Source organism: Condylura cristata, unplaced genomic scaffold (genome assembly GCF_000260355.1).
Source record: "Condylura cristata isolate star-nosed mole 26May11 unplaced genomic scaffold, ConCri1.0 scaffold00011, whole genome shotgun sequence".
NCBI lineage: Eukaryota > Metazoa > Chordata > Mammalia > Eulipotyphla > Talpidae > Condylura > Condylura cristata.
This window is the reverse complement of record NW_004567112.1, coordinates 7,790,628-7,862,716: the sequence shown is the minus strand read 5'-3', so window position 1 is coordinate 7,862,716 and position 72,089 is coordinate 7,790,628. Positions and strand designations below refer to the sequence as shown.

General features: G+C 36.4%; 1 protein-coding gene across 1 annotated transcript; it reads left to right on the top strand.

Annotated features, from left to right (window-relative positions):
- Positions 1-18,402: 18,402 nt before the first annotated feature.
- On the top strand, positions 18,403-55,347 carry CCDC172 (coiled-coil domain containing 172). Its single transcript, XM_012723537.1, has 8 exons — positions 18,403-18,540; positions 18,716-18,801; positions 37,076-37,192; positions 38,336-38,501; positions 42,753-42,854; positions 43,352-43,454; positions 54,340-54,427; positions 55,321-55,347. The coding sequence occupies exons 1-8, from the start codon at positions 18,462-18,464 to the stop codon at positions 55,345-55,347; spliced, it is 768 nt and encodes a 255-aa protein (XP_012578991.1). The 5' UTR covers positions 18,403-18,461.
- The last annotated feature ends 16,742 nt before the right edge of the window (positions 55,348-72,089 follow it).

Below are 72,089 nucleotides of genomic sequence, written 5' to 3'. Positions count from 1 at the left end.
GGAGTTTCAGAGTCTTGAACCACTCAACCACTTACAAGTTTGCTCACTTGAGCAAACTGGAACCTTGGTTTCTTCATATAGAAATAGAGACAATGTTAAAAATTGTCACACTTCATGCACCTAATGGTTGTGAAGATCACCAGTATTAGTATTTGAAAATCAGTTGATTGAAGGAGAATTACAACTCTCATTTCTTCTTAGATTGGTGTAGTCTTATTTGGGATCAGGATGATATAATACATCATCTCCAAGGTAGTCATTGCCCCCAGAGTGAGATATCAATGGGTTATTTGTTTTATAATCCTATTTTTATTCCCAGGCTGCATGGAATAGATAAGTGCACCTACACATTTGTAAAATCTAGTGAATTTGCAGGTACACACATGTGTATATAAGCACAGAGATTCTGGAACCAGATGGTTTAAATTTGAATCCTACTTACTGGTTGTAATCCAGACAAGTGATTTAATCTCAGTCTTGTGTCTCACTTTTCTTACCTGGAAAGAAAAATATATATAAATAAAGACATGTTTGTGTGTATTACATGAACTTAGAGTACAAGTTTTGAGAATGAGTCTCTATGTATCATAAATGTTGTATTAATAATACATTAATAAATGTTCCATTCTTTAAAACCACAAGGAGGACCTGGATTTTGGCAGCAAAATGTTAAATGGTGATTTCCTCTGTTCAGAACATACCTTCATGTCCCGTCTTCCTGGTGACAAGCACTTTAGCAGCAGAATGCTGGCTTAGACCAGTATCAAAGCTTCTAGAACTCCTGGCCAGAGGCTAGTGAACTGCGACTAAGGATCACCAGCCAGTAACCTATATCGGCCTTTGAGTCATAAATTGTATTTGAAAAGTATGTTTCATGGAGGGTAATGACCAAATACACTTGGGAACCTTTCATTAAACCACATAAATTAGATCTCTTCACAGGGTGTCTAGTCCTAATATAATAATGTCCACTGTGACTCTCCAAGGGAACTAGAGGCAGAAGTGTGTATGGAATCATTATTTTTTAGAGAAGGCTTCTGAAAATCTTTTTTTTTTTTAAAGATTTATTTACGCATACACAACTGGGGTACAGGCCAGAGGTTCAGGGATGAGAAATTCACCAGAGACAGAGCGGGGAACAGAACAGGCAGATCGACGAAGTACACTGCTGAGAGGAGCAGGGGAGGGTCAGGAGAGGTCTGCTGTGCCGTGTGGATCATCTCCTTGGTTGGGGATCAACTAATGCTATAGTAGCTGCGATAGCTTGCAGTGCTGCGTCCTAACCCATTGGACCACCAGGGAGGGCCCAGCTTCTGAAAGGGATATCAGGGTTTCCTTTAGGCATTTTGGAAAACACTACTTTATGTATTTTTTCTCAAGTTCAGGTATTTTAGGTAAAATGTCAATAACAGGGTGATCAATTTTTAATAATAGGATGGTAAATCACCAAAAATTACTCAACAAAACGCTCTTTTATGGGTGTGTGTTGGGGTGACAGAAGGCGGGGGAGAGTGGACTGCACAAATTTCCCCTAGAAGGTCTTAAAGCTATCCTGAGTGGTAATGAGTTCATTATAGACTGTCAGTGGTTTTAAAAAGAACATCCCCCAAGTCCTAAAGATTGCTGTGGACCAGTCAAACTATTCTTAAGTGTGCTCTGTTGGGAACCCATTTGTGCAATTTAGAGATGATGGGAATTTTTCTTTTATGGATTAAAACAAAATTGTTAACTGCTGAGCAGAAGTCGGGTCAGATAGATACACTGCTCCTGACAATGTGCTGATGGTGATTCGTATTTTATGATAGTTGAAGAGTTTGAGCTGCTTGTTAATGAGATCAAGCACCATTGCGTATATTACTGGTAACCTCAGCAGCTACAAATCTGTTTTGAAATATCTTTCTGCTACATTTGTTCAAAGCATTGTCTTTCTGTTGAAAGAATTCACCTTTACATTAAATGTTCTCTATAAAACAGACTGATAGTTTAAAGAAATATTTTTGTGTATCTCTTTGTCTGAATTTGGGAGCTATGTATTTTCCTTGAGTTGCATTTCTTTTGAAAACCAGTTGTTGACAAATACGACTGTCACAGTGATTGTAGGCCTGAATTACACTGTTGATTTCCTAATTCGTTTTCTGAATTGTAATGAGTCAAAATAAGAGCAGTCTCTCTAAAATATTTTGTCATCCTACACTGAAAGATAAATGGTCTTAGAATAGTTGCTGCTGAAATTCTTTGCTAGAATTGAAGTTTTGACAGCAAAGTCTACGGCGAAGAGAATGTTGGTGGCACAGTAGGTTTTCCTAACTCAAGCAGGGGGATTATGTAGGGTCAGGTTTGAAATCGAGAAGAGAAGATAAAGGAGATGATGATTTCCAAGTCAAAAAGAGAAGCAGACGGTGAGTGGCAGAGAGTACAGGGTTCAGAGCTAGGTCTGTCGTGAAGCACAACATAAACCAAGCAGCTGCCCAGGTGCCGATTTCCATATGTATGAAATGAAAAGACATCAATAATCAATAAGAAGCAACTTTCCTATTAGAAAATTGGCGTAGAAGAGAAGGACAAATGGGCAGATATGGAGTCTACAACTAACTTTAGAATTATTTCCATGGAGAGGGGAGAGCTAGCCTCGCCATCAGAGTTCACAGTTTCTGTCCTCGTTGATGACTACTGCTTGTAGTTTAGCAATGACTATTGCTTTGGCGGATACAGAATCTGAAAACCTGACTCAGTTTTCTGCCTAGAAGTTTGGTACGGTGTTGTTTCCTTAGTGTATGTATGGTATGTATATGTATATATATATATATATATATATATATATATATGTATATATACGTATTTATTTACCACTTCTCATTTGAAAGGTTTTCACCTACTATGCCTATAAGCTATGATATTAAAGCTCAATACCAGTAAAGTTTCAGGAAAGGAGTGAGAAAATTATTTAAAAGGACTACTTTTTGATAATGGCAGTGTTTTGACAGTTTTTGACGGGCAATTTGGAATAATGCAACCTCCTGGATCACTGCCAACCTTGAAATGGGCTGTAATTTAGAATGATGGCAGCTCCTCCGACCTCTATATTGGGTGAGTCACTGGAATTAAAAAAAAATCTAACAATTTAGGTTTATATTTGAAAATCTGGCTTAATGCTCTGACATGCAGCCATTTTATTGAGGGGACAGATTCTTGTCCTATGCAAAGTCCAGCTTACCGCAGAAATGGGGCAGATTTACCACCCTTGTAGGTGATAATATTCTGTCTCTCAGATTCCCTTCCAATCAGCTAATGAACATTCTAGTGAGTCGGTTGTGGGCCTGTCTGGTCCTACTCTCCACCGGTTCAATTAGACCCACTTGGGCTCAGGCAACTCAATCAAGCTGTCAACAGAGGCAGAGGAAAGTCTTTTTTCTTTCCTTGCAAATATGTTGTCTCAGGTTCTGAATTTGGTCCTCAAGGCCCTTTTGAAAAATAGATTCTATTACTCCCTTAATTCCGAGAGTTAAACACGTTTTAAAGAGTTGTGTAAGTTAAATATGAGTCGGCGTGCAGTGTAGGATTTTATCTGAAACTCAATTCTCCAAACATACCAATATATTCCAAAATTGCCAGTTGCAGGCCATAAAATATTTACATTCCAGAGTAAATAATGTATGTTTAGTAAGAAACGATGAAATATTTACAGTTGTTCTAAAGATCCTGCATGGGTTTTTTCCTTTGCCACAGCCATTTTTCTTCAAGCAGGCAAAATAGGCAACTTTAAGAGCTCTGAGTACAACATGGAAACATCAATGAAGGAAGCAAATGTTCTGAGAGAGAAAGAGGGAAAGACTGTGAGGAAAAGAAACAACAGTGATCCCAGATATCAAAATACAAAATTCCTATGGTTAAAGGTCTAGGGAGGTATTAGCAAACAATTTTGATATTTCCTCTGGTGAATGGAAGAGTCGCTAGGTCTGGTTCACGGGACACAGTCAGTTGCCAGAGTTGGGCTGTGGGAGTGGTGGGGACCTCGGAGAATGCTGTGGCTGCCTGTGCTTCCACACAAGTGCACTTACTAACCTTTCCCAGATGCTCACTGACGCTGAACATGACCCTGAGGACCCAATCACAGGGATACTAAGTCTTCGCTGCACCTGTTTGGGAAAGAGCTCAGAGGTCTGAACGAACATTAGTGGTAGAATCACCTAAAAAGAGATTTTTGGGTTGTCTCCTAACAAATTTTGAGAGGATCACTATAATATAGGCCCTGGGAGTCTTATGACAGTAGACTGAATAATAGCCTCGGAGATACCAAGTTCAACTGCCTAGAACCTGGAATGTGGCCGTATAAGGCGAAAGGGCCCCTTTCTGACCCCTCCCCTGAAGGACGCCTCTGGTTTATAATTGTCTGTTTTCGTTTTGTTTGGTGTGTGTATGGTTTGTATTGTTATTATTTTTCTCCTGATGTCTTATTTGGTTTTTGGTTCTCCTATATTCCTCCTGTAACAATATTTTTCTTTTTCCTTCCGACTTACTTCACCGAGCATAATTCCTTCCAACTGAGTACAGGAGACTATGGTGATGGTGCACTTGTGAATTGAGGGAGGAAATTTTCTGGGGACTACTCTTGGGAGTGAGGGAGAGTAAACATTGTTTAAAAAGTAACAATATTATGTATATTTATTTATTTATTTATTTATTTATTTATTTATTTATTTGTGAAAGGAGGTTACAGAAGAGAAGAGAAGATTAAGCTGGATGCCCCTGGTGGGCTGTACCTGTGATGCCAGTGTCCTCTGCAGAGGGCAGCAGAGGGTGATTGGATGACAGAAGAAAAAGCTAGGCACATCGAAACTAGGTTCCGGATTTCTGGCTTTGAAATGAAAGAAGGAACCAGGAGACTGAGGGCCTACTTGATGGGTGCTGGCAGTGAGGAAAGGAAAGGAAAGAGCTTCCCTCCTCGAGATTCTAGGAGGAACCAGCTCTGCTGATGTAGTGTTGGCCCAGTGAGACAGATGTTGAACTTTGGACTTTTTGAATTGTAAAAGGCTAAATTTGTGTTGTTGTAACTCATGACTGGTGGTCATTTTGAGAGTAGCAATAGGAAATGGCTGGAGGAACCATTGACCTTCTTCACTTCGATTTTAACAGTCCGTAGTTGGTAAGTACAGCTCTTCAGGTCTCTTAAAACCAGGACTTGGGCCCTCCCCAGTGGTGCAACGGCTTAAAGCACAGCACTATAAAGCTATTGCAGCCACTGCAGCACAAGTTCGATCCCCAACCAGGGAGATGACCCATGTGGCACAGCAGGCCTCTCCTGTCTCCCCGCAGCTCCCCTCAGCAGTGTACTTTATTGATCTGCCTATTCTGCTCCCCGCTCTGTCTCTGATGAATCTTCTCACCCCCAAACCTCTGGCCTGTACCAACCACAATTCTATATGCATAAATAAATAAATCTTTTAAAAAAATAAAACCCCAGGACTTTTAGCCTCCCGGGTTTAACTATTTCCCCAACTATGGAGGGACCCAGGAACAACCTTGCTAGCAGAAAACATTGCTCTCCCCTGTCCCCCATCCCCTTGCTCATGTTCATCACTGACCCTATAGTCACACTCCCTGGAGGATGCCAGGGCTGCCCCCAGGTGAAGAGTAACCCACAGGGATGAAGACCTCCCTCCAGCTGGACATCAAGCCACAAGACTCCATCACGCCCTGCTGTGGGTTCAGCATCCTGCTAGCCACACTGGGGAATTCCGAGAGCCAGGAGAGGTCACCCCCCTTCTCCTGCTGATGATCACAAGCACTTAGCTTGCACTTCCAGGAATGTCAAATCCTGGCCACAGAGGATGTTGTCTCATGGTGGGATAGTGCATTTAGGGGAAGAATGCAATGGCAAAACCAGGGCTTCCCAGTTATAACTGATGAAAGGACCTGGAAATCAAATTATTGTTCCATAGGTTTACGTTCTGGTAAATTGAGGAGCATGTTAAGGATTATCTATGCAATATTTGAAATGCAACTCTATTTTTCAAGGTGGAAGAATCTGTGTATCTGTGTGGGGTGGGGGGTTAGGTATAGGAGGAATCTCTATATTTTATCACTACTTGTTCCTATCAGACCTCTTCACTGTGGGGGAAAAAAAAAAAAAAAGATGGCAGCTGCATAGACCTGGGATAGCATCTCGTTTCTATGACAACAATGTCTGTTCTACTCCCAGGCTCCATCTGGTATTTTCAGGCCTAACAGTCAGGTAGCATCTAAATGCCTAGTGGAAAAAAAAAGCATCAGGAGAGATTCTTCAGATCAGGCATAAATGAACACAGCCACACCATACCCTTTCTAAGAAAAACAGTGATTTACTTCACCAGCACCAGGACATTATGAAGACAGACCACTAAGTACAAAGAACATGCTCAGTTTGATCTCATGGACTAAGCAAACACAATATGCATAAATAGTAAAAGTAGCTGTTGGGGATAGGAGAGGGCTTTTTTCTAAAGGCAATCAACGGAGCCTGGCATGGGACGAGTTTTCCCTTCTTCTCCCTCCTGGCCTGGCTCAGTGGAGCTGGGTGTGCTTAGGTAATAAGCATGCAGCAGCCCCTACCTGCCTCACTGACCTTCCCTTCAGATTTTATCCTTGCTGATTACTGCTCCCTGGTAGCTCTGCAGAATTTATGAGAAGCTGAATTTCAGTCCTTCTCCATGGTCGCTGGCTCAGAGAAATGCATGCTTTTAAAACAGTACAGTGCAGAGATGGTTTTCACTGTTCCCCACCCCCACCCCACCTTTTAAAAACAAGGGAGTAAAAACATTGTCTTTCCCTCCTTCAATAATACCATCATTACAAGCATAACATCTTACAAAGTTATATTCCATATAAAATACTATATACCACATGACTTTATAGCTAGGTTGTCATGTACTATTTGGGACACACAAAATGACTCATAGTTTAGCTAACATTCAAATTTAACTGGACATCCTGTATTTATTTGCTAAATCCAGCAACCTTATTTATAGAGAGACATATAAACCCTTACGTTCATTAGATCACCTGTGCATTGATAGGATATATCATCGTGTAAATACACTGAATTGAATATTAGTTTCCAATATTTTCTAGTTTGGGAGGAACATTTAAATGTTTGTTGTTAGCATCAAACCTATTGTTTAAAATTTTGTCTATATTGGTGGCGCAGTGGGTTAAAGCACAGCACTAAGAAGCTAAAGCCACTTCAGCATGAGTTCCATCTCCACGTGGCGAGGCAGACCTCTCCTGATCTGCCCACTGCTCCCCTCAGCAGTGTACTTCATCGATCTGCCTGTTCTACTCCCCACTGTCTCTGGTGAATCCTCTCACTGCCCCTGTGCCTCTCATCTGTACCCCAGTTCTGTATGCATAAAGAAATAAATCTTTAAAAAAAATTGTATTTGTTTTTCTCTTATTCAGTCAATGCAGACTTACTGGACACCTGTCAGCCGGGCAGGGTTCCAGGAGCTGGGGATTGGTGCAGTGGTTGGTAGAAAAGATCAATAGGCCCACCCTCAAGGAGTGAGCAATGTTCTGAGCCTCCTGGATGTAATCTCGGGACATTTTCTTGTGCTTCATACAAAGCACTTTGATGTTCAAAGACCCATCTAAATAGTTTCTGTCCTTCAAAAGTAGATAAAAGTATACTTGGCCCTTACTCATTTTAGAATTTTCTCCAAATTTCATCAGACTAATCCCAAGTAGTTCCATGAACATTATTCACAGAGGAAATTCAAATGGTTATTTTCACTTTCTTTGGTACCTCATTATCCTAGACTGGGAGATAATTGACCCTTGAAGGGTTGGACTTATTGCAGGACAATGATGTCTCATCTGGAGTCTGTTCTTGTCTTCCAGGGGTTCATCCATCTACCCTTCCTCTCCTGAGTTCTGCTGGGAGACATGGGCACATGAGTGTGTTTCCATTCTCTCTTTCTCTACCTCACCCTTTCTTTCTGGAGTGCTTTAACTCATTCTTCCCTTACTCTTTGCTCTACTTGTTATTGGCAATTACCATATCTAAGGGGAAAATTAAAAGTGTTCAGCATTAGAGGATCTTCTTGAGACGCAGACCTGTTTAAGCTTTTTCTATATAACTCATTTTCTTTGGCCTCTTAACTCACCTTTTGACAGGAATGTGCTGTTTCCTTTTATGAACATCCTAGTAGCTTATTAGCTACTCAGATGTGATATTTAAAATATATAAACACCAGGGTAGAAAATATAATGCCACCAAAGTTATTTACATGCTAACCCCTGAAATCTGTACAATGTCACCTTACATGGCAAAAGAGACTTTGAAAATGTGAGTAAGGATCTTGAGAAGCTGAGATAAGCTGGACTTCCCTTGTTAGACATGCTGAATTACAATGGTCGTGATGAGAAAGAGACAAGAAAGTGAGAGGAGAGGAATTTGAGGATGTTACCTCTCCAGTCTGAAGGTAAAGGCAGAGTCCAGAGTGCAGAGAGGCAGGCAACTTTTATAAACTGGAAAAGACAGGAAATAGTCACCTCGAGTCTCCAGAAGGACTTCTGAGCTTGATTTTAGCACAGTAAGACCAATTTTGGACTAATGACTGCCTGAACTGTGGGATAACAAATTTGTATTGTTTTAGTCTACTAAGTTTGCAATGATTTATTATAACAGCAGTAAGATAAAAATCCCCATTGGCTCAGACACTAAGAAATCAGAACGATGAGCAGGTTCTTTGGGGCCCTTTGCCAAGCCGGAGTTAACTGTTTTGTTGCCAGTTCATGGAGCTCTGCCTGCCCCCAAGGTGGGGCAACATGGTGGTGGGAGCTGGCCCTGGTGGGCTGGGTCATGGTGATTTATGAGCCACGTGGGAGTGTTTCAACATGTTTACAGACAGAATGGTGTACAGGTGAATTTCTACTGAGCACACCTTTTCCAAAACTGGAGTTAGTTGAAGATGTTGCATGGATTCTGACATCATTCTCTTGTTTATCTCCCCTAAGCCCCTAATTCAAACCCTGAACCTGTGTGGCCAAAGCAATGATTGATTAGGTTTCTAAGTTCTTTTCTACTCATCCTACATGGATTTTTCCAGAGTGTGGACTCCTTGATTTTTTTTTTTTTTGTAAACTGCATCTTAGTTGTTTACTTTTTCAATTTGCTATCTGAAATTTCCATCTGTGATACTGAGTTTTTATTTTCTTTCCTTGCTCCCATTTCTTTCTTAGACTCTGTCTCTTTCACCTTCATTTGAAAATAAAATAAATAAAGGCAAAAGAGACTTGCTCAAGGTCATCTAGTTAATGATCAGCCAAACTGGATGGACCCTGGATTCAACCCACGCCAGCCCAATCTACAGTGATTAGTCTTAAAATCCAATCAGTGCCTTCCTGAACCCTCTTATGACTTTCTGCTGCATTTTGAGTACAATCTGAGCTCCTTTCATTGTTTTCAGGGTCCCAATGGCTAGAACCATTTCACCACCCTCCTGTGTGCAAGGATGTAGCCAGCCTCTACATTCTCCAGACGGTAGTTATGTGTGGCCTGTGGACATTGCTAAAAGTGGGAGTATTCTGTCTACATTGTTTACCTCCGTCTGTGTCCACACTGCTCTATTTTCTTTTTTTAAAGATATATTTATTTATGCATACAGAGCTGGGGTACAGGCCAGAGGTGCTGGGGCGGTGAGAGGATTCACCAGAGACAGAGTGGGGAGCAGAACAGGCTGAGTGATGAAGCACACTGCTGAGGGGAGCAGCGGGCGGGTCAGGAGAGGTCTGCATGCCATATGGTTCACCTCCGGGGCCAGGGATCGAACTCATGCTGAACTGGCTTTAGCCACTTAGTGCTATGCTTTAACTTGCTATGCCACCAGGGAGGGCCCTATTTTCTTTTTTAAAAAAGATTTATTTATTCATTCCTACAAGAACCGGGATACAGACCAGAAGTCGGGGGAGAGGGGTGAGAAGACTCACCAGAGACAGAGTGGGGGAGCAGAACAGCCAGAGTGACTGCTGAGGGGAGTAGTGGGAAAAACAGGAGAGGTCTGCTGTGCCATATGGGTCACCTCCGGGGCGGGGGGATCGAACTTGTGCTGCAGTAGCTGCAGACAGCGTCATAGTGCTGCACTTTAATCCATTGCACCATGAGGGGGAGCTTCACACTGCTCCATTTTCTACCCCTTTTACTCAGTGTATTATTGAGTGAATGCAAGTGTGGGCTTGGTTTCTTTTTGCCCCTCAGGCTTTTCCAGGGCCAGGTGCTCATTCTTACGCAGTTGGTTAATGAGCACTTATCTGGACATCCAGGTGACATAAGTGGACATGCTCATGGCCTTGCCCTGACATCATCCCACCACTGCTAGGGCACAGAATTCTGTCTTGTCAACCATCAAGACAGGTACCAACCAGGTGCTGGGACTACATAAAGATGGTGTCCGGTTTTGTAAAACATGTAACTGGCACTTACAGCAAGCAGCAATCACCTGTCCTTAGCAATCACCAGCTTCCACTTTGAAGTAGGAGATTTGAATTCCCTTATCTACATCTAGATGAGAATATTATGTCTCATTTATAGTTATAGCCTTTTGGACTGAAATATCATTCTGTATGAATAATAGCATCTGTAAGTAAGATAAAACACATTGCAAAAGGAAATGAAAGCATTTAAAATGCAATAATTACTGAATAGAATTATCTTTACGACATTCTGACAAGTTCTCTTAGGTTTTACTAATTTCTTCTACGAATATCACTATGGATCTTGCTGATGAGCATTTGGCTCTCGGGTACCCTGTCTTTATTCACAAGGGAACAGCGTAGCAGAGGGCAGGATCCCAGCGGCTGCCTGTTTTCCTTGTGTGAACATGCTGGAAAAGTGTGCAGTGAAAGTCATCAAGTGGCTTAGGAAGCCCAGGTATGTGCGCCTTCTGTAAGTAAAATGACAATCCAGAACAGGCGAGAATTCCATGACTACTAAATTTCTGGTGATGACTTATAAACAAATTCAGTAATTTCAATATTTTGCAATATTTCCTTATTTGCTTTCCAATATTAAAATTCTTTTATTTTCTTCTTTCCTTTCAATTCTATTCCAGAGCTGATTGTTTGCTATTTATTACCTATTAAATAATCAGTTTATTCTTTATTTAAAATATTTCTTAGTGGGTTCTTTTATTTAAATGCTAATTAATTGTTTCCTTTACCATCTTACAAAGTTTCCATATTCTATTATCCACACACTTGCAATGTCAAATAAAAGATAAGTTTCATGAGCCATGTAAGCCATGATAAAACATTTTGAACTGTCTATGGCATCATGAAGGGAAAGTAATGGTAGTGTCTGATTTTATAATGTAATATTATTGTTCCACAGCCACTAAAATCATTTTAAACCCTGATAACATAAAGTGGTTATATCCTGATAAATGAGCAATTTAGCAAATTGTTTTAAGAGGAAGTAGGATTTATGGTATACTCTACCTATATACAAACTTTCTAAGGAGACACTGTGAATAATTCATGAAAAGTAATAGCAATAGTAAAATTTATCCCAAATTTCCAAAGTCACTATGACTCACTAAAATTAATAGAAATAAGTGCAGAATTTATAATAAAAGACTGGAGTAGAATCTATTAATTGTTGGTGTAAATTTTGATCTAGTCAACAACTAAGGAGTTTCCATTAGTTACTAAGAAGTCATGTATTACTAGGTTGGCTAAGAATACATTAATGACTAAAACAAGTAAATGTTAAGAACAAAATACTCTTAAGTTTCTTTTAATTTTCTTCTACATAACCCCAAATCACTTATGTGTTTTTATTATGGAAAATACAACTTGATATCACCAAATTCCAGGTCCCTTATGTGTTCATCTTTGTAATCCCAAACTCTTACTTGCTTTATGTCATATACCCATAAATATTTATTAAGCAAATTCATTATACACACCGAAGAACAGTGGTTTCCAAGTTTGGATTATTTTGTGTATTTTCTGGGGCCAACAGTCTAGTCTGTTAGAGAGAGCAACTATGGCAACCTTCCTGGACCCTGTTCTGGATTCTGAGTGTGAAAATCCAGCAGGTATGCTGTGTGATAACTTTTCTCTTCCAAAGATTTGATATCTAATGACTTGCAATGTGTGAGTAGAATGTCATCATCTATTTCACAACTGAAATAAAAGTGGTTTTCTTAATTAGTAAGTAAGTATTGACAGTTTGCTCATTTATATTGTAGAAGTTAAGACTGAAAATAAAATTGACACCTTTAACATTGATATTTATAGATATGGTTTCATTATTGTGTGCAACTATATATGTTAATATGTACATATGCAAAGAAACACATATATATGCAAGTGTTCACAGGTTGATATGAAGGAGATAGGTAATTGTCTATCTTTCACTCTGTGTATAACTATCTCTCTGTCTCTTTGTCTATCTATCTATCTATCTAGCTAGCTAGCTAGCTAGCTATCTATCCTCTTACTGGGAAAAAGTTTCTGTAGTAGATGAATTGCCCCAGGCAAGCTCTACACCCTCTCTGTTAGACCTTTTCTTCAAACTCTTACTAGAAATTTCAATAGAGAAAAAAGATGAAAGAAAAGTTGTTTTAACTAAAGAAGTTGAAAGCCAGTGGTGAAGAAAACAGATCTTCCAATGGAGCAGAAGGAATTAGAAAGGAGTTCTAGACTTAACTCTGACATTAATTGCCTGTGCAGCATTAGGGAAATCCATCAACTGCCACAGACTCAGTGTTAACATTTATAAAATAAAAGGACTGTGCAAGATGTTTTTCTAAAGTCCATTAAACCACTAAAAATGCTTTGGTTATAATAGAAATCAATCATTAAGCTTTTTTTTTTTTAAAGCATATCTCCCACAACTTAACTTTTAAGGTCTGTTATGACTTGAATAGTGTCTTCAAAAATGGTATGTTGAAGTCCTAATTCCTGTAGCTCAGAACATGACCGTATTTGGAAACAGGGTCATAACAGACATACAGTAAGTCCCCACTTAACATTGTCCGTAGGTTCTTGAAAACTGCAGTTTCAAGCAAAGCAACGTGTAAAGAAAGCAGATCCTCACATAAGTCAGCTGGAATTGTTTATTTCTCATCAATATTATAATGAAATGAATGATGTTGAATGGAGCGATGTTATCGAAGGACATGCTATAATTCATTAAGATGAGGTCATCTGGAGTAGGGCACTCTTTTATTCTGTATGGCTGTATCCTTATAAGGAGAGGTGAAGAGACAAAGCGGCAAATCCCAGAAACAATCATTTTCAAGGATGTGGAGAAAGAGGAACCCATGTACACTCTTGATGGGAATATAGACTGATCCAGGCCTTATAAAAAAGAATATGAAAATTCCTCAAAATATTTAAGGAAGATCTATTCTATGACCTAGCAAGTCTAGTTATGTACCCCCCAAAACGCAAAGACACTCATTTGAAGGGCTGTGTGTGCATCTATGTTCTTTGCAGCACCATTTACAGTAACAAGATTATGGAAACAACCTAAGTACCCAAGAACAGGAACAGATTAAGATGTGGTATCTACATATATATGCAACTGAGTACCATTCAACTATAAATAAAAATGAACTCATTCATCTTGCCATCTTGCCATGGATGGAATTGGACAGAATAATGCTAGGTCAAATAACTTAGAAAGAGAAAGATGAATAGGGATGGCTTCACCCCTATATGGAATATAGAGAAACAAAGGAACTGACAAAACCAAACCATAGTGAAAACTGGGAATATGACTGCACAATCGAGACTTCTAGAAGGGGAGAATGGGGGTGGGGGGGAAGCCCAGTGATCTATGGCAAAGGATTATGGGTGCTTTGGTGGTAGGTGGGTGGGTGTGTGGTCTGGTGGCACACACCTTAGAGGGTGAGAACATATTGACCTAAATCAAATGCAGTATTATAAGCCAATATACCTCAATTAAAAGAAAAGAAATTTTAAAAAACAGAAAAAATAAATCAAGTATATTTATAACTTTTAAAAAAGAAACTAGTGTAATATGTTGTATACAAATTACATTTTTAAATGTATATATTATATATGTTGTCATTTAAATAAGTACTTAAAACAAGGCACAATCCATTCTCAATTATTTTTCCTTAGATCACAGCTGACTTCAATTCGTTTCAAATATACCACATTATTAATCCAAAGGTGGAAGTCTGAAAATGCCTTTAGAAAAACAATTAATTTGCTAGTAATAAGCAATTTTAGGAACTGTATCTGCCTTGAAATGAAACACAGCAGCTGAAATAGTCTCATTTTCTCCATCCACTAGTTTTGGGAAGCAGTAAAGGATGCCAGAGACTCTCAGGATTCAAATCCTGATTCTGCTTGTGTCCTAGCTACTGAATGCGACAGTGGACAGCTCCCTCACATTGCCCAGTGGCAGTGTGGAAATAATTAAAGCATGGATCCCCTGGCTTGTTGGGTTGATTATTTGAACTAAGACATGCCAAGCGCTCAGATGGTAGGTGGCACATAATAATTTATTAATGCATGGTAGCTGTCAGTCTCTTTTTTAGGGCTTCTCAAACCCACTGCCACAAATTAGCCACACATGCCACTCACCTGCTAGAAAACATTGCTTGGTACTCCACTCTGTAGATGAAAATGTTAAACACCCTGCAGAGGTCGACATCATCTAACTTTCTCCATTTTTTTTCTCCCGTTCTATCTATCGAAGCCCCACCTGCCTCTAAAGCCCAGCGGAGAGTTTAATCCCCCGCCAGTAGGTTTTCCCAGCTCACCTATATCAGACTTTCCCTTTGCTATTTTCCCGCAGCACACCGCTTGCCTGGAGTTATTTGTGCATGTCATGTGCCACTTGATAAATGATGACCTCCAGGAGGACAAGGCCTGTATCTTTCAATTTTGTATCTCCCTATAGTACCTAGCAGAGATTTTTACACTTAGTAGATATTCAATAAATGGCTGTTAAACTTAGTTGAACCCACATTTTTTTTTTCTTGCTGGCAGATGCCCTCAGAAAAACATAAAATAAATGAATTACGTTTCTTCTTTTCATTGCAATATATATGCCCTGGGCTAGTGGGTATTTGCAAGTCTGGTTTAGAACTAAGGGAAGTCATTAATCTAAGAAAGGAGAAGAAATGCATTTTAAATCATGGGAGCAATATAGCCTTATATAGGACCTTCCAGCAAAGCATTTACTGATGGCTCAGTCACCCAGGTGCTGGTGCTATTATGAACAAAAGTCTCAAGTTGAGAGACAATGAGTGATCTTAACTTTTATATTCCATAGGTATGCAATTCAATGAAGCATGTACAGATGGAAAGTTTAGATCTGAGAATCATATGTGGGTATCACAATACAAATAATTGGCTTTCTTTCTAAAGAACATCTGTTGAAACATCTGAAAGCAGTTGTTTATACTGCTGCCAAAATGTTGAAAAATATAATAATTCTCCAGTGAGGTTAGAAATATCCGGGGGAAGAAAAATACTTTTTATGTAGTTCTGTTTTTATTAAATCCTGTTGTTGTGTCTCTAATATGGCACATAGGAGATGCTCAATAATATTTGTGGAATGAATGTGGAATGAATAGCAGACACATTAAACAGTTGTTGAATGAATCACTTCTTTTTATTAGACTGATAAGATATATTTTCAGAAAATAGTATGCCTTAGTTTTACTGTGCCATATACCATCTTTATTTGGCATAAATTTAAGTAATGCTACTCTTGCTCTGAGCATTATAGAATGTAATCAGCATTTATATCTATAAGAAAAAAACCTTAACACTATAGAAAATATATGAATAAAGCAAGACATAAGATGGCAATATTGCAGTATCTTAATATTAATTTTACTCATTACAAAACACGGAAAATTTGAGTTGTGGGCTTACATAATCATGTTAGCTTCAACAAATAATATAAAATTTAAAATCTTGTTAATGTCTATAGATATGGAACGTCTAAGAAGACTTGAACTTGAGATTTAAATGCAGCAACATATTCTTGGATATGTAGAAGACAAAGCCATTTCTCCCCACACCCCTTTTCCAGAATTTCTAGCTGTTCTTTCTTCCATATTCTTCTGTGAGTGAGGAAATTGGGCTCCCCAAAGGCTGCCCAAATTCCACTCTGCCAAGTTTCAATACAGAAAGAGCATACTAAATAATAAATGTGAGTTTGAGTGTAACTAATAAAATTGGAATGTTAAAGAGCAGCATGCTTTTGAAAACCAGCCTCCTTATGACGATGCTCCCAGTGTAGTTCCACGGGAAATAATTCTAAAGGGAGTGATATTAATTAGTAATATAATTTATCTTCTAGAAGCCCTTTCCTTTGATGGATGCCGTGGCACAGTTCATAAGCCTCCAAGTGAGTACTCAAAGAAAATGGTTCAAACCACAATTTCAGCTTTGTTTTCCATACTTGAACAGATATAAAAGAGTCCAATTTGTTTCAGTATATCTAAATTTTTCTCATGCATCCATGTGATGGAGGCTTATGAAGTGATAAAAATGTACTTTCAAAGTGTTTTCAATGAAATGGCAAAATGTTGGTTATGTAATAAGAGGAAAATGAGTAGAAACCAAAATTAAATTCATGGTCTCTGATTTCAGATATTTTGGTGTTAGACTCTGTTGCCATATACTAGGCATGCAACCTTGATCGAACATTTAACGCTACTGTGCCTTAGTTTCCTTGATTATACGAGGTAATAACAGAATTTCCGAAGGATATGTAGTATCTCAAATAGTACTTGACAAATACTCAAAAAAGTGATTGTTATTTTTTACAGCAACTTCAAATTTATATAAAGGAAAAATGCAAGGGGAGGAGAAGTACATGGAAGGCAATAGCCAAAATGTTATTAATATTTGCTTTTGAATGATGTTTATGGGCTTCCTATGGTTTCTGCTTCATTAGACTTTTCAGTATGCATGCTTCTGTAATACAGTTTAAAATTAAGTTTTAGGCATTCATGGCCTGATGGAAATGAAGGTGGAAACTTGGAACAGGTTAAAATTTAAAACCAACTATACTACAGCATTAACTAAGTATTAATTAAGTCTGTTACAGATGATGGGACGAAATTTACATTTGTCTTATTTCACTTAATTCGAAAACCATTCTTACTCGAAATTACTTTTTAAAGTTTAATTTCTGCATGTCAACTCAACATGCAGAAGTATAGTCACATGTTTATTATAATCTTAATACTTTGACCTACTAAAACTAAAAATATTTTATTTTTTAATTTAAAAAATCCCATGCAAAATTCCCAAAGGTGCCTTTCATGTTTGAGCTTTAATTAGCAGCCACTTTGGTCTCTGACACATATTGTGCAGATACTGAAGTGTTAATATTACTGCAGCTTGATTACAAAAGGCAATGATTAATTTTAAAGCAGACGAAAAAGATAGGCCCTGATTACAAAAGAATGATTAAGGCGGAACGTCAGACACTGCATTTAGAGCAGTCTTCGTCGTAGTCAAAGGATCAGCGTTCGCAGAAGTTTATATTTAGAATCATGGACACTTTGTCCTCTATAGCACAGGTGTTTGGGCCTAAGCCCCACGTCCGCGTCCTGCATGACCGCGGCGGACCCCTGAGCCCAGCGAGCCACCGTAGTTTCTCTTCCCGCCAGCAGCGGCGCTGACCGGCTTCCGGGAGCCTCTCCGCTCGCGGGATTGGTTAGCACGGCCGGTTCTTTCGCGGGAAGTCTGAGCATTGGCGGGGAACTTCTCAGTAAAAAGAGAGGGAAGGAGTGGCCCAGGCTGCCCCGAAGCCGAGGCCCGGACCTCCATTTTTATTTGACACCAGAACAAAGGAAAGCTCGGCGGGCCGCAGCCCTGGTCGGAGGGGAGCGGCGTTCTTCCGGCAGCAGCTGGGAGACTTCTCAGGGGCGTTAGGAGGTGCGAGGGAGGAATGCGGGGTTGTTTGTTTGCTTGTTTAATTAATTAGTTTTAAAGATTTGTTTATTTTGAAGATTTACTTATGCACACAGAGCTGGGGGACAAGGCAGAGGTGGGGCAGGTGAGGGGATTCCTCAGAGACAGAGTGGGGAGCCGAACAGCAGATCCACTAAAATCCACTGCTGAGGGGAGCGTCAGGGAGACAGGGGGGTCTGCGGCGCCGGGCGGATCACGTCCGGGCAGGGATCGAGCTCCCCCTCCTGCGGCAGCTTCGCATGCTGTGCTTCAGCCCACTCGCCATCAGGGGGCGCCCCAAGACGGGGTTTAAGCGTTGTCCCTTGACAGGGGGAAAGGCCCAGAGCCACCGCTTGCGAAGCTCCCCCAAACCGTAGCGTCCTCCCCCCACGCTGCCTGCGGGTAGGGGGCCGGGGGCCTATCTGGAACAGACCTAGAATATTCCTTCTTTATTGTGCTGTGCAGGGTCCACAGGCTCAGTTATAATATATTTAAAGGTGAAGAAAAGGTCCGCGGGAGCCCCGGCCGCTATGAGTCTGGAATCCTTGCTTCAGCACATCATCTTCTCGGAGCATCAGGCCGAGGAGAGTCGGCGCTTGATGAGAGAGGGTGAGTGCCCAAACCTTCCCCTCAGCCCTCTGTCTCTCGAGTTGGGGGCCTGGGTTTAAAGGGAATCCCTAAGGCCTTGCACAGAACCCTTAGAGGAGTCTGCTCTGTTACAATACTTCTTGATATGGGGACCTTAGGAAGACCGGCGTGTTTAAGGATTTAATTTGTTTTACAGTGAGATTGGACATAAGCAGATGTCGTGAAAAAATTTGGAAAGCAATGGAGAAGCTGAATGAAGAGAAAATCATATTGGAAGCCAAGGTATTGATGTGTAGAGCCTGTTCATTGTCATTTGAAAAGTTTTAAAGGGTGTTTTTCTATTTAACGAGTTGCCCTTCCCATAGGGAGCTCACTGCTATGCTGGTTAGTGTAGTTCTATGTTGACTCCATTGATAATTTTCTGTTCTAATATGAGCATTTCCTAAAGAAACCACTTTAAATAATGAACAACTCCTTGACCATGTTGTGGGATGGTTGATGTTTTACGATAGCACAGTGTCAATGAAAAAAATAAATTGTTCAGCAGGTAATTGGTGCAGTTTACACATTTTGAATAATAAATTTAAAAAGTGTAGTATGCTGATGAAATAACTGAATATAGCTTTCAAATGAGTCACTGTCTTATTTTCCAATCCTCTACCACGTTTCAACATGTCTTTCATCTCACAGTATAATTTTTCCAGGAGCAGTTCTCTTTTTTATCCTGTAGCATATATATAATTCTATTATTTTAAGTAGAAGCAAGGGAATATGATGGCTTCTTGAAGGAAGATTTTGAGGGAGGGTAGAATTTTAGCAAGACAAAGAGAAATAGAAGGAAAAAAACATTCAGGGCAAGGGGAAGATGAACAAAAGGAAGACATGCCCAAGGCATATTGGGAGAGAAATCTAGTCAAAGCAGAGGGTGGATAATCTGGGAATTGGAGGAAACCACTGAAGGTTTCTGATCAAGGAGCAGTGCGATAAAAGTGGTTTTAGGAAGATCTCTTGGAGCCCTGGGAGAATGGGAGCTAAGAACATCATCCAAATAAGTCACAGTGAACTCTCTTCTGTAGGGAGGGGAGGAGGGAGTGGTAGAAGAGGGAGTGGTAGAGGAACACAGTTGTACAAAATATTTATTCAACTCCTCAAGATAAAATAAGCAAACATTGCGCAATGGGAAATCTGTTTGAGGAAGCCGATTTGCTTCAAATGTATTTTAACTTTTCACTGTGAGGAATTTCCAGTTCTCTCTGTGAATAAAATAGTATCAGAACTCTGCTCTAGCTGTTGACCTTCTGTTCTTCCTACCAAATCTTGCTCAAATATTATCTGTGCAGACCCCTGGAGAACTTCATCATGACTTTCAGTACACCTTACAATTAAACAATGACATAAATTTGTGTTTCTGTGTGTATTGCTCATAAGCAATTTATTGGGGGTATTTTCTTACCCATCTTTTATTTTCACAGCCTGGATTCAATTTTTCAATGCTAATGCTTAGTACAGAGTGTATTTTAGTGTTTTGAATGAATTAAAGAATACTAATCGTGAAATAATACGGAAAGTCCTGTCTTTTAAATTAACATTTGGAACTGTCATTCACTAAGACCCTAGATCCTGTTTTGACTGTGGAGAGTTAGTAAACCAGCAGCTGATGGGGATAATAGGATGACTAGTTGATGGAATGGGTTCAGAATATCGTAATGTAGTTTTTTTTCTTTCTTTATTAAAAATAACCTAGATACTGGGCCCTCCCTGGTGGTGCAGCGGGTTAAAGTACAGCACTAAGAACCTTAAGCCACTTCTGCATGAGTTCGATACCCGCCTGCCCTGGAGGTGACCACATGGTGCGGCAGACTTCTCCTGACCCACCCACTGCTCCCCTCAGCAGTGTACTTCTTCGATCTGCCTGTTCTGCTCCCCGCTGTTTCTTGTGAATCCTTTCACCCTCCACATCTCTGGCCTGTACCCCAGTTCTGTACGAATAAATAAATAAATCTTAAAAAAAAAATAACCTAGATACTTTCAGTTTGGTAACTAGAAGTTAATAGGTAAAACATGTAAAATTCGATAATGCAGAGCTAACACTTCTTGAGCACGTACTTTATGTTGAGCACAATTCTAAACACATCACCTGTATTAAAGCCTTTAATTCTGCTAGGACTTCTATTCTTTGTGAGACCATCAGCACAGATATTTTAAGCTCATCTTAAATTTTTTTCTTCATGAAGTTCACATATGACCAAGTAGAAACTTTTGCATCTTTTTTTTTTTTTGAGTAATGTTTTTAAAGGGTAAAACAAAAAGGCATTTTGTACAAAATGTATTCTTCCTAAATTGGTGAAAGTATTGACCTGACAGGTAACAAATGTTTAAATAAAAAAGATAAGCTCTTTGAATACCTTCTTTGGAAAAAAAAGTTTAATATTTTCTTTGTTTAGTCTATTTTGCTGAAAATGGATATGTAATTTGTTGGTATAGACAAGTACATAAAAACATTGATACAAATATTTATACTTAAGAGTAGACAGAACCAATCCTTTACATTGTGTAGAAACATTTGCTGAAATTACTAATTAACATAGGCTTATAAGTGCATTGCTTTTTAATCAGCTCCTACAAATGACTAATAATACAACTATATCATACTAATAAAACTAACATATGAGGTTCACTGTTCAGTCAATACTAATTTGTAATTGAAATAAGTTGATTTATAATATAGTCAAAATGGTATGTGTGTTTGTATGTGTATGTATAAAGATTTTAAAAGTGGAACCACAATTATAATGTAAATGACTAATGAGAAGAATTGAAGAAGTAATCATAAATTGATTTCTTGTTTCTTTTATTCTCAGAGTTAATTATATGTCTGCCAATAACAATGAAAATATATTGACTTGAGTATTTGACTTGGCATTTATTGACCAATTTATCAAGTGGAAATAGCATAAAGGGAAATTAGAACATAATTTGAATAGGCCAGTTGCTTGAGTTATTTGTACAGTGATACATTTAGAAAATATTTTGGGCATTTATTTTGGAAGTTGCTTGTGGTCAAAAAATGTATTTAGGCAGTACAGTATTCATTTTTTCTTTCCTGTTCTGTAAAGCTCAGGTAGCATGTAATTAGAACTTGAATGATAGCATTTGCCTTTCAGGGTTCGATGAGTCCTTTAAAATATATGGTTGCAAAAGCCTCCGATTATATAGTATGAGTACCTTGTGAATTGGACAGCTATAGTATGCCTGGTTAGGTTTGGTAATATGAAAACAGAAAGACAAGAATATGCCCTGGATTTGCATTAATGCTTACCAGGATACCTAAAGCTCCTCATATTCAAGGAAAGGAGGCATAGTATTGATGACAGAGCAAATCAAAATTGTGGAATCACAGAATATTTATAGTTTCTTTTAAGCATTTGATTGAGGTTAAATGTATACATATATTTTTTTAATTGATAAATTTAGGAAGCTTCCCAGAACAACAGGCAGTCATATCCTTTAGTAATCTACTCCCTAAGTAGGGAAAGAACAAATTCATGAATTATTTTCATTTGTAATGTTGAAGTAGAGCTTCACAATTGAGATTCTTTTACTATAATCAAGCAAAAATTTAGATCCTGTTTTAATTTTAGGTTGATTAAAAGTTGCTTAAAAACATAGGCATTATTTCTTCCCTCTAGTTAACATGTGTTTAAATAGCAATACATGTGAATTATTTAATATTAATTTTAGAAAGTAAAGTATAAAGTCTGCTTATCTCAGTTTAATTCACACTTATATTAATAGTGGCCAAGACAGTCTTGGAGATAGATACACTTAGCTTCTTAGAGTCTCTGCATTAGACTGCTTTACATTAAATTCTTTAAACAAAATTTCTTCTGTCCTGAACGTATTAAGCTATTTTTTTAAGTTGTAATATAGAATTTTAAATATGTTGTCCTTTTTAGATTCCTCTTATTCTTATGTGCAGTTCCAGAACCATTCTGTACATTTTTGAATCTGAAGTTCAATCTGTGAAAACTGATTCTTCCTTCACCCAAGACTCTCCAGTTGGAGGTTTGATGGCCATCCTCTTCACGCCCCACGCTGTTTTCCTCGCTAAGACTTCTTTACCTGTTTGTGGTGACTCAGAGTTTATCCTAAGCGCTAAACTCTTCTCCTTCCTCTTTTTCTGTCATCCACAATACTCTCCTGTGTTCTAGAGAATTTGGCACCTGGCTCCCAGGCTTTCGCTTTACTTCAGCCCTCACCATCATCCAGAAGGATGTCAGGGTATGGGCTGGCCTGTTTATTCTTTGCTCACCACTCTTTCAGCAAGCTTTTACTCCATTCTGCCTCAGCTACCCATTTCCATAATCATACTTTCAGGGCTCTAACGTCATCTAAAATCACTTTACTTTCAAAAATCAGTCCATCAAGTCTTGTGTTCCCTAAACAGTTACTCACAACTCTTATGGTCATTTGTTTCCTTGTTTGGAATTGGTGGGGAGAGAGAGATGTTTCCAGAAAAGCAAGGGAATTTCTTTTCCAGATCCTCATCAGATACCTTCTTCCATCTCATTTCCATGAATTGTGACATGTGACCATCATTGAACCAATAATTGTGGTCATGTGATGGTAACCTTCCAGATTCAGTGAACTGTCTGGGGATGATACAGGTTTCAAAAAAACAATTAACTGGTTTTTCGAGAGAAGAAGAGATGCATATTAGGAAGGCAAGCAGTGTCATACTTTAGTGTTAAAACCAACATGGCCATGTAGAATATCCCTTTGATTGAAATATTTTAAAGTATTGATTTTGTTTATCTTAGTATGCTGTAAAATATACTTTAAATTCCTTTATTTTGAATAAGAACTTTTATGACTTGGGATGATTGCAAAAATCATCTGACTGAATTAATAAAAATAAAAAAGTAAAGACATTCAGCAGATTTAATTATTATTCCTGAGAATATGATCTCAGAATTCCAAGTGTAAAAAAATTCTTAAATCTCTAAAACTATTGTGATTATAAAGTGATCTATAGATGGTATATGAAAATGATACCACATAAAAATATGTGATGGAATAACATACCTTGTAAGAGATTTTATATGTGTAGTGAAATATAATTACATACATGGGCTGATAAGTAGTGCAAGATAATGGTCATCTCTGATAGAGGTAGAAGATAAATGTAATCAGGGAAGGGTACACGAGGAACTTACTTCAGGTTTACATGTAGTGTTTTATGTCTTAAATTGGAAGGGGTGGGGACATAGTCCTGATGTTACTTTAAAAAATAATGATGTGTTTAAAATGTTACAAAGCAATGGCTTTTAGTGTATTCAGGTGACAGTTGTGTAGCCATCTCTTATCTCACTTCAGAACATTTTTAGCACCCCCAAAAGAAACTCTATACCCATAGCAGATACCTCTCCGTCTTCATCAAACCCCACCAGCCCAAGTTTGCAACTCATCTGCTTTTTGCCTGTGAACATTTCATATAAATGACATCTACCACTGAGCATTTTTTCTAGGTTCATTCATGTTATAGCATGTATTACTACACCAGTGTATTTTATGAGCAAATAGTATTCCATTGTATGAACATTAATATTTATCCATTCATGAGTTGATGTACATGTGGGTTATTTCTACTTTTTAGCTCTTAGAGTAATGTTGCTTTGAACAATTTATGTACAAATTTTTGCAAGAACAGATGTTTTCAGCTCTTGGATATACCATCTAGGAAAAGATCTGCATCATGTGACTATTCGAGGTTTAACTTTTTGAGTTTTTGCGCTGTTTCCATAGTGGCAGTCCCATTTTATATTTATAGCAGCAGTGTGTGAAGGCTTCATTTTCTCTGTATCCTCACCAACACTTGTTATTTTCTGGGAGTTCTTGATTCCATTTTTTATAGCCATGTTACTTGGTGTGAAGTGACAATGTACTTTGTGTCTCCAGTTCCTTAGTGACTAATGCTGAGTATCTTTTTAGGTACTTCTTGGCCACTTGCCACATATGTTCTAAAAATGAGCTGCTTGATTAATGGTCCTGTACTAATGATTCTTCTGTGGGTCCTAGCCTGGTCTCTGAGAATTAGTAATCTCTCTTCATATAATAGAACTGAAATAGTTACATCTCTGAGGGAAGTGAAAAATATTACAGCATTTATTGTAGTCCTTTTTCTCAGTGTTGTTTTCATGATCTTAAAAAAATCCAAGGGATATTTCATGATAATCACAGTTTTGAGCAAACACCTTAACAGTATGTTAGATAGTCTTTTTATTTGCAAGTGCTTATAAATCACAAAAGTTGCAGACTTTCTGGCTTCAGTCCACAAAGTGGAAAACCTACTGAACTGCTTATAACTGTAAAACCTACAAGTGTATCTCAAGCCCCCTTTTTTTTCTTTTAAAGAATGACTTTAAATAAATTGTTTAGCCTAAAATGTTAGAAATGTTTCAAACAGGAAAAAAAAAAGCTTCCTTTCCAGGAACTGAGAAAATGATCCTCTAATTAAAGAACAGTAAGTTAGTACAGTTCTGACTCAATCTTCAGAAAGCTTGAGGTTAAAATTTAGTTGGCTAGACTTGTAAGACTTAACAGCATAAAAGAATGCCTTTTAAAGAGCTTGCCTTTTGATTTTATGATTTCTTGGAAAATCAATTAGCTGCAGTCCTTGTCTTAAATACCTCCAATCATACATTGGGTAATTATTCATTCAACAAACATTCATCAGGCAGCTTCTAAATCACACAGTGAATAATTGGCAAATAAATTATAAAACAACTTTCTGCCTAAATTAGAGGGTTGACGACAAGCAGCTGCAACTATGTATGCCTTACTGTAGACTCAAAATTCTGATCTCATTTAAAGAAAAAGTTTGTAATTACTTTTAATCTTCTCTGTGTGTTCTAGAAAGAAAACCTTATTACACTTAATGATTAATTATCTAGATCATGGCTAGAGAAGCTCCCAGGATGTTGATTGAGTTTAGTGTTGGGTATTTTCCAGAAGCCCACCTGCTGGGGTGATCTGTTGTTAACAGTATCTTCTTCTTTGTTCTTGAATATCGAAAACAACCTTGGGGCCTTTGCACTTGCCCTCTCCTCTGCCTGAAATGCTTCTCTCCTCAGCAATTAGTGTTTTATTCACTTCATTTAGGTTTCTCCCACGAGAGTGATTAACTTCAATATGAGACTAATTTCTAACATGACAATCCTTTGCAAATTTTGGTGTTGCTTACTTGGATCTCTAATCAGTTGCTGTTTTAAAGCAGTGGTTCTCAAAGTGTGATCTGCCAGTCTGTAGCAGTCATCAAGATTCTGTGAAGAAGTCTTGAGGTCAAACTATATTCTAAATGATGTGGAGGTATTATTTTCCATTTTCATTGTGCTGGCATGCATATCAATGATGCAACAGCAGTATTGCGTCAAACTGCCTTAGCACAAATCAAGGCATTTGTACCAAATTCTACTAGTCATTACATTTTTCACTGCCTTGCACTTGCAGTAAAAACACAAAACCCACCAGTTTCACTGTGTGATCTTTTTTTAAAAAATTTATTTGTGCATACAGAAATGGGGTGCAAGCCAGAGGTGCAGGGGCAGTGAGAGGATTCATCAGAGACAGAATGGAGAGCAGAAAAGGCAGATCAGAGAAGTACACTGCTGAGGGAGCAGTGGGCAGGTCAGGAGAGGTCTGCCGGCCATGTGGTCACCTCCGGGGCGGGGATATAACTCGCACTGAAGTGGCTGCGGAGAGCTTGTAGTGCTGCATCCTTACCCATTGCACCACCTGGGAGGACCAACACTGTATACTCTTAGTTGAAGTGTAAAAAAAATATTGAGTTGTTTTGAAACTTACCATTGTGTATATGTGTCTTTACTGTGTATGATAAAATGGCAAGTTCACATAGAGAGCTTCTTTTTCAAAGTTACACTGCTTGTCTCAGCGGTTACCATTTTTACACTTGAATGAACTAGCTACTCCTTTTCTGGAAACCTACTCTCCACAATAATTGACAAGCTGTAGTTATTTAGATTTGAGTATTTAGCCAATTTTCTCAAAACTGAATGAAGTAAGCTGACATCTCAAGGCAGACAAGTCTTGTTATTTTGCCAGTGATAATACTCAACCTTTCAAACAAAAGCTAGAAATTTGGAAGGCTGTATCTGTCACTGTCAGCTTGGTAGTTTCCTAATACTGAAAGATTTTGCCAAGTTTGTCAGTGATATTAATGAATGTTATTTTTTAATATCATGTTGTGAAGCATATCGGCATTTGGAGGAGCTGAATAATTTAGTGAAGCTATATTTTCCACATGACCAGCACATACTGTTATAAAACCATGCACAGCCAAAGGATCCACTCAAAGTACAGATAGACCAATTGGATTTTATTGTAACAGAATGAAAAGTTCATTAAAATGGTGTCAGATTCCTCACATTAAATAACCTTTCAGGAACCATTTGAGCTCAGATGTAGTACCAAAAAAGAAAATGCACAATCACTTAAAAAGGGATTGAAATATCTCTCTCCTTTGCAATTGCATATCTTTATGAGGCCAGATTTTCTTCATAGACTTAAAGCAAAAATCATATTGCAAAAGATTAAATAAAGAAGCAGATATGAGAAACTACTATCTTAAGCCAGACATTAAAAAGATTTGTAAATCCAACACTTACTGCTATTTATTAATGTTTAGAAAATATTTTTCATTAAAAATATGTTTATTTCAACATGTACTGGCATTATTGTTATTTTTCAATTGTTTTTAAAATTTCTGTTTTAATCTTTGATGTAGAAAAAGTGAAAAGATACAGCTCAAAAAACAAATAAAAAGCTCAACAATTTTTAAGACATAGTCTCAAGGATCAAATAAATCATAAAAACCAAAAAGCTTAGGAACAACTGTTAGGCCACCTGACATCATATATAAAATAGCATTCTTCCTTGCCTGTCCTTTATGCTTCTTTATTTTTCTCTATAGCACTTATCATCACGTAACATTTTATATTAATTATCCCTTTTTACCCCCATCACTGTGGAACGCAAATTCACAAAGAGTACAAAGTCATGTATTTTATTCTTACCCTTATTTACCTCTTTTCTGACATGATAATTTTCTCTTTTATTTTAGGATTAGTAATGTAAATGATACATATTTTAAGTGTAATTATGTGTTGTTCACAATTTCTCTGTATTTAGTAGAAAATAGGTCCTTCCCACATGTGCCTAGACACTCGTATTCACCAAAACTAAGTTCTTATTCTTGAAGTTCTTATTTTGATTTATCCTTCAGTAAGTCTGTAATTACTCTAATAATTTTTCAGGAAGAATATGGGCTCGGTGGATTTTTTTGAGCCATTAGTATCTGAAATTTCTTTTTATTGATCTTATACTTGAATGAAATACTGTATACAGAATTATTGATTCAAATCTGTTTTTAGAAATTTTTTTAGATCTAGCACTGTCATCTTCTGAAAGTTATTAATGCAAAAGTAGTGAAGTTAGCCTGCTTTTTTTTTTTTTTAATTCCTTTTGGGTAGCCTTTTTTTTTTTCCCCCTGGTTGCTTGTAGAAATTGTTTTCTTATCCTTATAATTCCAAATTTGCACACTAATGTATCTAATTTTGTCTATAATTTGAACTACTATCTTCTGATTTCTTTTGCAAGTATCCCAATTTCTTATGCTCAGATCTTTGTTCACTGCATCTGTTATCACCTGATTTTGCTAGTTCTCAGCAGTCTTGGAAAGAACCCTTTGTATTTTGCATCACTGATTACATCTTTTGTAGTTAGTTATTTAAGACTACAAATTTAAATTCTGTGTTACCAAATACTCTGTGACACGGGTTTCAGGGAACTCAGCACAATGGCAAGGAAATATAAACTAACGGAACTACATCAAACTAAAAAGCTTCTGCATAGTTAAAGAACCTATTATTAAAAAAAAAAAAGCTATTGAATTGGACAAAATATTTGCACATCATACATCTGAAAAGGGACTAATATTCAAGATCTATGAAGAGCTCATACAGCTCAACAAAATGAAAGCAAATAATCTAATCAAATAATGTGTAGAACAGCTAAGTAGATCAAAGAAGATATACAGATGGGCAGCAGGCACATGAAAATTGCTCACAAGCACTAATCATCAGGGAAATGCAAATGAAAACCACAATGAGATACCACCTCACAATCCTGAGAATATTCCATATCAAAAAGACCAGAAAACAAACAGTTGTTGATGAGAGTATGGAGGAAAAGAAGCCCTTGACACCATTGGTGGGAATGTAAACTCACACAGCCCCAATAGAAATTAGTATAAATGTTTCTTAAAACATTAAAAATGGATCGACCAGATGATCCAACAATCCCTGTATTTGAAAGGATATATGCACTCCTATGTTCATTGCAACGCTGTTTACAATAACTGATCTGTGGGAACAAACTAAATGCCCAATGACAGGTGAGTGGATTAAATTATGTGGTATATATACAGATTGACTACTATACAAAAAAGTATTTTGAAAGTACATAAAAGATGAAATCTTGTCATTGTCAACAACATGGATGGATCTAAAGGGAATTACGTGAAATAAGTCAGAGAAACAAATGCTGAATGATTTCATTCTTACACAGACTATAAAGAAACAAAGCAAAGGTACAGCTAGAACTAAACCAAAAAGAACCTTAGAGATCTCACTAGAACTGAGGCAACCAGAGGGAGTGACTGACCTTGTGGGGTGCAACTGTGGTGGGTTAGTACTGTCACATACCTTTGGAGAGGTGTGAACTTGTACCTCTGAAATATGTAATATTATAACCCACTACCTCCGTAAAAAATAATAAATTTCACTTTGCCTTAGCACTTTTCTCTTTCACATGTAATTTTTTTATTCTCAGCTGATATTTTTATCATATTTTATGTCCTTACTTGCTCTTGTTTCTTATTGTTTCATGTTTCCTTGTTTTGCATCCTCTTGAGGGACAATTTTTTTGTACCCTGTAGTAAAGTCATAAAGATACAGAGTACTCTTTCTCTGTGTTTCTGTGGGTAATTTCCCTTTTTTATTTTCTTCTACTGTATTTTTTAATAGAGTCTGTGTTGTTACTTTATGAGAACTTTTCAGACTTGTTTGCCAACAGATACAATATATAAGTTGCTCTTTGTCCCATTTTTGTTTTCTTGAGTTCTTAAAGAATACACTGTCTTCTAAAGCTAAAGTTGTTGGTTTACAGTTTGATGTGAATACCCCCAATCCAGTTTCGAGTATTCTCACAGTGTCATGTTATTTTTTTCTTCCTCATGTGCCAAATTTTCTTATAAAGAGGAAAAGTATGTTTTAAAGAATCTAACATTTTATAGTTGTTCCATTACAAAAGGGCATGAACCATGGGGATCACAACTGAGATTTAAAAAAAGAAAAAAAAGGCACAAAAGGATGTAAAAATAAACTGTTATATTATTTAAAAAAGGGGGGGGCATGAAAACCACTAACCACTACCCTCAGCCCTCCCTTATTCTACATGCAGACAGAATGTGGGTGTGGGTGAGATTTGGTGCTGCCTCCTGCTTGTCAGATAGCACAGAAGTCACCTTGTTTCTGTGTATCTCCCCAGGAGAGTCTTTTAGATTCAGAAGTGTCATGATCAAATGTTCTTGGCCTATCTATATTTGTTCTTTACTGCTCTTTCCGTAATCATACTGATGTCTAGCTGACTTAGCATTTCCCTGAAAGTTGGACTTTTGTTTGAGGAAAAGGGGAAGAAGAATATTGGAACATGGGGTAACTTTTAATAAGGGTAGAGTTAGGTAGCTATGGACTTTGGAATACCGAAAGGATTAAGGAAGGGTGGATGGAAAAGGTGAATGACAAACTGGCTTTGAGTTCTTCTTGTGATCTTGATACTACCGCTGGAAAGAATTTTTCATACAGCTTTTGGTGCTAATGCAGTCTTATGAATTGTTATTGCCTGGATTAATATTTCAAGATAAGTTGAAAGGCTGCCTACGTCAGCTTCTTTGATTCAGACTAGCTCCAATGCTTGAAATGTAGTCAGTTTCTCCTAGTTAAAATTCTAATCAATTCCTCCCGAGAGAAGACAGAGAAGAGTGAGGATGGGAGATCTGTGACCACTGCATCATCTCCAGAGCAGTCGTCTTCTCTTAAGCATGAACTCTGCCCCTCACATCTTTATTAGACGTGCTGCTTATATTCCTGTTGGAAGAGTGATGGCATTTCGGAACATCTGAGGACTTCCCTTCTATTATATTGGATGAATATGTGGGGGTTTTGGCATATTTGAACTAGCTTTATTGTTTTAACTTTTTGTAAAAGTCATGTGTACTTACTGTAGATTATTCTCAAAATGGGCAGCATAGTTCCCAACAGCAGTTAATATTTTCATAGATTTTCTTTCAGAATTAAGCACATGTTTATTTTTTACTATATCCCATCTCAATAATTAATTATTGTTTAAATAAGTATTTTTTAATGATTGCAAGATATTCTATTAAATGGTAACCATAGTTTAATTAAGTAATTTTTATGATAAATATCTTCTATATTCTCAGTAAGTTACTATTACTAATATTATCATGACACCAGGCTCATGCATTTAAGCTTTACTCTTCTCTTAATTACAAAGTCCTAGAAATCCATGTGCGTGTGAGGCTTTTGATGATGTCTAAGTTGTACTCCAGAAAAGTTGTTTCAGCTTATATTTCCATAATTTTGCTACTCATATAATAGAAATGACAAGTTTTATTGCAAATATAAAAAGACACCTTTTTAGCGTTTTAATTTTAACTAAATTAAATGCTTCCTGATTTTTTCATTTGCTCATAAATTTTTCATATTTACTTTGGATTTACCTGTTATATCCTTATCTTTTTCTTAGTGGCTCCTAGACTTATACATTATGGATATTACCTTTTTTTCTGTTTGTTGCAAATTTTATTATTTGTAGCTTGAGGTTTTGTACATGTTCTTTTACTGCCAAAGTTTCAAATGTTTACATTGCTAGAATTTTAATCCTTTTTTCTTTATGGTTTGTTTCTGAAATCCATTTCGGGCTCGGGAAAGCCTGGCCTATTCCAAGATTTTAAACAATATTTTCCCCTAGTAGTTTCCAGGGTTTTTATTTAATATATTTAAATACAAATGCCTATTCACTGTGTCCTAAGTAAGTATCACATATTCTCCATTGACTAAAGGTTAACGTAAAGTAATATACATGTGAACAGACACACATTAGATATATACTTATGTTTACTGAGATACCCAGAATACAGCATGTTTTATATATGTGTGTGTGTGTGTGTGTGTATATATATATATATATATATATACACACACACGTATCAGACTTGTCTGTTTCTAAGTATTCTAAACTATATGCTTAGGCACCAGTATCTTACCTTAATATATTGCTTTAAAATAGCTTTGACTCTCTGGAAGGTAAATTTCTCTCTCAGAATTTTCCTGAATTTTTTTAACAGTTTTTATTTTGATTTTCTACATAAATTTGAGAATATTTTGTCAAATTTCAATATAGTAAAACAAATAGATTGGTATTTTAATTACTAAATTCATGTGGTAATTTGGGAGGAATTGATGTTTTTACAATTTAATCTTCATGTTTTAGAACCCAGCATATCTTTCTATTTGTGTTTTATGTTCCTCATTACAGGACATTTCCTATAGGTTTCAAATATTTGCTACTTATTTTCTTTTTGCTTTTCTGAATAGGATATGGGGTAGAGAATAGCCAATGCAAGGGCCTTTTGGGTGCAGTGTGCCAGATAGGTCTGAGCAATAACCAAGCTGGTGAGGGGTGGTTGAAGAAGAGATTGATAGAATGTAACATCAAGAGGGATAAAGGGGTGCAGGTCATATAAATCCTTGAAAACATGTGAATCTAACAAATGTGCCCTGTGTTGAACCTTCCTGGCTTTCTGTATTAAGTTCATTTTATCACTGCATTTGTGGATGAGAAATGTATTTATGAAAGAAAGATTATGTTTCTTAAAACCTAAATATCTGCTGTTGATACAGTTGACTCCTTGATAGGCTTTTATGTTTAAAATACCTTTTATTACAGTCATAACAAACACATTCTTTCCCCCATTCATTGTACCTTGTGCATGTGACATCTGTACAATTCTGTTTTCTTAGTAAAGTTACTACACTATTAGCAGATCATTTTTAATCATTTTTAATCAAATAACTGAGGTTATTTTAAACAACAGCAACCTCAACAAAGAGGAACTTTGTGCATTGCTTACTTGGACCTAAATATTAATTTCAAACCCTTAGTCACTTTCAATTTTCAGGTTTTTCCAGTAAAGAACTTACTACAAACACACAGGCAGTAGGAGTAGTAGTCACAAATAATGACTATGCTGAAACTGACCAAGTTGACCACTAAGACTGTTTACTATAAGCTCTGTTGAAAATCAAATATCCCAAAGAAGAATAAAACAGGGAAGGGAAAAAAGAATCTTTATTGCTGAGAGAAGCAGATTAAGCAGACTGTTGGCACTGCTGTAAGTTAAAAGTTTCCAAACAGCAGCATTTTCTGACAAAGCTTGGTGTTTGATTCTGGATTGTAACTTTTAAGAGCCTGCATGCAAATATTTTTTCATTTTTTAGTCAGAGGAACAAGAGAAATGAGAAAGAGAAATTTGTATTACGCCTGTGGGAAACTTTCCACCCCTTTTTTTATTGTTTGTATCCTGGGTAATGTAGGAGATTATAGTTTCTTCAGTAATATTTATAAGATGTTCAAACTACCATGGATATGATAGTGCTTCAGTTCAAACCTGACAAAGAGATATGTACAAATACTTTTTTTTTTTAAGATTTATTTATTTGTGCATACAGAACTGGGGTGCAGGCCAGAGGCTCAGGGGCTGTGAGAGGCTTCACGAGAGACAGAGTGGGGAGCAGAACAGGCAGATCGATGAAGTACACTGCTGAGGGGAGCAGTGGGCGGGTCAGGAGAGGTCTGCCACGCCATGTGGTCACCTCCGGGGTAGGCGGGAATCGAACTCATGCAGAAGCGGCTTTAGATTCTCAGTGCTGTGCTTTAACCTGCTGCGCCACCAGGGAGGGACCTGTACAAATACTTTTAATCAAGTTTCACTTTTCTTCTAGTATCTTCCTAATTCTGGTCCCCATCCATCACTAACACAGCAAAAGAGAGATTCTCACTTTAATTTATCCTGTGAAATTATTTCAGTTTGTGATCTTGTCAAAATATTCAGGGCTATATTTGGAATTTTACTTAAATATTATACATCCCAAGGTGTTTTGAAACATAAGAATATTTAAGAAGCATGTTGGGGTAATAGAAAGAACAAGGAGACCAATGAGAAATGCATTCTGCAAATAGGTACCTAACTGTGAAAAGCTATTTTACTTCCTACCCAATAGTTGGTAGCAAGGAGTTGGGCAAATCCAAAAGTTATTGTCCTTTAGTCCCATATTATATGAAGTCTCTCTGCTAGAATGTTACACTCCATGTGCGTTCTGCACCCTAATTTCACTATCTTATTGCAGGCATTGATTCTTCCTTGACCTTCCTGATTGGAGCTCACCCAAATTCCTGCCTCATCCTCTATCATGTTTTATCCCCTGCTTGCCAATTCTTTTTTGTGTTAATGTTTTCCTCACAGATCCTAAGTGAATTTAAAAATTAATGTTAGTGTAAGTTTGTAGGTTTTGGCTCTCTGGAATTATTTTGTTTAATTGGAAGAGGAAGATGTGGAAGTGGAAGGTAAAGACATTGTGAGTTAGACAGTGGGAAGGGAAGTAGCATAACAAAAAAAGAAAGAAGAGATTGAAGAAGGATCACTTAAATAGTATTCTAGGGAAAGAGGAAAATTATAGCAGTACCTGTTTAACAATTGCCTGAACTGTTCTCTGCTTTTTAGTGGGGCATTTAGATTTCATTCTTCAGATTGTGGTAGAATATCCCAACTTGGTGCCAGTATGTCTAATAACTTCCAATATTTCAAAAAGTAGTTGTGAGCTCAGTAGGAATTTAGGTCTTAGTTGGTGAAAGCTGCAACAGAACACCTTAATTTTTTAATTCTGTAAGACTTTTCTGTACTTGAATAGCACATTTGCTGAAGACTTTAAAAACTTCATTAGTTAGATAAATAGCATTTCTCCATTTTGGGAGTTTCGCCCAATTTTTTTGTAGTAGATTGGTGGCAAAAACAGAACAGCAATTTAGGAATTTTATCTCTGAAAGGCATAATATGCGAATTACCTTATTGGCTTAAACTAGAATTTATTTAGTCCAAAATTTGGTTTCAAATCACTTGGTGGGAATTTGTATCCATAACAATTAATTTTGAGAGTTGGGTATATACTATAAGCAACCTTGTCATATAGTAAGTTCAGATGAACCTAGTGATATTTAAGAATTTTTGTTTGTAACCTTACTTACTTTCCATTTCTACTGTGATCCGAGACTGAGTCTTTTTTAATTCCAGGAATATATCTGTGTTACTTTGAAAGAGTTCTAATATTTTCATGTTAATATGATTTAGAAGAAAGGTTGTCAGAAGACCTGGATTTAGTCCCAGGTTTGCCTCTGATTGACTATATAACCTTTGTAAAGGTTCTTAACTTCTATGGAACTCATCTCATTCTAATGTATATAATAAGTAAGAGCCCTGGAGTGTTTTCTTATACTAAATGTGATAGAATTCACAATCATATTCTAGCTTGCCAGTAATCCAAATTTCTAGAGGATTTTATAGATCTGACCATGTATTTTTCTAATTTCTCTTTTAGACATTAAAATACAGACAGCCCTTTTCCCCTTCCCCCCAGTTTTAAAGTATTTTTTGAATTTCTTTGATTATATAATTTGCATCTTTCTATCTTTCTCTGTTGCTTAAGATCGACTTGATGAGAACAGCCAAGTACTGCAGGTGTGGGCAGATACACAATAATTTGATATAAATGTAACGTATTTTCTGTTTTATTTTGGCTACTTTTTTTTTTTAATGTCAGTATTTCCAGGATTTCTTAGCCATGTCATTTCAAAATGTCTTTTACACCAACCCTTTGCCTCTGAACTAGGCTATTCTTAAACTCTTTACTATTCAATATCTTCTGGGACAGAGATTTCACAACCTGTCTCTCACCTTGAGGAAGCTCTTATAGTGAACATAAATCTTGCCTTCTAGCAATTTAAGTTGAATTTATTTCCTTTTTCTTTTCTCTGTGGAGAAGGGAACAGCCCCAAACTAGAAGTGATGCTTTCTTATGAGGGTCAGCACTGAATGTAATGGAAAGATTATTTCCAGTGTGGCATCATTTTTAGTTTTTTTATATTAAAGCTTCCTGACTCTCATTTTAACATTCATGGCTTGAGAAGATTCTTTATGATCAAGATGAAATAACAATTTCTAATATTACCATTTATTTTATCTTTTGCTAGTTTAGAACCAAATGAGATGCTAAAATTAAAAATAAGTTCTTACTTGAGGACATAGCAGATTTGTGCTTTAGTTACTGTAACTGGTGAGAGCACTGGGTTTTTGACTTTAGTTTTTGTGTGTAGCTTCTAATCACATTATTTTATTAGTTATACCATGTGCATGAGTTAATCATCCGTATGTTCCTTAAAGTGGTAAGAATAGAAACATGGTTTAAAACATACTATCTTGAAGCGAAACTGAATGGGTGCTGTCAAAAGGCTTTAGTACCCAAGCTAAAGGTATTGGAATTGGAAAGGTAATGCTAGGTATTGGAAAATAAAAAACAAAATGTGTTCTCTGCCCTTATAGGTGAAGAGATTCTAAAAAATTATAAAGTACTTCCAAAGTACATATAACTTAAAATGTTGAATGTGGGCCCTCCCTGGTGGCGCAGCAGGTTAAAGCACAGTACTGAGAATCTAAGGCCGCTTTCGCATGAGTTCTATTCCCGCCTGCCCCGGAAGGGACCACATGGCGTGGCAGACCTCTCCTGACCCTCCCGCTGCTCCCCTCAGCAGTGTACTTCGTCGATCTGCCTGTTCTATTCCCCACTCTGTCTCTGGTGAAGACTCTCGCCGCTCCTGAACCTCTGGCCTATACCCCAGTTCTGTATGCACAAATAAATAAATCTTTTTTTTTTTTTTATAAAGATTTTATTTTATTTGTGCATACAGAACTGGGATACAGGCCAGAGATGTGGAGGGTGAGAGAATTCACCAGAGACAGAGTGGAGTGCAGAACAGGCAGATCAACGAAATACACTGCTGAGGGGAGCAGCGGGCGGGTCAGGAGAGGTCTGCCACGCCATGTGGTCACCTCCGGGGCAGGCGGGAATCGAACTCATGAGGAAGCGGCTTTAGATTCTCAGTGCTGTGCTTTAACCCGCTGCGCCACCAGGGAGGGCCATAAATAAATCTTTAAAAAAAAAAATGTTGAATGTGATATTTTTGGCATCTTAAACTATACTATACATATCTGTTCTATTAACTGTGTGATACCCTAAAATTCCATATTATTTGTTTCATTCTGATTTGTTTTTTCACATTAAAGGTTCAACAACTTTCTGAAAAATCCTTCCTCTTACAACTTTTGAAAATTCATGAAAATGCCTTAGAAAGACAGTGCAGTCAAATTACAAACCAAAGAAATATGCTTCTCCAAACCTTTGTAAGTCTCCAACCACTTAGAAAAATCTATTTCACTGTATCAAAAGTATTTAAATGTACTTAGGTGTACTTTTAGAAAATTATTTGTATGCGTATTGGCAAGATAGTCTTGTTCAGATAGGAAAAAATATTAAGTGCTATTTAAAACCAATTTGTAGAGTAATATAATTTGAAAGATTTCTATTGGCAGTGATGCGATATAGAAATTATTTGCAGCTGTAATAAGCATGTAAGGAAGAGTGAAATTGATTTGAACTGCTGAGACTTGGAGACCTTAGGTTTTAATGATGGTGAAAGGCAGGGAGGGCTACACTTTTGACATATACATGGATGTGAACTAACACATTTTGCTTATCTTTTCATCATCATAAGCCATATCAAACAGGCTTGGTAGTTTTAAATGCCAAGGCTAGGTTAGGAACAAAACTTGTAATTAATTAATATTTCTAAGAAAATACATTCAAAATGTTAAAATTATATACCTAGATAATGTCAACAGATTTGATGGTTTTAAATGTCATAGCCATCTTCCAGTGCAGTTCATAATTAGTTGGCATTTTTTTAGAAAAAATAGAGAACTACAATAATGTTTAGATTTCAGAAAGTTTAGGTTCTGGCAGTGTTTTGGGAGATTCTTTTTCTAATCCGTGTTGATGTCATAAAATGTAAACTATTATTTAGAATTGAATATGAAATGAGTATGTAATTTTACATTCATGATCTGCATTTTAAAGTTTTCCTGAATTTTATTGTTTATTTTTCTACAAAGCAGAAATTTATTTTCATTTTAAAATTTTGTTTTTTAATTATTTTACCACCTGATTTTATATTGCAAGGGCAAAGTAGCATGTAGGGTTATAATGTTAATTTATAAACATAGATTAATATCTACATTAATAATTCTTCCAAAACATTAAGGATAACTCTTTAATATGAAGAGAGTTGATCATTATTATTATGATCATTATGTAAGAGCTTAAGTTTTTATTAATATTACTGGAGAAATAAAGTATCTTGTCCTAGTGCTGGGAAGGGAAATAATATACTTTTGTTGCTAAGGATTCCAAATGACTGCATTTTAAATCACTGAAGAAAACTACTCCTGCATTTAATGTCTATACTGACCTTGTTTTTGTTTTTTTAGGATTCCACAAAGAAAAAAATTACAGAAGAGGAGGAAAAATTTACAAAGGAAATTACAGACTTCAATAAAGAATATGAAATAATAAAGAAAAGAGAATTTCTAATGAAAGAAAATGTCAAGATTGAAATATCTGATTTGGAAATCCAGGCTAACATTTTGAAAAGTGGTATGATATTTAGTAACACCTCACTTATCTGACATTAATGAAAACAGCTTATTTTGAATCTATCAATTTTTCAGCCAGTTAGCTTTGTCTTAAATAAATTAGATTACTGCCTAGCTAATATTTTATTTTTTCTTAATTACCCTAGTGGATATTTTTTTTTAATTGTGACAGTCTCAAGTTTTTTTAGAGATAAGGGAAGCATGAATATTTATTTAATAAAAAATATTTTTTTACCCCTTATTATGTGACAGACATAGTTCTAGTGGCAGAATCACACGTGTAAGCAGGCTTACAAGACAATAGACATTATAATGTGACCCTCATTTTTACCATAACTTCAGTTAAAATTATGAGACACAGAGGGATGGGGAGTATTTCATTTCAGGAACAGCAAGGTACAGGGTATTGCAGGCTCTGATAAGATGCTGAAATAAGGAAGTTGCCAAAGAGAAAGAAAGGGTAAACTAGAGATGTGAATATAGGGCTTTATTACTGATTAATGTGAACAGAAATAGAGAAAGTGAGAGATGAATCACAGTTTTCAAACTTTGGAGATTGGGCAGAATATGGTACTGGGAAGAAGAACAGAAGTGGAAAAACTTGTCTGAACAATAGCTTTTTTTGGACAAAAAGCTTGAATTTCATATATTTTTAGTTGGGTAAATCTGGGATATATGAATGGGATTATTTTTTTGATTAGACTTACTTTGTAGCTGAAGAATAAAAGGTTCAGAGATAAAATTATTTTGCTAGGGAATATGGGAACAAGGTTCTTGTAGGTGTACATGTAGGTAAAACTTTAAAAAAATTAAATACTTGATTTTCATCTTAGACCCTTGAATAGAATTTATGTTGGTAAAAATTGGTATCACAATTTTTTTTAGTTCCCTAAGTGTATTAATGTGTGTTGTTATTTACTAATCACAGTGTAGAATGCAAGGCAAAGTAAGTATTAACTTTAGGATGTACTCTGAAATTAGCTTTCTTTAAAATGTCGTAGGTATCACCATGTCTTCCATTTAATATAGTATTGGAATTCTAGCCAAATCAGCTAGGCAAGAAAAATAAACAAACAGCATCCAAATTGGGAAATAAGAAGTGAAATTATCACTATTTTCAGATGACATGATATTACATATAGAATATCTAAATATTTATATCCTAAGAATAAAATACTTATGATAAAAATTAACCACGGAGGTAAAAGATTATATACTAAAAACTACAAAACGTTGTTCTAAAAAGTTAGAGGAGACAAAATAAAGGCATCCCATGTTCATAGATTGGAAAATTTATTATTGTTGAGATGACAGTATTATCTATAATGAACTATAAAGTTCACGCAATTCCTATTAAAATCCCAGTAGATCTTTTTTTTTTTTTGTTTCCCAGTAGATCTTTTTTATGAATAGAAAACCCGTACTTAAACTCAGTCTTGGAGGGTGGAAAATCCAAAATCCAGATGCTACACAGTCAGTGTCTAGTGACAGTCTGGTACCTGAACATAGACTGTTTTCTTGCTATATCCTCACATACCAGAAGGACAAGGTAGCTCCTCAGGTTCATGCCTCTTCAAATGTGGTTTTCCACACTTTCCCTTCCAGTGCAGATGACAAAAATTGAAGAAAATGTACCCCAAAAAAGCTAGTTTTTAATTCTGAAGAGAAGAGTCGGTACAAGACTATGATCCTTGAGAGAAGAGAAATGATATCATTTTTTGAACAGCTACAGTGGGGGGAGGAACTTAAGTATTCTGAGTAGTTGGGGACACAAAGATGGAGTTCAAAGAGGCCAAATCAGGAATTTTCAGGACAATGTACTTGAGAAGAAAGAAGTGCACAGAGAAAGCCTCCAGGAATCTGTATTCAGGCTGCTGTGAATCTTTGGATGTTACCCTGTTCAAACACAGGGAAAAGTGGATGTTACCCTGTTCAAACACAGGGAAAAGTGCAATAGGTGGAGTAAAGACAAACTGCTGAGGAATGACAAGGTAAACAATTCTAAAATCTTATCGGGACTGAAACATTCATGTTCCACCCTGTGAGAATGGGAATTCTCATTAAATAGAAGAGTCCTGCCCAATAGTAGGACTGAGTTACTCTTGGGTTAAAGACTAGTCTAGATCCCTTAACAAATCTTAACAAGTTTTGAATTTTAGCCATCAGTAGCTATTTAACACTTCATGTTAAATAAAAAACATTAACATGATTAAGGAGAAAGTAGTGAAAAAAATCAACCATTCAATAAAACTCACTGTTTGGCTTCCAATAAAAAGTATCCAGGAAGAGTATTATGAAGCCTGGAAAAATTGGAAACCTCACATTGCTGGTAGGAAAATAAGGTGATGCAGCTGCTTCAGGAAACAGTGTGGCAGTTTCTCAAAATGCTCAGATTGGAGTTACTACAATCCATCAATTCTACGCCTAGGTATTTCAAGAGACAACAAACGTGTCCATGGAAGAACTTTATATATGAGTGCTATAGTAATGTATGCATAGTAACCATAAAGTAGAACCAAACCTACTGTCTATCAACTGAAGAATGCAAAAACAAATACATCTATACAATCTTATTCAGACATAACAAATAGCATTCTAATGTATGCTACCACATGAATGAACCTTGAAAACTTTGTGGTGGACATAGAAAACTGTTTATTGTACAATTCTATTTTTGTGAAATGTCCAAAATAGGAAAACATATAGAGAGCAACTAGATTAGAGGTTGCCTAGGGCAAGGGGAACAGGAAAAGTAAATTGACTAGTAATGGGCATGGAGTCTCCTTTTGTGGTGACAAAATGTTCCAGATTCTATGGTGGTAATATAGGCACTCATCTGTAAATATACTAAAGCCCACTTTAAAAAGTGAATTTTATGGTATGTGAATTACATTCCAATAAAAGTTGTTTTATAAAAAGAAAAATTTTCTGTAGGATAGAAATTCACTATCTGTATAAAATACTTCCTGGAAGTATTAATATAGCAGAGCAGGCACCACAGGGGAAAAAAAAATCAGTAAATGAGATATTAAAAACTGAAACCTAGGGAAATAAGAGGCTTCAGAAATCTGAAAAGTTCCTCAGAGACCCATGGGAAGATAGCAAGGAGCCTAATAAATATATCTAGGTCATATTTGGACTGTTACAATCAAGTACCACAAACTGGATGGCTGAAACAACATTTATTTCTCATAGTTCCAGAGGGTGGGAAGTCAGAGATCAACATGCCCATAGATGCTGTGTCTGGGGAGGACCTGCTCCCTAGTGTACAGATGACCATCTTTTCCCTGTACAGGAATTCACAGCATTCTATTAGCAGAGAGGAGAAAGAAGGAGAGCAAGTGCTTTGGTCTCTTATTATAAGGGCACTAGTTCCATCTGTGAGGGCTCCATCCTTACAAACTAATTACCTCCCTGAAGTCTCCACTCCAAATAACATCACATTAGAGGTTAGGCTTTTACATATGAACTCTGCCCTGCACAAAAATCTTCAGCCCATAGAACTGCCTGATTGGAGTCCCAGAAGGAAAAGTGGATGAGAAAAGGTATTTTTTTTTTAAAGGTGAATTTAAAGAATGCATGAGTTTGTTGTGAGAATGAAAGGAAGACATCCCTTTAGAGAAAAGAAAGGCTACAAGGACTATTGTGGGAGCCTATGGCTCTCTACTGACACTCTGCAATGCTATTTTGAACATGCTTTAGTTATGAGAGCATTTCATATTTTCCTTTTGCCTGTTTTTTTTTTTTTTAAGATTTATTTATTTGTGCATCCAGAACTGGGGAACAGGCCAGAAGCTCAGGGGTGGTGAGAGGCTTCACCAGAGACAGAGTGGGGAGCAGAACAGGCAGACTGATGAAGTACACTGCGGAGGGGAGCAGCGGGTGGGTCAGGAGAGGTCTGCCGCACCATGTGGTCTCCTCCGGGGTAGGGATCAAACTCATGCCGAAGTGGCTTTAGGTTCTTAGTGCTGTGCTTTAACCTGCTGCACCACCAGGGAGGGCCCCGAGAAGCCTGTTTTTATTTGACGATATTGCATTGTTTGAAATATTTTTTGGTAGTTTGACCATCAATTAAATTTATTCTTTCGTATCCATTTAGTGATTAATGCATCTTGATTAGTTTACTAGAAAGAGTTCCTAGATGACCAAAGAAAGCCATTTGGGGCTTAAAATTGCCCGTATTTTAATATGCTGATTGACATATTTAATACAAAGCCCAAATACCTAAAATATTTTTGTTTATCTCTTCTAGAAATGAAGTCAATGGAACATGATTGTAGCCAGTTAAATAAATTTCATAAACAAAAGAGTGAATTACTACAAGAATTATTTATACTACAAGGAAAACTTAAAGGTACGACCTTTATTATGAGTTGTTTCAGTTTGGGCAGTAAATACAGTTACATGCATGTAATAGCATCGTATTGTTTCAAAGTGGAGTGGAGTGCTATTGTTGATATAAGAAAAGGAATAGGTAAAACATTTGAGTTCATCAGTGTTACAGTTTATATTTGTACTGTCATAAGTGTTTTGGGGGCCTTTATTTGCCATATAAAAGTAAAAACAATTATTTCAAACATTTTACATGAGGCACAAAAAATTAGAGTATTGTTATTATTATGCTAAAAAGACTTGTTTATTTTTGGTTATTAGTTTATTTTTACCGGGATATCATCAGGTCACAACACTGTGTGTGGGATCACACCTCTTCAGATATGTGTCACTACATCACCCCGTCATCAGTGCACCTCTAGTCCCTGCTACAGACCTTTGGGTCCTCTCCTCACTGTTCTCTCCACCTCCCTTTGTGTGTAATTTTTAAAAGATGGTAGTAATTTTTTAATTGTTTAGTTTTTGAAGATAAAAAAAATGAAGCTATTTGTACTACCAAATACTTAGAAGCGGAAAAATTAAAAACCAGTGAAAAGCCACAAAATGATCCTGAATGCTTAAGGTAAGCATTGCCTGTTATACTTTGATATAAAATCTGGTAAGCTTTTTTAAGTCACCAAATATATTTCAGCATAATACATAGATTTTTAAGTCCCAGAGGAAGTCTATGTGTTATTAAAAGCATGCTAATAAGCAAATGCTTCACTGGCTAGAAAGTGCTACACATGAGTCTCACAATGTATTAGGTTGATAATAATGAAGTTAATTTTGTCTTATATCTCATGGTCTCAGTATTATTCATATCCTAATAGATTATGACCAAATAGTGGTCCCATAACTCTCCTTTTCTGTTACTACTAACTTTTGGCAGGGAAAGAAGGAGTAATGATTTAAATTATTTTTTATCTTCCTAGATTTCAGGAGAAAAAATATCACAATCTGCTATTTTACTTGAAATTTATTACTCTGATTTTGTGCCTAGGGAATGAAAGTGTTTTTTCTGCATGAAATATTTAGATATTTTGTATGTATATGGATAGTGAAAGAATGGTTGATGTTTGAAGTGCACAGTCATATACACATGAGAATTCCACCTGGTTTATTAATTCAACTATTATTTATTAATAATTCAATGTTATGTTTGCCAGCTTAATTTTAAAGGAAGTTCCTATACTTTCTAGACTTGATATAAGAAATCTCATTATCAAATCTATGAAGAAACAAATGAAGCTTCCTTTCACATAAATCATATAGGAAATATGTCCACCAGAGCTGAACAAATGCTTCATATTAGCAGTATATGGCCTTAGGTCATAATTTTAGTAAATTGTGAGAAAATATTTGCAATTTAATTTTATGTTAAGTTTTATAAGCATGAAATAATCAATCTCTTGGGTGATATGTGTGATGCAGAATGAATTTCTATAATGACAATCTGCTCATTGATTTTTTTACACTTTTATAAATGGTAATGCCCACTGGTGTCATTATAATTAGTAGTGTAAGGCTTCCAATATGAACTTCAGTTTTGTGGTTTATCACTCAGTCATAAAAATTTGCCCTGGGTTTAAAATTAAACACACAAAGTCTGTTAGAGTGTGCTCTTTTGTTCACAGATGGTGATAGAGGAAATTTGGATAGAAAGAAACATCAATCCATAAACATAGTCTAATCTTTACATTGTAGCATTTGTTAAATGAGATGCCAGTATTGATCAATTCAATTTTAAATAATTTTATGTATGTGTAGCTTAGTTTCCCTATTGACAAGTTCCAGTAAAGTAATTTCGAGTGTGAAAGCAGGGTCAAAGTACAGAGTAGAAAGAATTTAGGAAAGAGGATCATCCTAGTGCAGCAACAAGAAGCTGATGATGGCAAGAAACAAGTGGTGTTTGTTCAACCTCACCATGAAGGCCAAAATCAAGTTGGTTTTATCCCTAACTTTCAGAATAGAATTGTATTCATCCAGGTGTTTATGAGTACGCTGAATTCTGTAATGGTTGTCTTTGTCTTGATTTTTCAAGTTTGATGCTAATGGTCTGGGTGCTATTTTTGTAGCTGGGTTTCTAAAGCTCGGTGTTGCTGGCGTTTTAAACAGGTTATTCTTTTGGAGGGCTGACCCTCCAAATTTTTTCAATGAAGAAATTTAGCAGCGCTCCTGGCTTTTGCCCACTAGATGCCAGTAGCGCCCCTGTCCTGGAGTTGTGCCAACCAGAAACGTCCCCAGACACTCTCAGATGTCCCCTGGGTGGAGAGGGGTGGGCAAACATGTCCCGGTAAAGAATGAGCTTTATTTTAAGGTTATCAGATTTGTAAGTAAACCTTGTATTAAATTTTAACCACTAAAAAAATTATAAAAAACTAATATTAGTTTACCTCTAATGAGCTTGTTGTTCCTTCTTTTTGTAATTACAAAAAATACACATTTTATTCTATTATCAAATTCTTTTATAATGATTTGTTTTTGTTAATCTGCCATGTTTGGGTTGTAATACTGTACCTTGATCCATCATTAATGTAGAGAACCAGTATTCACATTCAGACTGGTCTAATAGCTTCTGCTGTAGGTGATCTTTCCCTGTTTATAAATATCAAGATGTTTGCTTATTTACAGTTTCTGTTTTAGAGTGTCAGCTCATCAGGTCACACGTTAAGGCAGCTAACTTGTAGAATATTGCTATGATTCACACTTAAAGCAGAAGCTAGGTTAATTCATATGAAGCCTCTCAAAGGCTACATAGCTACACTGAGGTAGTGTAGCTCATAGCCTAGGGGAGACAGCAGTGACAAAGCTCAGGGCCAAGAGAGGCAGTAAGCATAGAGTTTAAGGTCGCAAACCCCTAGGGACCCCGACTCTGCTATTTGCTACATTAATGACCTTGGGCAAGTGATTTCACTTGCCTCAGTCTCTGCATTTATAAAAGGTTAATATAGTGATAACTTTGCAAGATCATACTACAAAATAAATGACTTTATAATATACAAAATCCTAATATCCTAACAACGTGATCGGCACACAGTAAATGCTCTATAGCTATTAGGTATAAATTATAGTTATGTTTTCACTTACCATTTAACTTCCATTTCATATTCTCCCTGAGGATATCAAACTTTTCAAAGTTCTTTTAGTTTTTCTCCTGGGGAGTCCTTTAATTGCAAAGGCTCCCTAAAGCTTATCGTTGTCTCCCTTTGCGTTCTCCATGGGCTCTCTCCTCTGGTCAAATGGGTTTCATCGTGGTCTACAGATCATTTTCAAATCTTTGTGCCTAATCCCTCTTTCCTAATACCAGGGCTGAATTTCTAACAGTTTAATATCAACATAGAAATAGATCTGAAGGGATGCTGCTCCGATTAACAAAGGAAATCAAAAATATCTTATCAGAAAGCCAAAGTCTTCTTGATCTGTGCCTATCCATTTTCTTCCTGCACTTTCTGTCACATACCTTGCTTCCTCGTGCTCTGAGTGCCGTTTGTGAAATTCTCTATGCCACAGGTCTTCATAAATCTGTAGCCTTCTCTATCAGCCAAAGTATAGCTTAATCCTCAAGGCCCTTTCACATTTCATTTTTTATTAGGATATTGCTCAAATTTAAAATGTAGCAGGCATTTTTGAAATGTCCTCAAATCTTATAATTGTCTGCCTACCCATTTATCATCAAGTTTTGTGGCTTTAACCTCCCAAATCTTGAGTCCTGCCCTGCCCCATCTGCATCACAAATACCCCAGTTCTAACCACTGCCCTATCACACCTGGATGGCCTGATAATCTCCTCTCTTCTTGCTCCTTATCCACATTGCACCCTCATCCATCCAGTATCAGTCTATCCTCTTAGTAAACCACTCACAGACTTCTTAATGAACAAAATAAAACTTAAAGTTCTTAGCATGGCCTGTATGACGTCACAGTATGGCCTGCAACTGTCTCACTGATGTTATTTCCAACTGTGGCCTGTATCCCTTGGCTCCCTCAAGCACTTTAAATTTTCTTCTACAGCGTTGCTTTACCTTTCCTTTTCCTGTTATTACCTGAACACCTGAACACCAGTCAGCCTGCCTATCTCCTAGTTGGTGGACCGACCTCAGTTGAAATATTTTCTCAGAAAAGCCCTCCCTTACCCTGTGATTATGTAACCTGATATTTTCCTAATAGGGCTTTGCATTTTTTCCTTTATAGTACATATTCCAGTTTGGAATGTATTTATTTATGTACTTTTTTGTATTTATGTACTTTTTTGTCCATTTCTGCCTCTACAAGAAGAGGTGTACTCAGTCAGTAGAAGGAGCTTGTTTTCTTTGTTTGCCATTGTATACTCAAGGTTCTATTTGTTGCAGAGCTTGCCATAGAGTAGGTGTTGAATAAATAAGTAGATGGATAAGTGAATTTAGAAATTTCCTCTATGGTTCCTTTCTCTGTATTCACATAGAATATGGTTTTTGTGATTCTGTTATATCTTTAATCATATCCTCTGGTAGTTATGTCTGTTGATTCCACCAGACTCTTGATCATATCCCTTTACTTCTTAATTTTTTTAAAAAATGCATCTCTACATTGAACACAGTCATGTGCACATATGTTTAGTAAACTTTTGACACAGGGATTAAGTCTACATATAATTTTATTTTTACTACAAAGAAGCAAAAGTTCTTCACATTTTCAGTGCCACTGGGATAACCCAGTAGAATTCTTATTTCCGATCCAAGTTTTTCCTTCTATCTGGAACAGATCTATCTAACCCTCTGTACCCCCATCTCATCCTAAGGTGAAAAAGAATGACTCATTATGATTTGTGAGTGTGGATGGGTTGACTGGAGACTACCCATTCCTCTTGGGAAGATAGCTCTTGAGAATTTGGCCTGTGTAAGTGAGCAGGTGTTCATAGTGCTCTCTCATTGCTGAAGTTTTACACTGATTTGACTCCAGGAGAAAAAGCTTATGGTGTGCCCTTCTGCCTGAAAAGGTATGAATTAAGTTAAATTCTGGGGGTCAGTATTAGTAATATCCTGGCAGATAGAAGTCACATTCTCCATTATCTGCTACATTAGTAGCAAATGTAACATGTTGACCTCCCTCTGCCTTCTAATTTCTCAGTTGGGCAGAATTCAGGCAGGAAAGAAGCATGTGTCTATCAGACCCCTTCAAACTCAACACCCATCAACAGGGTCACCAAAGTACATTTCTTGAGCATGACTTTTTAGTTATTCTAAATAGTAACAATAGACACCTTGAAATCATTCAGGCATTTCCATTACCCACACACCTGCCTGGAAGTTTGTTTCAGAAATGAAGATGGATAGTCAACAACATGGGGTTTTCCTTCTGAACATTTGAAGATAGCATGGTTTTGTGCAGGGTGCATTTAGAATGGAAACTGCACAGAATACACATCTCATACAGAGAGACTCCAAATGTAGTTAAAGGAAGTAGTAAATCATTTGTCTCTTCCTTGACAAAGTCATTCAGTTAGTTGATCATAGAGGTCACATTGATGGTCGTTAGATTTATAATTTATAAATAAGTGTTAAAATATTTCTAACCTCTCTAATGATATATTACACACATATATATGTATTTATACATGTGTATTTTTATTTCACTAAATATGCAGAAATATTTTTGAATTGAGAATATACTGTGTTGATTTTTTAAAAAATTAAGTACTACAAAAATGTAGAACATCAAATTCTCCATTTAACACTTCACTCTAGAAACTCCCGTGTGTGACATCAGAAATTTGACATGTTTATTTATTTATTTTGAGTTTATTTATCTCTGTGTGTGAATGTGTGTGTGTTTGATGAAAATTGTAATCATGGGGTAATTTGTGGAAATGCCATATTTATGTAAACTTTCTCCCACTGATGGATGTACCAGTGTTTCTAAATATTCATAATAAGAAGCATTTTTATAAACATGTCCTTTAATACATGTGGGAGTGTTTCTGAAACACTATTTAGAATAAACATGATTTAGTAAAAGAAGAGGCATTATTGAGACTGAATTGAGAAAATAATCCACATTCACTTTGCAACACTCTATGTAATCAACAAAATGAACTAAAGCAGACCAGTGTAGCAAGACCTCAGTTCTAGATTTTCTAGAGAATATTAGTAAATTAATTATATATTTGTATCCAGGCCATACCATCTCTCCTTTTTTAACATTTATAAAATATGAAAACTCCCATTTAATTCCAGGGATGTTCTTAGTTATGCGTTTTTTGAGTATTTCTGTTGACTCTTCATTTTTCTGGTAAAACTTCATCATTTATTCACTAACAGAAGCATCTCTACAGCATCAATTGTGTAGCCTTTGAGCTAATAGAAATCCCCTGTTTTGTGAATTCTTGGCACATGCTATAGTTACTAATGTTTCCAAGTAAAATACAGGGAAAATTTTGATGGTAGTATCAGTTGATTATCATCAAAGTTCTATTCTGATGTCAGCGTGCCTGTTTGTGTCCTGAATGTTGAAATAATTTTTATTTATTGCACAAGCCATATATGATATTAATGATTTCCAAACTTAATGGGTATCTTTGCTATCATCATACTGGCCTATTTTCATAATTCAACCATACTACTTGCTAATGAAATGCAAATTAAAACCACTAAATATCATTTTTAATCAAAATTTGAGAGACATTCTTAATACCCGTAATAGAAACTGGCAAGGATGCGGTACAGAGATGGCTCCTGCATTGCTGGTGGCAGTAAGCACGCATGTACTTGGAATGCCATTTAGAGTATATCAATTTATAGTAAGCTCAAAAAATGTTTATGCCATTTCCTGCTATGAGCACTATCTCAGGGAAATAAGTACAGAAGAAACTATGTACAACAGTGGTCATAGTGATATTATTTGTGGTAGAAGAAAGTAGGAACAATCAAAGGCTGTATCATACATGAATGATTCAGTTAGTTGTGGTATAAACATGTGTTTATCTTGTGATATTAGTTGGCAGCTGTACAGCTGTGGTTACCTGGCATGTAACAGCACTAGCAGAGAACTGATATGTAATAGCACTAGCAGCAAAAATACTAGGAGGCAAAGTTGAACAATCAGATATTCAAAGGAAACCAAAGATTGCAATGAGATATACCTAAATTATAATATTATTTGATTGTTTGGACTTAACTAGAACTTAAGGTGAAAATTTCCCTCCTGTGTTCTGTACTTACATATAATTATATGGTTAAAAAGAGTGGCATTTTTTTTAAAGTTTCATTTATTTAATTTTTTATAAGTTTATTTTTACAACATTTTGTACATTTTTTTTCCATCTCAATTGTAATCCCCACAGGTTTCCCATCACCAAGTCACCCATGTGCCATCACCATAATCCCATGCACTTTTCTCCCCACCCCCCCGTTTTTGATCCCATTCCCCACTAAGAGTGACATTTTTGCACTGGACTATGGTGATGGCACATGGGTGATTTGGGATGGGAAACCCAAAAGAATTGCAACTGAGATGGAAAAATGCACAAAAATATACTTATAAATTAAAAAAAAAAAAAGAATGGCCTTTCAATTCAGACTTCCTGTGGCACAAAGAGGTAAAGGAAAAAAGTTGGGATGGTACCAAAAAAAATTATACAAATACCTGGGGCATCAGTTTTGCTAAACTAACTGGCAAAGTTGGCCCATCTTTCTTGTGATTTTGATGAATCAGAGACAGATATAAAAATAACCAATGCAAACTGCCCTTAGTTTTCATACAGTAGTAAAGGAAGTTTTTCTTAACTCCTGTGAGCAATCAGTCTGTACACTGACACAAGAGATCTGTGTATCAGTATGTAGTTTGGGCTAGCTGCAGTGAATTAATATTCATGCCATTATCATCTAGACTCTTACAGAGCTAGCAAAAGTAATATTTAAGTACAAATCTAAGTTCTACAGCTTGATTATATGCTGAATAGAGAAATACTTGCTAAAATTCACTCTAAATGCCTTTCTTCATTCATTAGGCAAACTTAACTGTAAGCAAACTAAAAGAGACCACTGTCTTATTTTGATAATCTTGAACGATCCTACAGAACCCTTAGTCCACTTGCACTTCATTATACTGTTTTAACTATGAAGGATTAATAGTATGATTTACTGTCTGGTAAGATTAGTCACTCTTCTTTGGCTTTTACTTTTTCAAGGGTTCCCCCACAAACCCCCCCAAATATTCAAGAACTATAATGTCTTATGATGTTTTATTTTTTTAAATAAGAACTTTTTAATCAATTTTTCCAGTCCCGGGGGAAGAGTGTTAATATTTTATTGGGATCAAATTTCATTTATTTAATTTGGGGACAATTAAGGTAGTAGTGGCTTTTGTTTGTTAATTTTACTTCTTGTGGCCCTGTTATTTTATTGTTTGGTTTGATTTTAATCATAGATTGACAAATTTTTCAGATATACTGTCAAATCACTTGAACAATTTGGACAGTGAAGTAGCTTTATTTCTTATTTCAAATTCCTGTTCCTGCAATTACTATCCTACACTAGTCTCTAGATAATTTCAATGGCTATTTCTGATGTTGGTATATTAAGTAGTGATAGAGATGGTAGTCTTGTTTTTGATTTTAAGGTAATTAACTGTAGAGTTATCTCAAAAACAAAATGCTTACCTTAATAGGGACATGTATTTTTATAAAGTAAAAGGTATATCTTATTATTTTTATTTTTATGAAGGAATAAGTTTTGAATATTTCAAAGCTCCTTTCAGCACCTCTGCAGATAATTATATTTTTTCTCCTTGGAAATGTTAATATATTCAATTTACATTAATGAGTTTCTAATATTGAACCATAGATTAATCCCTCTTAGATGCTAATTGGTTGTAATATATTATTTACTTAAGGTGATATGCTATTCTTTTTCGGTAGTATTTTACTTAGGAGTTCTGCATCAGTACTTATAGGTTGCTTTGTGTGCATGCAGTTTCTTTATCAGGTTTAGGTATCAATGTTATTGCTGATTTAGAAAATAGGTTGACTATTTTCCTTATTTTTTATCTGCTTAACTAACATACAGTATTGGGATTATCTGATCTCTGAAAGTGTCTTTGCTTTTTTGTTGATAGTACAGTTCTTTGAAAATTTTCCCCAGTCAGCAGTGGTTCTCTTACATGTAACTTCAAATTTGTAATACCTTCTATTTCTGAGTTCACTTGTAAGTATGGTTTATAGGTGACCTTATTCAGTCTTCTAATTGAAAATTGTTTTATTTAGGTGGTTAGCATTATCCTATAGGAACCTGGATTACAAAAGACTTATTGAACTATAAACTATAATGAAATTCACCCTTTTAATATGTAGTTCTGTTAGACTGACAAACACATTCAGTTATGAAACCATCACCACAATCAAGATACAGAATGAATAATACAATCACCCCAAATATTCCCTGTTACCCATTTATAACCAGTGCCTGAAATCTTCCCCAACATGTTGCATTTTCCTTCCTAGTTTTGTCTTTTCCAATATTTCATGTAAAGAGGCTAGGTGGCTTCTTAGCTCTGGCTTCTTTTATTTAACATGACACGTGTAAGATTCATCCACACTATTCCATATGTTAGAGATAATAGCAAAGACTCTTATAAAAATAATGAAATTATTTAAAGCACATATACACACACATATATATATATGTAATGTTTTATTGTAAGTACAGGAGTATGATATTGGAGAGTATGCAGCAATAAGTTGAAGGTGTATTTTGTAAACCTAGTGCAAGTATTATAAAAGTTAAATACATACAAAAAATGAACAGAGGAAATAAAAAGTAATCTGAAGAAAAAATCCATTGATCTGAGGCAGTAATAGAGTGGGGAAAGGAACAAATGACAGATGGAACAAGTAGTAAACAGCAAAATGCTGTCTTCAGTTTAGCCATATACTTACACTAAAAGTAAATGGTCTAAACACACCAACTGAGGCCCTTCCTGATGATGCAGTGGGTTAGAGCACAGCACTGGGAAGCTAGCTAGCCGCTTCACTGAGTTCAAACCCCAGCCCTGGAGGTGACCCACATGGTGCAGCAGACTTCTCTTTTCTCACTTGCTGCTTCCCTCAGCGGTGTACTTCATTAATCTGCCTGTTGTGTTCCTCACTCTGTCTCTGGTGAATCCTCTCACCGCCCCTGTATCTCTGGCCTACATGTACCCCAGTTCTGTGTGCATAAATAAATAAATCTTTTTAAAAAAGACCTAGATAGGTTAAAAGTAAAAGAATGGAAAATAATATGTAGGCAATATCCAGGAACTGTTTCTTCAAATCCTTGGCAACCCTTAGCATTTCTTCTTCATCTTAACAGCTCTTTGATTGTTTGTAGTGTGATGCCACTTATTCTTTTATGAATAACCTCATAATATCATGTTATATGCAGGTGTGTGCACACACCTCCATTTTTCCATTGTGCTTTTACTATGACTTGTAGTTTTTGGTATATTACAGGTATACGCTGTTCATCTTTATTGTCTCTGGTGACTCTGTTTCAATGGTGTATCTTCCTAGGTGATTGGAGATCTTTGACTAAACTAATTTGCTCTTTATCTATCAGATGTCTGTAGGTCTAAATAGGTTAAACTTTTCTTCAGGAGGATTTTCTTTTGCTCCTGCTACTACACAGGGAGTAGGACTCCTTCACTTTCCCCCTTGGAAGACTCTGCAAAGGTTCAGGTCGATCTGTCTTTCTTAACTTGTGGTTGACTCAACTTGCTTGGGTTTGTGAGAGCAGTGTTGTCTCTCACAATGTTGCCCTCAAGGGACCATCACCCTACCTGCCCATTCACAGGCACTGCCTCTCAACCTCCCCAGACACACCTTGTGATTTGGAGCTAAACACATGTTAGCTATAATGCTAGAAATGGAAGACTTTCTTCACTACTATCCACATTAAATATAAGCATAAAATAAATTTTGAAAGAAAAACTTCAATATATGGAAAGGATTAAAGATTTAATTGAGAGAAAAGGTATTGATATAATTTTTCACTCACAAATTAAAACATATTTGAACTCCATTAATGTATTATAAAGTTAATGTATAATTTTAGAGCAAGAAGAAATCTGAGAGGTCATTTTATTTCTGTACTTGAAAATTTTCAGATAGGGTTGAGAGAACTAAATTATTTAGCGAGGTTATTTAGCTTGTTAGTGGCTAGGACTGTAACAGAGGTTATAGTACTTGTATTTTAACCACCAAACCATTTTGCTCTTTTAATTACCCCAAAATTACTGTGTCTATTATTTATTCAGTCTGCTTTTCTTTTATGGGTCGATTTTGAAAATATATATAATCCTTGCTGAATTATAAAGAATCAAATTATCTTACAAATTCTTTAGTGTCGACTTGAAATTCTGATGATAGGAGTTGCAAATCTGCCTCTATCCATGTAATAAAAAAATTATAAGTTAATTGCTGACTAATTAATGAGGTTAATATTTCCTTTAAAATAGACTGAAAAAAGAATTAGATCTTTATAAGGAAGATGACATGCAAAGTGTTTATGAAGCTCTCCAAACAGAAATAGAATTTTTGGAGTTGGTAAGCCATATTGATTCTTTTGTTTCTGTTCAACATTATCTTACAGACTGGTAAAAGTGGCTGGTTTTACTGTAAATATATCATTGAGCAAGTGTTTTGCCCTTCACAGGGATTTGCACAAAAAGAAAAGCAGCTACAGTGAACAAACCTAAGACCAAGATATAAATCTACACAATGTTTTGAGTTCCTGGAGTGTTAGGTGCCACATAAAGCTAGTGCTACTCAAAAAGAAGTTCAAGCATAGTTAAAAAAAAAAAAAAAAAAAAAGGAACAACATTCAAAACCCAACCTCATAGCCTTCCCATGACTGAAACAGTTATTAGTGGATTAATGTCCTAAAGGATTTTAACTATCATAAAGTTTAAAAGTGTTTTGTTTCTGATAGGTATAAGTTATACTTTTATTATGTTCGATCCTAAAACTTTCTTATTATAGATTTTTATGATCTCAAAAACTATAGATTCAATTATTGGAAATTTACTTCCAGATTCTGTGAGAACTCTTTAAATTGCTTTTAACATCTTAACTTGGTTGTTTGTATTAGCCTTGCTCTATTTTAATTGAGGTCTTAATGTAGCTAGGTTTAAGGTATATTAAAATGTAGTTTCGATTTCATACATTTTGTTTCATGCTTTTATTCTGTTAATATTTTTGCTTTTTAGTCAACCAAGATTTTATTTTTTTTCAAATTCCAATATTTTATACATACATGTATGTGTGTGTGTGTGTGTTTCAGTAGTTCAATATTAGGATTTATAGTTTTAAAACTTGCAAAAATAAGATTTCTAAGTACCTACTTACTGTGCTAAAATTTACATACATTTTATGTGATTCCTTATCAAAAATTTTATTTTCCTTATGAAATGAATAATTACTGTATGTCTTCCTTTCAGACATTGGCACAGAAAGATCTTCAGTAAAACAGATACTTTACAGAGAATGTATTGGCTAGCTGAGATTTGATCGGAACAGCTTGGAATCAGATTTTTGTGATAGATACATACATGATATCCATTACAACAGATTCGTGTGGAAAATGTGAGATCCAGAATGTGTAAAGTTATTGATATGTAGATCTGGTTCATTAGCACTTAAAAATAATACATAAGTATATATTTTTAGTCTTAAATACTTACTGACATGTAAAGGTTCTTCTGTGGTTTCATAAGAAATAGAAAGGAGTAGATATTGTGTTCTTTGGTTCCTTCAAACCCCCGACCCTTATGTTGAGCTATGCTTTATGATGTTGTTCGTTCTTTGTTTCAGCTTACCTTGGTTTCAGTCAAACACATGTAGGAAAAAATGTTTAGATGATTGACCCCATTTTCCAGTACCATATCTACCAACAAAGGTGGCAACTTTCATTTTAATATTTTTCTAACTACAAGATATTTGTTGATGGGGGTCCTTTGAGGCCTTCCCTTTGCAGTTTTTTCAACTTTCTATGGGTGTGTCTATAGACTAAAGTCTAGGATACCTGCAGCTGTTTCGCAGCAGTTGGTATCTGCCAGTTTTCTTAATGCCAGTGTTGGTTAGAATGAAATAAGTCGTCCACTTGGAGAGCACATAATCTTCTTACAGCCATCAGTATTCATTGCCAGTGCTGGCCTGAAACATTGCAAGAATGGGCTTATGTTTGGATCAAACTTGGCTCTGCCACTGAATTTCCAACATTGTATACCTTTCTGCTGTTAGCAATCTTGATTAGGAGGAAAGATGTATTTTCACTAGTTTCTTAAAAAGTTGTATCAAAACTATTCAGACACTAGGTTGTAGTAGTTGGAAGAGGAGAACAAGACTTATTTGGGAAATATTTTAAAGTACTGAATGCAAATGTTCAAGTCATGTCTTCTCATGGTTGCAGTTGAATTAGTTTAACATCAAATATGAGATGTTTACAAATGTATCAGGATGTTAAGGAAGAGTATTTAGGTCTATTTTCTGAGCAAGTCTCGTTTTGCATAGCTTTTTTTGTATGTGTTGTTTTATACCCTTATTTTTAAAAAAAATTAGCAAAGTTAAAGCTCTCCTTTGAGATTGTGTAGCAATTCCATCTGTTTAAATAATTTGCATTTTCAGAAGGGGTTTCTATTTTGATTATTTAAATATATAATAGTAAATTATTTTTGCTTAAGAAGAAAGAAATTAATGGTACCAGGGAATTGCCATCTATTTTATATGCAAATACAAAGTGGGAAATGGTTATCAGGATTAGGCACAACTTCAGTTCTGCCTTATTTTAGTCCATTTATCTATCCACATGCTAAGTTCTGAGTTTGTTAACTATGCTAAGTCTCTGTCCTATCATTAATATGCAGATTGAGTTTATGTATAAAGCCCTTTCACTTACTAGTAATTTTTGTTTATTATTTGTTTTTAGCAAAATATTAACGTGATCTGGAAGTCTGCTACTGATTTGCATAAATAGCACACAATGGCATATATGCAGAATAAATTCTTACTGCTACAACGGTCTTATTGTGTATATGTTATGTAGAGTATCTGGATAAACTAATGGGAATCAGGATTCATGGGAATAGACTTGGACAAAAATGTAAGGTTCAGTGTTTTCTTTATTTCAAAATATATATTTTTAAGATTTAAACTTATTTCCAAACAGTTAAATGAATGATTATTTTAGCAATGCATGGTAGAATAATCCAAAACACTACTCTTGTGATACCAATCAAACTAAGAAACTGTTAGAAGCCAGGTCGTCAAAGGTACAAGTTCACCAAGCAAAGGAAATAAGACAATCAATAGAAATCAGTGTGTGAACCTAACTGTCAAAATAGAGTAGCAGTGGTGGATTAGGTCTGCTTGTAGTGTTTTTAAGAATTAATAATGCATAAAATCTTTAGTAAGGGAAAGAACTGAAACTAGCTGGGTAGAAATGTGCCTCAAACTGACCTCAGTTACTCTAGAAGTCAGCCTGCTTATACAGAAAAGCAGTTTTTAAATGAAGGCTCATTCATGAAATACCTCTAAATTTTCCCTATACCTCGTTACAGGCAAAATTTAAACTACCCCACGCCATTGCTCACCCTGCCCTGACCTTTCTGGCTAGGCCCTGTCTTCTTACTGGACAGAAGTTCCCTCTAAAGACACTTCTAGTTCTTCGCTCTCCCTGAGGGAAAGACTAGGCTGTACAGCTTGCTGGCTGCATGCTTTTTCCTGCTGTGTAACAGGACTGTTTGACTAGGGGAAGATAGTAGTGAAGTCAGAGAGAGTGGAGTATGGCTGCTGGCCTCCAATTCCCAGTTTTCCCAGGTCTAGTTATCAACATAAGGAAAAGCAAAGAAAAGGAGATGCCATGAGGAATGCCCCATCGGGAAGGTTCCATGCCGGTCACTGCTTTGTCAGCAGCAGTGTTTTCTTCTGTAAAGGAAACAAATGGAAGAGTGCTTTGTCTTTTTTTTTTTTCCCTGAAATTTGAAAAATCATGATGAGATTTCTTGAAGCCTAAGATAAGGTTGAAGTCATTGTTTTGTATTGAGTTAGAATCCAGAAAATGTCTTCAGACTTAGAAATTAAGCTGTGAAAAATCTGTCTAGTCTCTTAACCAGAAAGGCCGTCAGGAACTCAGCCGGCTGGCTGCAGATGGACAGGCATCGTGCATTGGACAGGCCCTGCGCTGAGCTTAAGCTGAGGACATGGTCTCTTTCTGTTTCATACCAGTCAATCCCTACATTACTGTGCCAGGCTGTTAATCTGATGTATCTGCAATTCAGAAAGCAGTAGTTCAGTGAGATCGTTAGAAATAAATTTGTAGTTTTTAATCAGGAGTGTAGGAGGGCAAACAAGGTCTTCTATCATTGAAAATGTGTAAAGTTTTGTTACTTCCTTATAAAATGCAAATAGCAGGACTACCCTGGTGGGCCAGCGGGTTAAAGCACAGCACTAAGAGTTGAATGCCACTTCTGCATGTGTTTGATCCCCGCCTGCCCCGGAGGTGACCACATGGCGTGGCTGACCTCTCCTGACCCACCTGCTGCTCCCCTCAGCAGTGGAGTCTGCCTGTTCTGCTCCCTACTCTGTCTCTGGTGAATTCTCTCACAGCCCCTGCACCTCTGGCCTGTACCCCAGTTCTGTATGCACAAATAAATCTTTAAAAAAAAATACAAATAGCATAGCAAAAAATTCAGAGTTGTTCAGTGTACTAGGATGTGTCTTAGAACAGTTGAAGCTTATCTGTTTTAGGCCAACTTTCATGTTTCTCTTTGACTGCTTTTCTCTCGTTTGTCATCCTGCAAACTTAAGTGAAGCAAATACATTTATTTGCCTTTCAGAGTCTAGTTCAGAACATTTTCTGTCGAGGGAATTTTTCAGAATGTGAAGTAAAAATGAAATATATATTTTTGTCATTAGCCTGAAGCAGGGATTAAGTCTTAGAGTTTTTGTCCCTTTTATCTTAAGACAACAGATTTTTTTTTTAATGGAAACATGGGCAGGATAAAGTTACCTTTGAAAAATTTAGAGGTAGGAGTTATAGTTAGTTTCGTTTGTGCCTTCCAAATATTATATGCAAAGTAAGTTTTTGCTTGATCTGCAAATAAATCATTATGCCAGTGAAGAAGGTTTATTTTCTTTATTTTACTGATGTTTGACACAAGGATAATATTGTGACAGCATTGATTAGATTTGAAGAAAAGAATAATATATTCTGCATGATTTTTAAAAATCAATATTTTATTTGTTTTCTATTAATTGCTATACTGAGGGTCATATTTTACAAATATCCAAAAAAACATGCAAGTTAATGCTTGTTGTGAGAGTATATTTACTTTGATTGGAGGAAAGAAAAGAGAGAAGGACAAAGAAAGCCATGGTGGATGTAAATGCTCGCTCAGCTGCTCTGAAAAGTGTCAAGAGCGAGGCTGTCAGGAACGAATGCTTATTTAAACAACTGCCTTTGATACATGGAAAAGTTACCTTTAAAAGGTCTTTGTGAAATTGACAGCTCCAGAATTTTAGTATCTGGGAAAATAAAGAGTAAGTAATATGTGAAATTAATAACAATGACTGATATTAGAAGCTGTGCAGAATGAGGCTCATGGAGTAGGAGATGGTGATTTCAGTTTCTGCTAAAAACCGGATGAGCTTACGCTCCTCTGTTATTCTGAATTAATTATTTCATACTTGTAATAAATTGTCATTCTAATTAATTGGTAAATAAAATCTTGTTAAAATAAAAACTTATTAATCTACAGTTAATAGATGCAAATACAATTACTAATGAATTCTTCTGGATATGACTTTGTGATTGCTGAGAGACAGTACTTGCAAATGCAAACCACCATCTAATGGTGTGGATGTTGACAGTTTGGTGGGGGTGGAACTGTAGACAAAGAAACCCCTGATTGGAAATGGGTGACTTGGGGATAGTCATAGAGGGAGTATGATGTCAGCTCTAAAATCTGGGGGCAATTAGAGTTTATCAAATAGCAAGGTTATATTTATGAAGATATTTTTAGCCTATAAAATCAAAGTTCTTTATTGAGTTTTAGTTGGAGACCAAACATATGCCCTAGTTTTTGCAGAAGAGCTGAGCTTTTGATCGACGATCTGGTTCCTGTGAGACCACAGAGGCCAGTAGGCATCTTTACTTACAGTTCTGTTGCTTGGGCCTCAGTTACATCAACCTTAAAATATATTTCTTTTAAACATTTGCTTATAATAAAATCTTACACAACAGGTAAATGTTAGAATGTAGGAGAAATTTGGGAATAATTGAAATCACCTTTTTTGGTACCAGACAACACTGATGAATCAGAATCAGTGAATGTGAATCTTTAATTAGCTAAGAGTATCTTTTATACACCTTGAGTGGAAAATCAGCATACAACAGGCTCAACTCAAGTATTACAGAAAATTCACCTTCTGGGTAGGTGAAATGAATTCCTAGTTATCCTATTTTGCTACACTTTATACATATGTAGTTTTTTTCATTGATGTCCTGTGGTATTGATATGTAAGATAATAACCTGAGGGATGGCACCTTCTTAAAATGTCAAATAATAAGAGTTCCATTCATTCTTCAATACTTGCTAAGGCAAGAATGTGGACTACCAGGAAATTTCCAGATGAATCAATCAACATGTAAAATACTCTTAACTAATCTGAAATTAACACCCTTGCTCATTTCTTCCTTCCTCCCTCTGTTCTTCTTTCCACTCATATTTTCTTTTTTTTAATAATTATTTTTATTTACTTATGCATACAAGAACTGGGGTGGGTGTAGGCTGGAGGTGTATTTGGAGGGGGGTGAGAGGATTCGCCAGAGACAGAATGGGGAGCAAAACAGATGGAGCTACTGAAATACACTGCTGAGGGGAGCAATGGGAAGACATTAGAGGTCTGCTGCATCTTGTGGGTCAGCTCCTTGGCGGGGGATTGAACTCATGCTGCAGCAACTAGTGATGGTTTAATTGTGCTGTGACTTTAACCCCTGCACCACCAGGGAAGCTCTCCACTGGTACTTTCATCCAGCCTCCGTCCTGCCATCCTGGTTCCTGTCTACCTCCAGAACTCCCAGTACACCACTCTCCAGCCACCCTGTATCCTAATAGCCAGGCTAGCACTGGTCTCTCTCTGCAGCTGCTCTCCTCCCTGGGGTACTTCTCTTCCTGAGCTTTGTGCGGCTGCCTGCTGGTGTCCTTCTGGTCCACTGAGAGATCAGCTCCTCCAAGGAGCCGCCTTTCAAACAGTGTATGGTTGTCACACTATCACTCATTCTAGTTTAATTTTCAGTCTCCTTATTTCTGATACCTTTCATGTTTGTTTTCCTTTTTTATTTATCACCACTTAGAGCCTGTGTTCCTAAGAGAAGTGTATGTCTGATGCATTACTCTTTTCATGTCAATTTATGAGAAGTGTGTGATAAATGAGTTGAAATGTGGCTTGAATTAACTTGTTCATTTAACCCATAAATTACTCTCTAGTTAAAGAAACTGGATCCATTTATTGTTGATTCTCTTTCTTAGTGAATTACTCTGTTCTCCCATTTCTTACTCTTGAATCTCCCTTTTTGTTAGCTGAAAAAGGGTAGAATTTTTGCTAATTGTTTGAGCCTATGGAGATCAACCAATAAAATCATTGCAAAGAAAGTGAAGAAAAATAATGATCCCATCTTCCATCATGGAAAAAGTCCCTGGCCCTCTTAGTGGCCACTGACAGCTCTCTATTATCAGACTGTTGATTGGCAGGTAATAGCTAAGAATGCTTGCTTTCCACCAGCTGCTAGAATAGGCAGTGAAAATTGTAAGTTGCTTGCAAGCTATGAATGCACATTAGAGTAGCTTAAAAGCATTATTTCTCCATGGTAATAGAAAATTTTGAAATGCGTTTGCTTCTGACTCTGATTTATTTGGAATTTCTAGCCTGAAACGCAAAGTTTCAGCAGCCCTTTATTCAGTACCATCTGAGTGCCATCTGCTGGATTTCTCTGGTATCACATTGAACAAGATTGAACAAAATAGGAGCGAGTTTGTTAATGACCAATGGCTATAAAGGAGTGGGCTTTCCCTCTCTATACATGGTTTGCAATTATTCCCTTTATAGTCTTAAATCATGTATTTGATACTGATTTTCAAATTAGTATCACATATATCTGAGCCAGAAATAAGTTTTAAGGGACTTATAACTAAACTATTAGAAATATAGCCTTATTTCTACTTTTACTAAATTTGAAAGAGACTGATTTAATCAATATGTTTTCCTTATTTTTTAATTAATTAACATAAGTTAGAGACTTCTGCCATGAGACCACATGAAATAGTAGTGTTATTTCAAGTTGTTGATTATATAATGTCTGGGTGTGTTAACCTTGATTAGTGTTTGTCTTTAATCTTCAAAGACTCATTCATGAATCAAATCAAGCAAGGTCACTTTGTTTAGAATCTCCTGTAATTGCCATGACAATCAGCTTGATCACCAGATATGTGTTTCCTTTAAAGTTTTGCTTAAAAGTCCCTATATCTTTAACATATGACATCTGCAGAATTTGTGTTACTTTGTAAGTTAAGTGATCAAAGTATTTTCTAGAAATTCTGTGGATGAAGGTGGGGTGAATCTGTATTGACTGAACAATATCCTAATGGTTCAATATTTGTCTGTCCCTTACCGGGACAACCCTTCAGTGTTGTTTTTGCTTTGAAATAGAAGCAGAATCTGGAAGCTCTACGCAGAATGGCCACTGCCTGGGGCACGCCCCTGATACATCCTGCCTCTCTTTCCTGCTTTATTTACCTCTTAGCACGTACCCTATACATTTTACTTACCGAGTTAGTTATATTTGCTATCTGTCTTTCAGACAAAAATATGGCCTTCCTTCGGAAAGGCAAGGATTTTTGTCTCTTTGTCATGGCTATCTCCCCAGTGCCTAGAACAGTGCCTGATGCAAAGCATGTATCAGATAACTCATTTCCTAAGTGATTGGGTTTGCTTTGAGTGATTGTCCTTTTCTTAAATACAATATTTTATAAATCATATTATTAAGGACATATTCTTGGTGCTTCTGTCAACTCGAAATTATAATGTCCAAATAAGTATAATCTTGCCATCATTTAATACACTCAGTTTGACTATATCTCATTACTTTTGAAGGTGAAAAATGAGCACCAACCACACAGGATATCATAGCCTGGCGCGGGCTCCATGGAGACTAAGACATAGGGCTTGTATTTGCAGCATTTATATTTCTTCCCAAGGGCTGTTCAGGGAGTACTGTGAAATAACAGAACAGTTCAGATTCTGAGCTGTTGGTTTATTCTCCCATGAAAACAACTTGGTTGTATTTTGCTTAATTTTGCTGAAGGACATCAGTGAAACTTGGCTGTGATTCTGAGGAGTTCTGTCCATTTCCTGTTTGGTGAACACATGACTTGTATGTGTATTGGCTTTAGAGACTCCAAATTCAGGATTCCAACCCCAGCCTCTCAGGCGAGGTGCTCTCTGTGAATCATCTCACATCTTCACCATTGTGCTAAAAGAGAGGAATATTGATGAATTTTTTGCAGCCAAGGAAGCAGAGACTGCACAGCTAAGCAAGTTACCAAGATAATAAATGCAACATCAGTTTCCAAGCAGGTGGAAGCCAGGGCTACCTGAACTCAGTGTTCTCCCATAAATGCTCAGTACCCACCTCAGAATACATAAAGACTGAATTGTGCCTGAGTTTAGATGTGCGGCCAACAGCCATTTCTCTCATTTCTCTGATGTAAAGAGCAGTTTTCTCAGTATCAGAGATATTGAAACGCCCTTTCCTTTCCCTGTGAACGCCTCTGCTTCCCACCAAGTGTGCAAGGGCGGAGGTCGTGGGATAGGAGACGCCTGCCCTTTGGGTTTTGCCAAGTGTTCCTTCCTCTGCCAAGATCACCAGATGGATGGAGCACACCCCTGTGCCCACAGAACTCCTTACCACATGTGCACTGGAATATTACCAAGCGGAGGTATAATTGTGACTGCATGAGGGCAAGAATTTTCCTTAATTTATCTCTGCATTTGGAATCCACACCAAGTGCTTTGTACAGAACAGGTACCCAGTAAGTGTGCAAGAATTCATGCATGTAATTGACTTATGTTTCATGTACTTAATGGATTGAATATGTTTTATAGACTAAGTTATTTTCATTATCTTGGGTAAGAAGTTATTCTGAGATTAAATAGCTTAATTAATACTAACTATTGGACACCATGGTCCACCTTTATTCTACTTTTTTCAAATGCTTGTTCTGGTGATAATTTTCCCCAAAACTCAGATGTTCACTCAGTACAACCAGATGACTTTTGCCATTCAAAGTAGCCCCTTGGGTAGTGCTGAAAGGAAATACTCCCTAATATGGGAACAATTCAAAAGGAATGAAAGAAGCATGTAGAAAGAATACCTGATGACAGACTGCCAGAAATAGATAATGTACACACAGAGACCCATGGAAGATCTTCGTAGAAAAGGATACTGTGTTCTTCTCCAAGTGTAGCAAGAATCAGGCTTGGTTAAGCTAAGGCATTATTATGCAGTGATGATGTTCTAGGCACATTCCATAGATAGGGTAAATTCACTTGTTTTGTTTGCTTAAAACTGCATTATATTTAACACAATGAATACTGTTTTGAAGCACCAAAAAACTTTGCACTAAGAAAAAAAAAACTTTTAATTTTATTTTTATTTCGCACAGAGTTAAATGAAGGGCTTTTGATTTGCTTGAGAGAGTAAGATAAACCAGCAATGCTCTAATAGACATTGGCTAACGTCAGTTGTGTTAAGCTTCTTTTGCTCCCATGACAAGTTTCTATAAACGTAGTAGCTAAAACAACACAATTCAAAACAAACCACAGCACTCCCCCACCCCATTTGTTACCTCCCGTTTCTGGATGTCAGACATTAGATGAGTCTCACTAGGCTTTTCCAGCTTTTGGAGGCCGCCTGCACTCTGTGGCACTGTCTCTCCACCTGCCCCCAGCCCATTGGGCCTAGCCTACATGTCTCTGGTCACCCTCATCTGCCTTTCTCTTCCATATCTAAGGACCCTGGTGATTTGGAACCCACTTGGACCATTCAGAATAATTTCCCACCTCAAAGTCACCTGATCAGCAGACTTTATTCCCTCAGCAACTTTATTTCATACTCTCTGCCATATAATTGAGCTTAATCATAGGTTTTTGAGCTTAGGGTGTGGCATCTTTGAGGAGAACATTGTTCTGCCTTACTGGATCAATGGGATATTTGTGTTCCCTAAAACAGGCTCAACTGCCTTCTACACTGTGTGATACATTTTGTGTATTTTCCTTAGCAAGTCCTTTTAACTTAAGTGGAAAATTCAGTCTTCGTTAATGACAATCTACTTTTTATGATTCTCCTGACCTGTAACAGAGTAAGAATATAATGTCATTGAGTGATGTTTTTCCTCTCAGGAAATATTATCCTGACAACAAAGACGTTTTCATGGGCAGTACTACTTCTCCCACTTGCCCTAATTGTTAACATCTCTGCTTTTCCTTTCTGAGCTTCTCCTAGACATACTTCTGTAAAATTTTCTCTTATTTTTCACCTCTTGATGCCCACCTTATCTTGTCTTTCTATTTCACTCACTGCTTCTACTCTTGGCTAGTAAGTAATGTGTGTTCCCTTTGCTTTTCAGATAAATTTTAAGTCTGAACTTGATGTGGACTCCTTAATGGAATCTCCCCTTTCTTGTAAACAGCTTCATCTGGAAATTTCCCTAAAGAATATAAAATCTCAGAGTGACCTATATAAACAAACACAAAATTATCAAAAATATCCTCCCTCCAAGTATCCTCTGGGAAAACGACCTTTTTGGTTCAAATGTTTAGAATCTGCTTTTATATAAAAAGATAGAAGGTGTTTCAAAAGTAATGTTAAGTAACAACTTTTGTGTGGCTTCAATGGATTTCTGTCCTGTTGATTCCTTGGCAGAAACCCAACTAGTGAATCATACATACCTGCAGTCATCTGAAATGAACTGTTCTGGTGTCATTATTCAGAGAGGAACAGGATAGAACAGTAGTTTTCTTGAGGTTTTGTTCTGTTAGACACTGTATCAGTAACACTGAAAGATGTCATCCAAATCTGAAAAAAACTTCATTCAAATACACTCTCTTGCATGATGAAATCATCTTGAGTTTTGTGCTCAAAATGAATATATTTATTCACTTTCAACTCACCTTATTTCAAAATGGTCATGTAGTTGTCTTGTAATAAGGCATACTTGTAACCGTGATCAATCTCGTCCTTCCTATATGGCCTTGGACTAGTTACTTAACTTTCTGGATCTCACTTTCTTAATGAGTAGTGAAAGAATAAAGTATACCTGATTTATTTTTGATTGTTGTAAAGGTTCTGTGAGATGGAGTACAAAAGGGAGTGTGTGACTCTACCACTTGCTGTTGTGCTCAGCCACTCCTAGTCGTTTGAGTTGTTGTCAGGCAGAAGCATAAAATAAATCAAGCCATAGCAAGAAAGTAATGTTTTTAGTGATGCTTCTTACACACAGAGATGAATGTACAGGTTCATATACTTTGATTTCTTGCTCTGAGAATTTCATATGTGACCTTGTATTCCAGATCTAGTCAGAGTTGGCTTTGGGGGAGTTGCAGTCTGAAGCCATGAAAGTGGGCAACCTAATGAAACTTTTGGGGATGATTCATTTGCTTTCAAGAAAATCCTATTTGTTTTATATTCTGAGATATAGTTGGTGTCTGGAAACATGGTCTGTTGGATACCAAAGACTTTTGCAACTTCTCTTGAAGGTGGCCAATTGAACACAAATCTTTACACTAACAGTCTGTTAGCATGAAGTGAACCCATCCAGACAAATTGGTGGGGGTTGGGAAGTGGGGAGAGATTTGGCAAGGGTGTGAAAACATTCTTAAAAATCACTGCTAACTTTTAAGGATATTTGCCATTATAAAATGTAAACACAACATTAAATAAGTAAGAAGTTTCCCCCCCCCCCAAATAAAGTAGAAGTTAAATCTTTCAGAAAGTAGAGCAAAAAGAGAAGTAGGGAAGATAAAACTAGGGAATCGATTCACTTTGTCCCACTTCTAAATAATAGGAGCTGAGAAAGTGAGAGCAGAGCCTAAAAAGGAGGAGAAATGTTTAGAAATTAAAGAACATGAGTTTTTAGGATGAAAGTGCTCGCTGCGGTTCCAGTGGGGGTGATGCAATGGATCTGCATCCAGATGACATCATCATACAGTATCATACACAGATGGCCAACCAACAGTTGTTTTGCCAGTGCAAGGTGATTGCAGCTGTCGGTGAAATGATTACATAAACAAATGAACACAACATGATGGAATGAATACAAATGCAGCTATGTTAAAAGCTCTAGAAACTATTAAAGCATGGGGTTTTTCTTTCTTTGACCTCCCCTTCCCTACTCCAGAGATCAGTGAAGATAATGGCTTTTTTAATCGAGGGCTACTCTGAGGAGCATAACATGGTACACTGTTCCCATTCTTACCTGTTTGAGCCAGGAATGAAGAATTTTGTTCCTAAGAGTTGGGAAGAATAAGACATCGGTGACGTCCGTGCTTTTCAGTAGTAGTCAGCTTGGCACTGGGATCTTCACTTGACCTTGGCCGCTCACAGCCACCAAAGCAATCATATCTCATTAAAGAAAGGAGACTGTGTCAAATTAATCTTGGAGGAGGAGGAGGACTTCATCGATGTAATCTCATGCCTGTGTTCCTGGAGTAAGGTGAATGTCATTAAGTCTGCAAAGGTTGTGTGTGATGACAGCGTTGTGGATGTACCTATGACTGCACACCCTGGCAGAGGTGGTGTGGCCCTTTAACGTGCACTGTGAAGCTCGATAGCCAGACCAGGGAAAGCCTCTATAATTGTTGACTGGATGTGTTCAGTAATTTTAATCAGATTAGCTACTGGGAATGGGGCCTTGATAGATGGGACCATGATATTAAGGTTGAGGTAACATACTGGGATGGGGGGGCCTATATTTTTTTCCCATATTTACAAACAGGAAAATTGGGTAGTTAAATGGAGAAACAGTTTTAATGATTAACCATTTATTAATTAGATTTTATATAGAAAGTTTTTATCTTTGAAGGCTCTGTTTTTCATTGGGTCATATTAACTCTCTTGACCAGGTTTGTTTTCCAAGCCAACTTGTAAGTGCCAGAATCTTACTGCAATTTTCATTTATTATTCATTGTGTTAGAGTATCTATAGTTATTATGGAAATTTTAGGGTCAATGGGTACTGTGGCTGGAAAGTTGAGGCAAGATTATAGTTAAAGTAAGATCTACATTATTTTTTCCTTTGTTTCATATTTGGTTATCTAAGATCATATAAGATTATTATAGATACAATGCTTACATTTAGCAGAATCCCCAAATAGAAATACAAGTTAAGCACTAGCTTTATATGAACCTGTCTATTAGTACACTTTAGCAAATGCTACAATTAATCTAGACTGTATGTTGTAATAAAACTAGTTGCTACCCCTTTTATATTTTTGTTATAAAATCTAGTATACAAATGTTGGATTTCCATTAAAAAGGAAAGGTGTGCTGGAAATAAGATTGCTTAAAGCAGAACTATGTTTGGATTATGTTAAGAAACAAAAATGAGGTTTTGTGTATAGAAAAGTTACAACATCAAAATTTCACAAGGTAAGTTGAGAGGTCTAATTCAATAGATGTGTAATATGATATTGCAAAAGAGTGAAATCATGTCATCAGGAGTTGGCAGTACTCTCGTCTCTAGTCGTAAATTGTGCTTTTGAATGTAGCACAGATTATGCAAATCTTTTGTTATAAATTAAGAATAGGAATTGTTTCCTGGTGCTTGTCAAGAAGAATGACATCATAATGATTGCTTTAAGGGCTGATTCTAATAGCTTGATATAGATATAATGAGTTCTTTAACATTGCCTTGAATCTTTCTGTTCAGAACATGAACAAAATGTGTAGCCTTTTTTGAACAAAAGTGGACAAAGCATTCCCTTACAATAGACCATAATTCTTATGGATGGCGATTTCTAAATGAATGGGGTGCATTATGCAACATCAAAAATTTTCCATCTGTGGGCTCCTAAGTATATATCTGAGATTTTAAGATAGGTTAAATAAAACTCAATACTGTTACTGGCAAAAGACAAAATATCTAACTTAAGACTAGCTTAAAATTTAAAAATGGAGCATATTGCTTCATTTAACCAGAAAGCCCGGGATTGCGTTTGGTCTGGGACTCACACAAAGTCACTGGAATGGGGTCTGTCTCCAAACCTTCATGATTGGTTGAATTAGGGAGAAGTAAAGAGAGCAGAAGGATCAAACAAGACTTGTAGGCTTCTACTTTGACTATTAGGTTGTGCTGTATATCGTTTATTGAGATGACATATAGTGTGGGGTAAGAGGAGATAGAGGGAGAGAAAATGAATTCCATTTTCCTTATGATGAATGTGAGGAATCTATTAATTAACTAGGAGATCTGGAAGTAATCAGATAGATGATCAGTCACTCAAGAGTAAGACTTTGGTTGAAAATAAAGATTTGTTGCAAACATATATACAACAGTTGAAGACTTGAAGATGGATTAAATGACCTGGGGAGAGTGAATAGCCTTAGAAAAAGGCCTATGACAGACTTTGGAAAAATTGCCAGAATGTAAGGGCCAAATAGAGAAGGAACCAGCAAAGAACAGTGAGGACGGTCCTAAGAGAGGGGAAAAAGGAAACAGGTGAGAGTGATACTGAGGAACCTAGGAATTGAGCTTTCAAGAAGAAAGGAATGGGAAACTATTTCAAGTGCTGTCAAGAAATGTAAGGTTAAAACATATCCATACTAAAAAAAACAAAAAACCATACTGCACAGCACTGTATCTGATATTATTCATTTATTCACTCATTTGTCAATTGATTATTAATCATCGAGAGCTGTTTTCAGCTCAGTGCTAGGAACTACAAATACGAGAGTAGATAAAAACTTTTAGTGTGGTGTTAACAAATGTTTGTTGAATACATGAATAACTGAATGGCTTTTGTTAAAAATTCCAAAGTGGGTGCTTGAAGATGGGATAAATATATAGGGATAGAAATCATTGTAATGCTAACATTCACCCAACTTTCTACTTCACCCAGTGACTGAACAATCTCGTTTAACTATGTTTATGCATAGTTAATCTGGACTAAAGGAGGGTATCTTGGTAGGTAAAGAGCTTTGTAAAACACACAGTAATTGGTCTCTTACTTTATAGACCTTGCTTGCAAATATATACTCATAATTCTTGGTGGGAACTTCACCACTTTTTACCATGTAGGTTCACATGGAGTCCATGATTCTTTTTTTTAAGTGCCCATTTTATCTAACAACATCTGCAGAAACTGCTTAAATTATTGAGGCCTGTATGGTCAAGCCAAACAAGACAGTCCACTCAGATCTTTTTTTTGAAGCAGAAGGTGCACAGGGAATACAACAAATTACATCAGCATTTCTTCATTTCTTGTCCAGGGCACATTATTTCTCATTCAGGGATCATGAGACAGTGACTACAAGGCTGACCAACACCTGTTACAGCTGTGTTTCATTGTCTGAAAACATTTTGTTCTCAAGTATGAATCATAAGAATTTAAATCAATGTCTGATGCTTGTCATAAAAAAAAAAAATTGTACCAGTGGTTTTAATGTGAGTTGGATAAGATTAATTAAAATTCAATTTCCTGTAGAAGATTTAAGTTTTGCTGGTTTGTTGGCAGAATGTGAGATTAAGAAAGCAGTAGTTCTTCATAACTGATGTAGGGTGAGGGTAGAGATTGAAGAACTCAAATCTTAAGTTCGAGATATATAGAAAATGAACTTAGCTTCACAGAGAACTTTGGTAGTAAAAGCAGATGAGGTAAGCTCACAGTATCAACCATTCACAGGACAGGATTAATAAAAATAGTTCCAGCACTGAATTATCGAGTACCTACCATGCCAGTCAGTTTATATAAATTCATCAAATTATAATACTTAAAAAAAAAACCATCCAACACACACACACACAAATATTTGCAACAGATAAAAAAATGAAGGGTTAACATGAATATACAGAAATCTTCAATGATTAATAATAATGGAAATTATAAAATGAGCAAGGATATCAATAATTAATAGAAAAGGATACAAAGGCTAAATTCATTTGAAAAGATGCTCAAACTCATTTATAATTAAATACATATAAAAATAAGATGCAAATTTCCTGTAAATTGGAAAAAATTAAACAAAAAATATTGTGCCAGTAATGGTCAAAATAGGAGAAAGAACATGATGCTCTTACATCACACTATTTTTGTAGAAAATACCAGCTTAAATTTAAATTTCACAATTTATAATTACTAACTACCAGCATGGGTTGTGTGAACCAGAATAGAGCATCTTTGATAGCTTTTAAAAAAATGGAAATGGTCTATCTCCTGACCCGCCCGCTGCTCCCCTCAGCAGTGTACTTCATCGATCTGCCTGTTCTGTTCCCTGCTTTGTCTCTGGTGAAGCCTCTCACCACCCCTGAGCCTCTGGCCTGTACCCCAGTTCTGTATGCACAAATTAATAAATCTTTATAAAAAAAATGGAAATGGTCTAAATAACAATCAAAGGCATGTTATTATGCACCTGTTAAAAATTGAGTATATTAATTTTGAATTAATATTAATGATATACTGTTAACTTAAAAAAGCAATTTAGAAAAAAATATTACAATGATGTTGTAAAACCCTGTAATGGGACATATGCATGTGCATGTATAGAAGTTAGTATGTTAGTTTTCTACTGCCACTGTGATAATTGTTTACAAACTTAGCTACTTAAAGCAACACCTTTGTAGTTCTGGAGGTCAGAAACAAAAAAAAAATGGATCTAAATAGGCATCAATCAAGATGCTGGCAGGTTTACATTTCTTGTAGAGACTCAAAAGAGGATTCCAGTTCCTTGCTTTTTTCTTTTTTAACTAATGACCCCATATCTCTATCTTCAAATCAACAATGTGAGGGTAGGTCCTCATATTGAATATCTGGTTCCCTCTCTTCTGCCTCCCTCTTCCATTTACAGGTTCCCTAATGATTGCATTGGGCTAATATAGAAGTCAAGGTAATCTCATATCTGCAACTTTAAAATCTCCTTTCCCATGCAACATAACAAA

What these genes read in the sequence shown, in the direction of transcription:
- CCDC172 (XM_012723537.1), top strand. Translation starts at nt 18,462, where the DNA reads ATGAGTCTGGAATCCTTGCTTCAGCACATCATCTTCTCGGAGCATCAG. An exon ending in AAATCATATTGGAAGCCAAG is followed by an intron (nt 18,802 to 37,075) that starts GTATTGATGTGT and finishes TTCACATTAAAG; the next exon opens with GTTCAACAACTTTCTGAAAA. An exon ending in GGCTAACATTTTGAAAAGTG is followed by an intron (nt 38,502 to 42,752) that starts GTATGATATTTA and finishes TATCTCTTCTAG; the next exon opens with AAATGAAGTCAATGGAACAT.